This window comes from Pinus tabuliformis, chromosome 5_2 (assembly GCF_031772625.1).
Source record: "Pinus tabuliformis cultivar Carrire ecotype Pingquan chromosome 5_2, CPIR1, whole genome shotgun sequence".
Lineage (NCBI taxonomy): Eukaryota > Viridiplantae > Streptophyta > Pinopsida > Pinales > Pinaceae > Pinus > Pinus tabuliformis.
Genome location: NC_142306.1, coordinates 415413594 through 415485682, shown reverse-complemented (window position 1 = coordinate 415485682; position 72089 = coordinate 415413594). Strand labels below are relative to the sequence as shown.

The 72089-nt window shown below is 34.9% G+C and overlaps 4 protein-coding genes and 1 pseudogene across 5 annotated transcripts; 3 read left to right on the top strand and 2 right to left on the bottom strand.

Moving 5' to 3' along the window:
- Positions 1 to 17446: 17446 nt before the first annotated feature.
- On the top strand, positions 17447 to 20048 carry LOC149159298 (anthocyanin synthase-like). Of its 2 annotated transcripts, XR_016261108.1 has the most exons (4): positions 17447 to 17992; positions 18228 to 18558; positions 19553 to 19868; positions 19953 to 20048. XR_016261108.1 is itself a non-coding variant. In XM_089433463.1 (3 exons), exons 1-3 carry the CDS (start codon positions 17505 to 17507, stop codon positions 19811 to 19813), a joined length of 1080 nt encoding a protein of 359 aa, XP_089289589.1. In that variant the 5' UTR covers positions 17447 to 17504; the 3' UTR covers positions 19814 to 20048. The 2 variants fall into 2 exon arrangements, 1 of the variants encoding a protein (XP_089289589.1); XM_089433463.1 differs by having other exon boundaries at positions 19553 to 20048.
- A 3363-nt stretch (positions 20049 to 23411) lies between these two features.
- Positions 23412 to 25076, bottom strand: LOC149159297 (flavonol synthase/flavanone 3-hydroxylase-like). The gene is made up of 3 exons (XM_089436450.1): positions 24551 to 25076; positions 24142 to 24472; positions 23412 to 24063 (listed from the first exon to the last, which is right to left on the bottom strand). Exons 1-3 carry the CDS (start codon positions 25054 to 25056, stop codon positions 23788 to 23790), a joined length of 1113 nt encoding a protein of 370 aa, XP_089292576.1. The 5' UTR covers positions 25057 to 25076; the 3' UTR covers positions 23412 to 23787.
- A 28714-nt stretch (positions 25077 to 53790) lies between these two features.
- LOC149159296 (feruloyl CoA ortho-hydroxylase 1-like) lies at positions 53791 to 54338 on the top strand. Its single transcript, XM_089433462.1, has one exon. The coding sequence runs from the start codon at positions 53882 to 53884 to the stop codon at positions 54113 to 54115; it is 234 nt and encodes a 77-aa protein (XP_089289588.1). The 5' UTR covers positions 53791 to 53881; the 3' UTR covers positions 54116 to 54338.
- Positions 54339 to 54667: 329 nt separating this feature from the next.
- Positions 54668 to 57561, top strand: LOC149159295 (flavonol synthase/flavanone 3-hydroxylase pseudogene; annotated as a pseudogene).
- Positions 57562 to 57658: 97 nt separating this feature from the next.
- LOC149159294 (putative inactive flavonol synthase 2) lies at positions 57659 to 58627 on the bottom strand. The gene is made up of 2 exons (XM_089434256.1): positions 58089 to 58627; positions 57659 to 58010 (listed from the first exon to the last, which is right to left on the bottom strand). Exons 1-2 carry the CDS (start codon positions 58625 to 58627, stop codon positions 57659 to 57661), a joined length of 891 nt encoding a protein of 296 aa, XP_089290382.1.
- Positions 58628 to 72089: the final 13462 nt, after the last annotated feature.

The window sequence follows — 72089 nt, the reverse complement described above, 5'->3', positions numbered from 1 at the left end:
TCCCCATAGAAAATTAGCAGCTAAAGAGACCATTTTGCTAATAATAGAAGCATGAAGAAAATAAAGATGGGCCCAATAGACCGCAAGTTGAGATAGAACAGTCTAAACCAAGATAAATCTGCCCCCTAGAGATAGGAAACGCATCTCCCATCTTGATATTTTATTATAGAAACGATCAATCAGCCATAGCCAGTCCTGTTTGCGGTTTCCTTTTGCTTTCAGAAAGAAACCCAAATATTTAAAGCCTCCCTTAATTGATGCCAGATTAATGCCAAACAGTGCAGCAATCCATTGAGCTAACTCCTGATTAGACTCATTGTGATACAACATGGATTTGTTCCTGTTTATGACCAAGCCCGAAGCTGACTGAAACTTTTGAAAGATCTCATTCAGGCAGAGCCAACTTGATTTGCATAGCATGGCGAAGATAAGAATGTCGTCGACAAACAGATTATGAGATAGGAATAAATTCTTGTAAATCTTGATCAGCATGCATCGTCGATCGGCCACTGCATTATTGATCTGGGTGCTGAGAGTGTTCATGACAAGAATAAAGAGGAGGGGGGAAAGAGGACACCCCTGGTGAAGTCCTCTCTCCGCCTGGAAGAAGGATGAAGGGATACCATTAATAATAACTGATTATTTAACATTTTCAACACATGCCATCACCCAGTTTATTCCCTGAAACCTCAAACCAATTTTGGCCAGAAGGATTCTGAGGAACCCCCAATCAACACAGTCATATGCCTTTCCAGGTCTATCTTTAGAATGGCCGCATCAATGTTGTTTGATAAAACTGAAAATAAGCATTCTTGCGAGTAATATTTCATTTATATTTATATTTATATATAACACGCTGAATTATTTATAACTGAAACTTATTAAATTGCAATAAATAATTTGCTAAAATTTTAAAATAATAATAATATTTATTTTATCTTTTGACATAGCAATATTGAACATATATTACAATAATCTTAATTGATAATTTAAGGTGTATATTATTTAACTTTATAAAGATGGAGTTCCAAGTTCATCAACTTTATCTTATATTTTTTTATTTATTTGGAAATAATGAAAATATATTACAATCATCTTAATTAATAACGTAAAGTGTATATTATTTATCCTTATAAGAATGGAGTTCCAGGTTCGTCAACTTTATCTTATAATTTTTTATTTATTTGGAAATAATGAAATACCAAGTTTATTAGATAAGTGAGAAAGAGAGTCATTTTTAATACCATATAAATTTATAAAACGAGTTAAAAAATAAATAAATAAACAAATAGGTAAATATTAACAATATTTAAATCAATCAATTTATTCCAAGCATATTAACAATATTTAAATCAATCAATTTGTTATACATATATTAGTTTTTATTTGGGATTTGGGAATTAACTTTATGTATATATATTTTGGTTTTTATTTGGGATCTAGGAATAAAGAAGAGTTGGTTTATTAAGTTATTGCAAACACTAACAATATTTAAATCATAATGAGATTGTTTTTCAGATTAATCACATTATTAAAATTTGGTCGACATTTCTAACTAACTAATGTGGTTAATCCTCAAGATAAAAGTGAAAAAATTAATCTATCTGTAATATCCCTACTCGGCTTATATTTTACACAGAATATTAATTAAAATTTAGTTATCATTTATTTTAGTTAGGGTTCAGCTCTTGATAAGTCTCATTTCCTTTTACTGTCCTTTCCTTTTACTTACCAGTTGTCCGTTGTTTTCTAAAGGGGATGGTGAGGCAAAGGACATATGCCAAAACTTCTTTAAAATTTGGGTTCTACCACAATGTCTTCTTTCCATAACCAATTTATTCTTTGGCTCATGGCCAGTGGAGCTACCATTTAAGAGCAAAGCAAAAGTAATTGGTGGAGCACAACAAAAGTAATTGCCCAGTGAAGGAAGAAGTAAATGCTCTGAAGGAGGAATATGTGGATTGGACAACATAGTGAATATACTGGCCTGAAAACATAGAAGCATCCAAATGCCCTTCGTTGAGACCAAACCATTTGCCAGTTCATGGGTATTATGGTTAAGATAAGTATATCCATTTGCCATATCATGGGTATTGCGGTTAAGATAAGTATATCCATTTGCCAGTTCATGGGTTAAGTATATATTTACGCCGTAAGGCCTTCCCTCTGAAATAAACCTTGCTCTTTGCCTACGTGTCATTACTTTGCACCATTAGATGATATGTTAGACGATTGAGCCACGTTGAGTCGTTCGATTATGCTGAGGTAGTTGCAACTCCCTAACTGCCTGACCAACGCAAATTTGATCCTCCATAACAGTTTTGGCTTCGCTTATGGTTTTGGCTTCGTGTCATCAATTGAAGGTTGGGAAACACTTCTTCGACAATTGCACTTCTTGGGACCGAGATTAGGACTATGAATGCTTGCATCTGATACCGATTGAGATTGCACTGAAAGTAGTGAGCAAGATTAGAGCCCGAGAGTGGTTCGCCGTGTATGTGTTGACCCCAATGTGGTCAGAGGGAATACCAGAGGGGGATACTGTGCAGGCAATCCTGCACTGGTTCAGGAACACCGCGCACATGATGTATAAGATGATCGGCGAAGCACTCAGGGAGGAGGGCCTGGACCATGAGTACCGCCCGACTGATTATTTGAATTTCTTCTGCGTGGGGAACAGGGAGGTGAAGCTCCAGAGCGAATATGAACCTCCAGAAAGACCAAAAGAAGGGACCGACTACTGGAATACGCAAATTCACAAGAGAACCATGATCTTTGTCCATGCCAAGCTCATGATAGGTAGGCACTCTATTTCATTTTCTTTGTTTAGGGTTTCTTAGGGTTTTTCATTTTCTTGGTTTAGGTATGGAACTCAAAAGGTTTCAGGGCTTTTCGAGTTTATGATCTCGAAAATGTACTTGAACTATCCTAACAAAGCCGCTATATTTACATTTAATATTTTTGAATTCGCCTGATTCTCTTACACATGTCGAAAAATGTTGTTTTCTATTATGCTATGCAGTGGATGATGAAAATATTATCATAGGATCAGCCAACCTGAACCAGATGTCAACCTTTTTTGTTTCTTGGGATATGTTCCGAGCTCCAAGATGGATATAAATTGAGAGCAATGAGTCCAGTGGTATCCTGGGATCAGAAGGGTTAGGATGCCATGCAAATTTTGGGTCTGCAGAAGATCCCATGAACAACTCGTTCAACTTCAAGTCATCAGGAATGAAGGTTTCATTTGGGGCACCTAGCTAGATATCTCCAGAGCTTGTGTAAGCTGGCAGTTTAAGAGGTCCTCTTTCAAGACATCGCTTTATTTTATCAGATAATTTGGTCCAGTGTTGAGTATTCAGTTCCCTATGAGCACAAATTAGTCTGCAGTCCACTTATATTAATCATTAAAAGAGAGAAAGTAACTGTATAAACTTCATTTAAACAGATCTACGTCACTAACACCCAAAAGTTTGGTAAACCACTTTGCAGGTTGAAAATGGTTAAACATATGAAATGTTGCAGGGAATCATATGTTCAGTATCAGGAATGTTTTTAGGACTGGTGTATCAGCAAAAGACCTGTTTTCGCTGTAATTTTCAATTGAGTAATCATGATTATCATTGTGATTTTGAACATTTTATAATGATTTTATGTTTAATTTTTTTATATATTCGTTAATATTCATTTTCACTGTAGTTTCACAGATTTAATACTTATAATTTTGAAAGTAAAACAATTAAGTAAATTCGAGAACCTTATTTCTCTTTCCATTATTACAAGTTTATTTTAATAACCTATTTATATCCAAACAGTTAGAATGAGACCTGACCCTCCTGTTTCAAATACCTCTTAAATCTTCACCATGTGTAAATGATGGAGAGTCAACAATTTTCCTTCTGTGTTTAGAGTTTCGGTCAGCGTCTTCATCATTACTTCGCTCTTGTTCATCATGTTCAGAAAAAACATCAACAATAGCACTAGGAAATCTCTAATTCTGAATAGACGAACTCATACCTGCAGAATCAACAAGGACAATAGTAGTAGTGGAATATACAAGATTCCTAAATTCTATATCATCCACAGAAGCCAGATTCGTGCTATCTTCCATTTTAGTAAAAATAAAATAAAATCACGAACTGCACATATATAGGCATTGGAAATATTTCTGGTCTATAAGTTCAGATATAACATCAGAAATTCTAATTAACTAATAAGCACAAATATGTTAAAATATCCTTAAGTTGAGTAACACGGATCTTTTGCAACTCCTTCTCGGGCTTATTTTTTTCCAGTAATGCCATCACATAATTTGCAACCAATGCAAGATCTGCTTTCGTCCTAGCATTCCACAAAGAGATAAATTTGATACCAAGTTATCCATCTTTGCAAAATTCATAAAGAATGAAGGTCGAAATATAGAAGGACAATAAATCCAAGCAAAGTTCTAGAATTAATCATCTCTACTCTGCAAAGTTCTGATGCACTATAATTAATACAAATATGAGGCACAAATTTCTTTGTGACATGCGGATATCTTAAGCATTTTTCATGTGATCAATACGAAGGTTTTGTGGCAATATTTCTCTATGACATCTAAGCTTACTATATCATCAAACCTTTATGGTGACACTGAAATATATTTGAAATTTTCTAAGCAGTAAAATGATAAATTCTCTGTGGAAGAATCCAAGACTCCATTCTACGAGAATTTGTGCGAAGTTCTATGGCTATGTATTAGTGAATTCTGTGACAATATGTGTCTATATCTCTTATGCATTTTTATAGCAATTCCTTTTGTCATTATACTTGAATATTGAGAAACATTATATGTGAGGACCTGTGAGACGTTACTCCCAGATATATGCAAAGGACATAAGTTTTTTATCTAAGGATTATCATCCTTGTGACATGTATGAAGTGCTGATGTTCAATGTAATTTTAAGTTGACCTCGTTAGAGTGGATGACAGACTCATGACATTTTGGTTTTTTTCTTTTTACAAGATCACATTGCTAGACCTAAATAGTATGTGGAGGGGACCAAAACAATGTGGATCATATGTATAATTAAAGGACCAAAAACTTGTGAAAATTGTGGAAGAAATATGATTCAAATATCAAAGGAATTCATCTGAAATTTTCTAAGGATTCCAAATCATATGACCTCTCTAGGTTGGGTAACACTATGAACTCTCTATCACACTACTTGGACCGCAGTTCTGTCCTGCCTTCCCACTCCCGGACTGTTTAATGATTAGCTTCTACTGCTTATGAATCTCAGCACTGATTTATGGTCTAATAGTGGCATTGGGAGTGTTTTTCTGGACAAGGAATTCCTCAGAACCTACGGTAAAGTGGCTTGATATGTTGTTGTGGATTCATCTGTCAGAGGTTCTAGATGGTGTCCACTAAATTTCTTTATTTTCTTGTATGATAGTTTATTCAACTGGACTATTTAATGATTGGCTTCTGCTGCTTATGAATCTCGGTGCTGATTTCCATTTCTGACTCTGATTTCTTTCTTGACAGGTAATTCGAATTGGGTATGGGATGTTACACCATACTAATTCCCTGAATGCTTTTCAAAAGATGCAGAAATGTCCACAAGGTGTCGGGTGGTGTTGACTAAATGGCTTTCAAAAATGCAGAAATCTCCACAATGTTCGAGAGATGGATATAAAAAAATTTCAAGCAGGTCACTCCCTGGCTTAGCATGTTGTGGACAAGCTCAGCGCTACTCGACATCCGTTCCACCCTATGGCTCTAACCTCCATGTGTTTTGGGGTTTTTTCATCGCAGAGATAAAACCCTAGATTCATTCATGTTGTTTTATTTTAGTTTCTTATCGCTACTATGGACTACAGGGTTATTACTGATCTCCATGTGTTTTGGGCTTGCAGAAGATCCCATGAACAACTCGTTCAACTTCAAGTCATCAGGAATGAAAGTTTCATTTGGGGCACCTAGCTAGATATATCCAGAACTTATGTAAGATGGCAATTTAAGAGGTCCTCTTTCAAGACATCGCTTTATTTTATCAGATAATTTGGTCCAGTGTTGAGTATTTCGTTCCCTATGAGCACAATTAGTTTGCAGTCCACTTATATTAATCATTAAAAGAGAGAAAGTAACAGTATAAAATTCATTTAAACAGATCTACGTCACTAACACCCAAAAGTTCAATATGCTATGCTCTATTCCAGAGGTTAAATCCTCATACTGTTCTTTCTCAAATTGTTAAAAAAAATGGGTGAGATTGTTATTCTTTTTTATAGATTTTCCGCCCTCACTACTTAGTGTTTTAACGCAACTCATTTTTTATTATATATTTTGATGCCTTATATTAGGTGGCAATTTGGCAAAAGGGTTTGCAAGATATGCTAAAATAACTCTGTATAGTCCTACTCCGACCATCTCCTTTCCTACAGAAATATTTTGCAAAGATATTTCAACCTTTTGTGTTTCTTGGGATATTTTTCGAGCTCCAAGATGGATAGAAATTGAGAGCAATGAGTCCAGTGGTATCCTGGGATCAGAAGTGTTAGTATGCCATGCAAATTTTGGGCTTGCAGAAGATCCAATAAACAACTCGTTCAACTTCAAGTCATCAGGAATGAAGGTTTCATTTGGGGTACCTAGCTGGATATCTCCAGAACTTGTGTAAGCTGGAAATTTAAGAGGTCCTCTTTCAAGACATCGCTTTATTTTATCAAATAATTTGGTCCAGTGTTGAGTATTAAGTTCCCTATGAGCACAAATTAGTCTGTAGTCCACTTATATTAATCATTAAAGGAGAGAAACTAACGGTTTAAACTTCATTTAAACAGATCTACGTCACTAACACCCAAAAGTTCAATATGATATGCTCTGTTCTAGAGGTTAAACCCTCATACTTTTCTTTCTGAAATTGTTAAAAAAATGGGTGAGATTGTTATTCTGTTATTCTTTTTTATAGATTTTCTGCCCTCATTACTTTGTGTTTTAATGCAACTCATTTTTTATTATAGATTTTGATGCCTTGTATCAGGTGGAAATTTGGCGAAAGGGTTTGCAAGATATGCTAAAATAACTTTGTATAGTCCTATTCCGACCACCCCTTTTCCTGCAGAAATCTTTTGCAAAGATATGTCAACCTTTTGTGTTTCTTGGGATATGTTCCGAGCTCCAAGATAGATATAAATTGAGAGCAATGAGTCCAGTGGTATCCTGGGATCAGAAGGGTTAGGATGCCATGCAAATTTTGTGCTTGCAAAAGATCCCATGAACAACTCGTTCAACTTCAAGTCATGAGGAATGAAGGTTTCATTTGGGGCATCGAGCTGGATATCTCCAGAACTTGTGTAAGCTGGCAATTTAAGAGGTCCTCTTTCAAGACATTGCTTTATTTTATCAGATAATTTGGTCCAGTGTTGAGTATTCAGTTCCCTATGAGAACAAATTAGTCTGCAGTCCACTTATATTAATCATTAAAAGAGAGAAAGTAACGGTATAAACTTCATTTAAACATATCTACATCACTAACACCCAAAAGTTTGGTAAACCACTTTGCAAGTTGAAAATGGTTAAACATATGAAATGTTGTAGGGAATCATATGTTCAGTATCAAGGATGTTTTTAGGACTGGTGTATCAGCAAAAGACCTGTTTTCATTGTAATTTTCAATTCAGTAATCATGATTATCATTGTGATTTTGAAAATTTTATAATTATTTTATGTTTAATTTTTTTATATATTTGTTAATATTCATTTTCACTGTAGTTTCAAAAATTTAATACTTATAATTCTGAAAGTAAAATAATTAAGTAAATTCCAGAACCTTATTTCTCTTTCCATTATTACAAGTTTATTTTAATAACCTATTGATATCCAAACAGTTAGAATGAGACCTAACCCTCCTGTTTCAAATACCTCTTAAATCTTCACCATGTGTAAATGATGGAGAGTCAACAATTTTCCTTCTGTGTTTAGAGTTTCGGTCAGCGTCTTCATCATTACTTCACTCCTGTTCATCATGTTCAGAAAAAGCATCAACAATAGCACTAGGAAGTCTCTAATTCTGAAGAGACAAACTCATACCTGCAGAATCAGCAAGGACAATAGTAGTAGTGGAATATACAAGATTCCTAAATTCTATATCATCCACAGAAGCGAGAAAAGGAAATATGGGAGATTCCAATCACGTTCCAAGGAATTTTATAAAATGTGGATGTGACAAAAGGTTGTTGTGGAAGGTGTTGTTTGTATATGGGAAATTTCTTGATCATTGTGTATAATCTTAATGTTGATAGATATGTCTACTAAGTGGTTCCAGTTAATGGGGCATTGATTTGAGCGTTCAATATATTTTTATTCTTTATCAAAGTATTTTTTTGTTGTATTTGTGTTCTTCAATTTATGCCTTACGACGTTTCCTTTGCAACATCTAGTGCAAATGGTAGTTTATTTACATTCTGTTTCTTGAAAAGAAAAGATACCATATGAATATTCTTGCACATATTTTATTATACATATTATATGTGAATTTTGTGTGTTAAAAACTAATTAGATTTGTGATTTCTTGAAATGGAAGATAAGTGACAATGATGTGAAAATGATCTAGATTTTGTGGTTCCACAAAACTCAGGTTAGTTTTCTTAGTAAAGAAAATATATTACTACCCTTTCTTGTCTTTATATAACATTTCATGTGCCTTTTATGTAAGAAAAGATAAGGTGCATGCTCTTTTCTTAAAAAGGGATTTCATAAAAAGGGATTTCGTAGTCATTTTCCTTTTCCTAGAAGTGAATATAGATTAAAGAGGGTAATTTGTGAAATATTCTCATGGGTAAGAGAGTTCTTTTGAAAAATAATACTTAGTATGAGAAAATATAATAACCTACGCATAGATGAAATGCACAGAGATAATATAAGTCATAGGAATCTTCTTTGGAAAGAATATGTTTTTTTCCTATGCGTAAAAGATAAGTTAATTGTGTTAATTCCTCTGCAAGAGTTTGCAAAAGTTACATGTATGAAGATATAATTATTGTGTTAGATATTTTAAAGAGAAACATGGATTTGTAGAACTATTGTGTTAGATCGTTTAAAGATAAATATGGCATGCATAAAAGGTTACCATTATTATTATCTTCGTTCTTAAGCCCAAAAGAAAGTTTGATTATAATACTTTCTTGAAAAAAATGCATGAGAACTTTGTTATGATGATTTCTTGAGAACAAATGCATAATAACTTTGTACATAAATGATAGAGAAACTATGTTGGGTTCTTGAAAATAACTATGTGAAAAGAACACATATGCACATATGCAGAAGTTGATTACCATAATTGATTACATGTATGAAGATATAACTATTGTGTTAGATATTTTAAAGAGAAACATGGATTTGTAGAAATATTGTGTTAGATCTTTTAAAGAGAAATATGGATTTGTGTGTAGAAAAGAGTAAGTATTATGGAAAGTAAAACAAGTAGTTACTTGGAATAAATTTACTAGCTTTCCTTTGTAAACATATATCCGCATGTAAGAAATAATGACTAACACATTAGTTCTCGTTTAGAGCAATGCATATCATTGCGCATACAATAGATTTTGTAAATAACTCTATCTTGGGAAAGATGCTTTTCGAAAAGGGACTTGTAATTGCTTGCACGATAATAATGTCTATCATGTTAGTCTTTCCTTATAAGAGGCATGTATTTTTATGTATTATAATAATATCTACTGTATTGGAAAGATTACTTAGCAACATGCACAAAAAAGAAGCTAAGGGGTTAGTTGTCTTTGAATAAGTTTTTATCTAATTACATGCATGAAAAACAAAGATAAGTTTCTAGTATCCTTTAAGTGAAATGGATGGTTACAGTGGTTTCCTTTGGATATGAATGTGTGATGGTGCGAGAATGATCATATTAATGGGGTAATTATTTTGACATGCTTGATAATTATTTGTTTATACATGCATAATGTTGTAAGAAGAAGCATGTTGCAATATTATATTTACATCTCATGTATGCATGCACATGAATAGATGTTAAAAGATCGCTTTCAAAGAATGATTATTGATTGATTAATACTTTATCTAATCTTGTTACCAAAGATTGTTGACGACATCAATGATAGGAAATGATGGTGATTTGTGCAAAAGACAAATCATGTTCAATATTGTGATAGATAAGAACTAATGGTCTATGTTGATGAGTACGAGTTGTAGGATGGTCCACTGATGGGACAATCATGCCACAAGCATATAAAGAGTGGTCATTTGTGGGTAAATGGTTTTCATGATCATTATAATAACTTTTAGCTGGGTATGTTGTATTTTAAATGATATTCCATTGTAATATTTTGTGACAATGGTTAAGGGATGGAATCCCTTATAAGCCATTGAGTGAGGGGTGAACACCCTCACGAGCATTCAATAATAAAACTAAATGTTTGTTGGTCTTCACCCTACGGGGTTTCCAGGGTATATCTGTGTTCAATGATGTGATTGCTTATTATGTCAGTTTGGTGATGTTGATTCTTTGCATAATGTGATGTTGATAATGTCAAGTATGTGATTAATTAATGTGGTTAAAGGAATCATGAAATGGATGCAAGGTTACATCATACAGTTTATGTTAATTTACTACAATAATGGTTGTTAATGGTTATGCAACTTATTATTCCTCTACTGAAAGTTACTCTATGTAATGATCAAGATTTTATCAAATGGTTAATGAGGAATCTGGATTAGTAATTTGGATAGTTACTGATGGGTAATTTGTGTAAAAATTTTCTAACTCCCTTCATTTTCATGTGAGGCTATCGAGGTATGTTACAAGTGGTATCAGAGCAAAAGGTTGCAGCACTGACGTCTTTGGGAATTTTTAAGCAGAAAGGAAATCGAGGTATGCTACTAGTGAGCATCAACTCAGATATGAGTCTAACAACCTACATATTGATATATGCAGTAGACTACTTTTGACATGATATGTGTGATTCATGTTTATAAATGCAAGGAGTAGTAAGTAATAAAGTTTGCTGCAAAACTACATTCATGACATTTGAATCCTGATGAGGATAAAAGGCAATAAAACATTTGTTACACTTATGAACAATCTTGAACACTCACTAAGGAAAGTGACAATTAACTACCAACATTTGCAAATATGGAAATATTAATGATACATTTAGTGAACATGAAAGTTACAATGCACTACTTTTAATTAGTGAATGCATGAATGTAAAATATGGGGAATGTCCTTGAATAGGACAATAGAGTGTTTTGGAAGGACATTGGAAGAACCCCTTTAGATATTGAAAATAAACACTAAGTCAAGTAGTGAGACTAGACTGTAATAACTAATTGTTGATTAAGTCTTGTCATGGCTGCATTAAGATGGTTGGTAGTTGTGATTGGTTAGTGTTGCATGACTAATTAATAAAACTTATATGCATGAATTGAATTTGATTTAAGATTATTACAATTCGTAAACGAGTGATTATGGTAGTTACTTCATGTATCAGTTTGTTAATAACAATACACTGTGGAAATTGGAAATGATTTAGAAAGTGAATACTTGTTAAATGATGCATATTTATGACTAACGTTGTTGATGGGATTAAGTAGTGGTAGCTTAATGGCAACAAGAAAACCTGTCAAGGTAAAATCACATTGCAACCGTAAATGAGAAAGTATAATGTTATATGATATGTATGATTGTGTTACTTGGAAAATCAAAATGCATACAATATGTATGTTATTTATGTTTCATTATGTCAATTACTTTGGGAAAGAGTGCTAAAAGAGAAATTTAACATGCCAAATAATTGTCGACAATTGTGAAAGGCTAGAAGGCCTTGGGTTGATAGCGGTTACCTGTCCGGAGGGGTTGATGGTACTTGCTTGCCTGGATTTCCTCTCCCTAGAGATAAATGATCTCAGTAAGGGAAAAGAGTTGGCCAATATGGTGAAGAGGGTGAAAAGCCTGAGGCAACTCTGTTGATTTGGAGCGTATTGGAGGAGGCCCAAAATTATTCATAGACGGGACGTTATCAGAGGAATAGACAGGACGCTACCAAGAGGAATCCTATATTGGACCCTATGTGGTCATTGGAATTATTGAGTTGGTTGGCCAGTGGAATTCCATATTAGACCTAGTATGGTCTCTGTCAAAGAACTGTCTGGATGCGAAAATGACTCGATCTGGTTGTGGAAACCAGTTCCCATGAGTTGGGAGGAGCATTATTTTGCCATTATGGTTCTCGTAGGAGAAAAAATTAATTAATTAGTTATGTGTTGTGTTAAAAATGAATTTTATATATAATTGTGTAAAAGATGTTATGCACATCTTAACACGAAAGGAGCTTAGTGCTCAGTAAGGAGTTATTGGAATTTTAGTTCCTTTATTGTATGATCAGAGAGCTAGGTGCTCTTTGGGTACTTTTAGAAGTACTTGTGTATATGTCTTTAGTAGGAGCTAAGACAGTGTGCATGTGGTGTAGTGATTTATCATTTTGATGATTAGAGTGTTAGTGCTCTCTAAGTACTTGTAAAAGTACTGTGATTTAAATATCACCTGACATTGCATAATTGATTGATAGTTAAAAGTATTTCATTTGATTAAAAATGTTGTGACTAATGTGATTGAATCTGTTAGTCATACATTACAGGTTACTTACCATGGAGTGTTGATGGGAATCACTATTGAAGTGCTTGCGTAAAAGTGACCATGACTTGTAAGAGTAATTGGTAAGTAACAATAAGTTGGTATAGAGATTTTGTTTTGTGTTATGGAAAGTAGAATTTTCTTAGTTTTGCAGTTATAAATGCTTATGACTATAGATAAGCATTATTCCTTTTTTTTATTGGTATTCCTTAGAAATGGAATCCTTCATTTTGAAGGGAAATGATCTTGTTTTCAGTTGTTTGGATTTTTTATACTGAGTAGCAATTACGTCCCAGTGATAGATGAACACCGGGGATGGTGTTCTCTTTAAGGGGGGGAGTATGTAATATCCCTATTCAGCGTATATTTTACATAGAATATTAATTAAAATTTAGTTATCCTTTATTACATGATAGTTGGATTAGAATTTAGTTAGGGTTCGATCTACTTACTTACCGGTTGCGCGTTGTTTTCTGAATGGGATGGCGAGGCAAAGGACATATGCCAGAGCTTATTTAAAATTTGGGTTCTACCACTATGTCTTCTTTCCATAACTAGTTTATTCTTTGGCTCATGGCTGATGGAGCCGCCATTTAAGAGCACAACAGAAGTAATTGCCAAGCGAAGGAATAAGTAAATGCTCTGAAGGAGGCATATGTGGATTGGACGACATAGTGAATATACTGGCCTGCAAAACGTCGAAGCATCCAAATGCCCTTCGTTGAGACCAAACCATTTTCCAGTTCATGGGTATTGCGGTTAAGATAAGTATACCCATTTTCCAGTTCATGGATATTGTGGTTAAGATAAGTATATATTTTATTTACATTTCGTTTCTTGAAAAGAAAAGATACAATATGAATATTCTTGCACATATTTTATTACACATATTATATGTGAATTTTGTGTGTTAAAAACTAAGTAGATTTGTGATTTATTGAAATGGAAGATAACTGAAAATGATCTAGATTTTGTGGTTACACAAAACTCACGTTAGTTTTCTTAGTAAAGAAAATATATTACTACATGTAGATAAAGATTGTTATTACTATATATAGAAAAAGATTGTGATTATATATATATATATATATATATATATATCTAGATATATTTGCAGGATTAAAAGATAAGTAATCTTTCTTGTCTTTATATAACATTGCATGTGCCTTTTATGTAAGAAAAGATAGAAAAGATAGGGTGCATGCTCTTTTCTTAAAAAGGAATTTCGTAGTCATTTTCCTTTTCGTGGAAGTGAATATAGATTAAAGAGGGTAATTTATGAAATATTCTCATGGGTAAGAGAGTTCTTTTGAAAAAGAATACTTAGTATGAGAAAATAGAATAACCTATGCATAGATGAAATGCACAGAGATAATATAAGTCATAGGAATCTTCTTTGGAAAGAATATGTTTTTTCTTATACATGAAAGATAAGTTAATTGTGTTAATTCCTTTGCAAGAGTTTGCAAAAATTACATGTATGAAGATATAACTATTGTGTTAGGTATTTTAAAGAGAAACATGGATTTGTAGAACTATTGTGTTAGATCCTTTAAAGAGAAATATGGAATGCATAAAAGGTTACCATTATTATTATCTTAGTTCTTATGCCCAAAAGAAAGGTTGATTATGATACTTTCTTGAAAACAAATGCATGAGAACTTTGTTATTATAATTTCTTGGGAACAATGCATAATAACTTTGTACATAAATGATAGAGAAACTATGTTGGATTCTTGAAAATAACTATGTGAAAAGAACACATATGCACATATGCAGAAGCATAGAAACAATAGTTGATTACATGTATGAAGATATAAATATTGTGTTAGATATTTTAAAGAGAAACATGGATTTGTAGAATTATTGTGTTAGATCTTTTAGAGAGAAATATGGATTTGTGAGCAAAAAAGAGTAAGTATTATGGAAAGTAAAACAAGTAGTTACTTGGAATAAATTTACTAGCTTTCCTTTGTAAAATATATATATCCACATGCAAGAAATAATGACTAACACATTAGTTCTCATTTAGAGCAATGCATATCTTTGTGCATACAGTAGATTTTGTAAACAACTCTATCTTGGGAAAGATGTTTTTCAAAAAGGGACTTGTAATTGCTTGCACGATAATAGTGTCTATCATTTTAGTCTTTCCTTATAAGAGACATGTATTTTTATGTATTATAATAATATCTATTGTATTGGAAAGATTACTTAGTTACATGCACAAAAAAGAAGCTAAGGGGTTAGCTCTCTTTGAATAAGTTTTTATCTAATTACATGCATGAAAAACAAAGATAAGTTTTTAGTATCTTTTAACTGAAATGGATGGTTACAGTGGTTTCCTTTGGATATGAATGTGTGTTGGTGCGAGAATCATCATAGTAATGGGGTAATTATTTTGACATGCTTGATAATTATTTGTTTATACATGCATAATGTTGTAAGAATAAGCATGTTGTAATATTATATTTACACCTCATGTATGCACATGAATAGATGTTAAAAGATCGCTTTCAAAGAATGATTATTGATTGATTAATATTTTATCTAATCATGTTACCAAAGATTGTTTCCGACATCAATGACAGGAAATGATGGTGATTTGTGCAAAAGACAAGTTATGTTCAACATTGTGATAAATAAGAACTAATGGTCTATGCTGATGAGTACGAGCTCTAGGATGGTCCATTGATGGGACAATCATGCCAAAAGCATATAAAGAGTGGTCATTTGTGGGTAAATGGTTTTCATGATCATTGTAATAGCTTTTAGCTGGGTATGTTGTATTTTAAATGATATTCCATTGTAATATTTTGTGAAAATGGTTAAGGGATGGACTCCCTTATAAGCCATTGAGTGAGGGATGAACACCCTCACGAACGTTTAATAATTAAATTAAATGTTTGCTGATTTTCACCCTACGGGTTTTCTAGGGTATATCGGTGTTCAATGATGTGATTGCCTATTATGTCAGTTTGGTGATGTTGATTCCTTGCATAATGTGATGTTGATAATGTCAAGTATGTGATTAATTAATGTGGTTAAAGGAATCATAAAATGGGTGCAATGTTACATCATACAGTTTATGTTAATTTACTACATCAGTGGTTGTTAATGGTTATGCAACTTATTATTCCTCTACTGAAAGTTATTTTATGCAATGATCAAGATTTTATCAAATGGTTAATGAGGAATCTCGATTAGTAATTTTGATAGTTACCAGTGGGTAATTTATGTAAAAAAATTCTAACTCCCTTCATTTTCATGTGAGGCTATCGTGGTATGTTACAGTATCCAAATGTTTAAATAACATGAATTTATTTATTTATTAATTTGTCTATTTTTTATTTATTTGATTATTTAGTTTTCATTTATTTTTATTTATTTTTTTAGTTTTTAAATATTCTCAGTTTTTTTTATTATAATAATTACCGAATAATGTTAATGTTATACTAAAAAATATTAAATTTATTATTAATACTCATTTATATAAACATATATTCTTTACTCTATAATTATATATTTTATTTTATTTTAATATGTTTAAAAAAATAAAATTAAAAATTAATTAATTCAACAATTAATATCCTAAAGGCCAATTCTTAATAGCTAATTTATAATGGTTAACTTAGATGCATCTCTACTACTTAAACATTTGGATAGATTGTTTTTTCACTTTTGTCCTAAGGATGAACCACATTAGATGGATTAATATTATCATTATAGATCACGAAAGTCTAAGATCTAGGGATATTTAAATCAATCAATTTGTTATATATGTATTAGTTTTTATTTAGAATTCTAGAATGAAAAAAAAATGATTTTTATGTTATTTGCTAATTTACTAAAATAATGGTTCTTTATATAAAATTTTAATAATATTCTTTTTAGTGAGATTTTAATTTTTTATTATTTAATTTATTTTTCTAAAATTAAAATAAATTTAATATTAAAAAAACCATTAAAATATTAAAATTATATAAATTCAATAATACAAGGCCATATTTATTTTATATTTATATATATATATATATATATATAACCATAATTCAAAAAGAAAAGAAAAGGCAACATGTAATCTTATGAAAACCATGTAAATGAAAAGAAATATAGATATACCTGTTAAATTCATAAATTTTATATTTAATAAATAAATAAATTCTACTCAAAACTTAATTATACAAAAAAAAACAGTGTAAAATATAAATATCCCTGGTGAATTCATAAATTTTAAATAAAATAAATCAAAAAATTCTACCCAAAAAAACTTGGGATAAAGGTAACCAAAATAATCCCACCCAAAAAATATACAAAAGTGCCCTTTTGGATGAATTCATAAATTTTATATAAAATAAATTAAAAAATTCTATCCAAAATTTAATTATACCAAAAAAAAAATGAAATTTGGGATAAAGGAAACCAAAAAAATCCCACTCAGAAAATATACAAAAGTGGCCTTTTAGATAAATTCATAAATTTTATATAAAATAAATCAAAATATTCTACAGAATGAAATTTGGGATAAAAGCAACCAGAAAAATCTCACCCAGAAAATATACAAAAGCAGCCTTTTGGATGAATTCATAAATTTTATATAAAATAAATCAAAAAATTCTACCCAACATTTAATTATACCCACAAATTAAAAAAATGAAATTGAGATAAAACAACCAAAAAAAATCCTACCAGAAAATATACAAAAACAGCCTTGAATTCATAAATTTTATATAAAATAAATCAAAGAATTCTAACCAAAATTGGTTGGATATAGTGAAAGGAAAATATACAAAGAACCGATGGCCCCTTCGCAAAGGTCACTACATTGTTCTAGGCTTAGGCTGAAAGGCGATGGCCGCTATGGGGAGCTGGGCAATTTCCCGAGCGCAGAACTTGGCAGAGAGTGGAATCCAAACTGTTCCACCGGAGTACGTGAGAAAAGTGGAGAAGGCACTAGTTGTGGAGCAGGCCGATGATCCACGTTTCCTTGTTCCCATTATAGACTTACTGGGGTTCAGCAAGGATCAATATGACACTATTTCTGCACAAATTGCAGGGGTTGCACAGAACTGGGGCTTCTTCCAGATAATAAATCATGGAATCCCTGACTCCCTTATAGCTCGTGTGCAAGCAGCAAGCAAGGCCTTCTTCCAGCTTCCCACTGAAGAGAAGGAAGCGTACGCTAACGAAGCACAGAACCCAATCGGCTATGGCAGCAAACTCGGATATTCTGCAGCTGGAGAGGTTAAGTTGGAATGGGGAGACTATTACTATAATGTTGTGCGGCCGCTAGATAGGAGAGACATGTCCAAATGGCCTATACAACTCTCTGATTTCACGTATATATATCTGCTCTTTTATTCCGAGTTTTCTGATACTGTATTTGTCTTTTGAAGAGGTTTGGGGTTACACCACCACTGGTAAACTGTATTGGTATTTGTGTCAGTAAATTTTTCAAACGGGTAACTAGGATTCCCAGGTTGAAATTATGGATTCTATAAAGGTACCCTGATTCCGCCCACATTTCCTGAAGAAGAAAAAGCCTAACCTGTCTGATGAACTTTGTGGTTGCAGGGAAACTATGGATGAATACAGCACAGAGTTGTCCAAGTTATTTGAATATTTGATGAAGGTATTGTCTCGTGATCTGGGCTTAGAGACTGAAAACTCTCTAAACGAGAGCTTGGGAGGGGAGAGGAAGGAACTGCAAATAAGGATAAATTACTATCCACCGTGTCCTCAACCGGATCTGGTGGTGGGAGTGGCACCCCATTCTGATCCTGTCGCTATCACAATTCTCCTTCACGACCAAATCCCAGGGTTGCAAATTCGCAAAGATGGAGCCTGGATTGATGTCCAATTCGTTCCCGGTGCTCTGGTTGTCAATATCGGCGATCAAGTCGAGGTACGTCATTATTCATAGCAATTCCACGTAAAGCTTATAACTTGTTAATAGTTGCAGATAATTAATGTCATTTACATTCAGTTGACATGTAGTTTCAGGGAATTTATAGTGTAAATTTAAGAAGTGTTAGTTAGGTTAAAGTTTTAATTCAGATAATTACTCCCATTCATATTCACTTGACATGTAGTTTCAGGGAATTTATAGTGTAAATTTAAGAAGTGTTAGTTATGTTAAAGTTTTAATTCAGGGAGTTTATACGGCCTAAATTTAAATGTGTTAGGTAGGTTAAAGTTTTAATTGAGGAAGGGTGAGTTACAGATTTTTTTGATTTAGTATTAGCATATTTATTTTCAGTGTATATTAGTTGTTTTTTTGTTTTTTTTGTTTTTTTTTTTTTTTTTTGGGTTTAATGAGATTATTTTTTTGTCTTGAAAGTTATGAAAATCCTGGTTATATTTTGAGAAAATTTGGCAAGGATTTTTGTAAATCCAAGTTATAGTCATTAAATTTCAAAATTTTAAGTGCTTTAAAATTTTTTTTATGATGTTGAATTTATTTCGGCCATTAAAAATATGATTCAAACACTTTCCCTATAAATTTTTTTGAAATTCCTTCATAAACAACTGCTTTAATTTCACCCAATTGAATCAATGCAATTTACTTCCTGACCACTGGATTATATTGTTGTCAGTGAACCATTATGTTATTGTGTCATTATCATTAAATATCAATTAAATTTAAATTTTATAAAAAAATTGATTTGTTTTTGGGATTTTGATATATTTTAAGATTTATCCCGATGTGAAATTGCCATCATACCATTGACTTATTTCAGCTTATTTTAATTGTAGTGAAATTTGAATTTAATTAAATTGCGAAGTTAAAGAGTATTTCAAAATCAGATGTATATGAATAAGGTCAATTTTTTGATTTCATTTCTGTGTTCGATCTCAAAATATTGAACCGATACTTTGCTAACCCTTATGTTGAACAGATATTGAGCAATGGGAAATACCGCAGCGTTGAGCACAGGAGCGTGGTGCACAAAGACCGCTCAAGGATGTCATGGGCTGTGTTTTGCACCCCGCCATGTGATGCGCTGATTTCACCCCGGAGAGAATTGATAGATGACCGTCATCCTCCATTGTACCAGCAGATTTCTTATGGGGAATATCTCATGAAATTTTTCAAAAAGGGACTGGATGGCAAGGGCCATGTTCATGGAGCCAAACAACAAAATCCATTGTCTTCTTGATTGCCACATGAGCAATATTACAATAATTAGTTATTGCAATAATATAACTTATTAGGTATAAATCTCTAGTTGTCCCTCTCTTCTTCTGATTCTCACATAAAGCAATATTGCAATATAACTTATTATGTATAAATCTCAGGTTGTCCCTCTCTTCATGAAGACTTATGCATACACATCAATCAGTAATAATTCAGTATGCACTGTGTTGCATACAATTTTGCACACATCTTTGTAATTCGGTAATAATTCACTATGCATTGTGCTGGATATAACTTTTAGATATTTTTATTATATGTGTTGTTTAAATATTATATATTTTGGAGTTTTTCATTAGAATTTGACTAAAATATTTTTAGTGGAACATTAATTTTTATTAGTTAAAATTAGTTTATATATATATATATATATATATATATATAAAAGTTTAACACTTGTAAAACCCCTAAATCACTCAAAATAAAGAGAGTTCATAATTTAAATTGGTAATTTCAACAAATCACGACTAGATTATGAGCAAATTAAACCAAAACCCACTTCAAAACATATAAGAGATAGACTAAGACAATGAAATCATCATTTTGCATAAATTTAAATAACATATTAATAGAAATTACAAGTGGCTAATAAACATCCCTGACCCATTTTCTCACTGATTATGACAATGTTCTACCATCTTTCTGTTAGGAGAATGTAATAATTTGTACAATATGTATTTAATATTATATATATATATATATATATTATTTTTCTAGATAATCATGTTTTTCATGCTCTTAGGATTTTGAAGTCAAAAAAATCAAAGTCCTATTTGGACCTATTGTAAAGAATAATGTTGTGTTGTTGTTGTTTTTTTTTTTTTTTTTTAAATATGTAGTTTTGGGACAAAATCTCAATTAGTGGCAAGTCCTAGCTAATGGACATGTTTATTCCCACCCCTCAAAACTATATAAATAAAAAGAAGATGGAGCTTATTTGGACACACTCACTTGATGATTTGTGGTCTAAAATATCATAGAAAGGACAAAGAAGTGGAAATCTGAAAGAAAGAAGTTTTTCTTGAAGTAGGATTTGTGGAATATCTGCTTTGATACATCTATTGTTGCTGATCTCTTGCTAATTGATCTGCTAGAAAGAAAGAAAGCATGATTTAGCATCTAGAGGTGGAAGTTTTCTATGGTTATGGGTCTTGGATATCTCATTTGATCTAATTCTATAAAAAGAGAATTTTCTGGATTTTCCCTTTAGATGGATTTTGTCTGGACTTAGAGCCTATATTTTATGTTCTATTGTCTTCTATGATCTTCATACTCTACTGTCTTCTATAATCTTCTTGTTTTGTTGTAATTGCTTAATGAAGAAAGAAAAAATAATAATAAAATTATTAACATGAAAAGCCTCCCTATTTCCAATGTGGTATGAGAGTTAAGTTATTTGCAGAAGGTTTGGAGATCACATTCTAACGCTTATTTCAATGGCTCACTTGCCTTTCTCTGTGGTTCTGTGACGACTGTGGCAGCTCACTACATTTCTGTAGTTCTCGTTCTCTGTGATAGTTCTACGGTATTAATTTACAAAGGATTGTTCTATGCACCAAAGGCTACAGTAGCCCAAACATCTTACCACGATCTGTTCTTCGTTGCTCACATATGACTCTAGCTTCTATACACTGTGCTCGCTCGTTAAGATCAATATCACAGTGTGGTTCAATGCTTTTCTGTCGATCGTTTTCAGAAGCTCGCATGCGTCATCTTAGTGGCTTGGGAATTATTGAGACTCGCATACCCCGACTGTGTGGTACGGATCTATGTATGGCCCACTTCTTGTTGATTCGTATCTCTGTGGCATAATTTACAATGGCTAGATTACATTGTAATAACCCACAGAAGCTTATTATACACAAGTGGCATAGCATTTTTGTAAAAGGGCTTGGAACCTGACTAGCATAGCAACAATTTGATTCTAATGGAGGTTATGTTATAATATAACACAGGCCGAAACAGTTGTGGTGGTAAGACGGTAAGTTCCAGATTAGCATGCACGACAATCTTAACACGTAAATTGCTTGGTCAACAATTGGACATGCAGACTGGTGCTTTGCTTTCTGGTCAAGTCATGTTCTGGTATGGTATTCAATTGACATTTAAACGAAATTGTTCACATTGATGGCATAGTGCTATGTCTGTTTAACAAACTCTGATCGCACTATATTATATTGGAGGGTCTGCAACATCAAAAATATGTGTTGCAAGATGCAAAGCTCATACGAAAGAAAGAAAGCTCAAGGCCTGCATTACTATCTCTAAATCCCACATTGTTCTGTGAAGACTAGAATTTTCAATGAGATTCACAATTCTGAGTGGTTGTCTGGCATCGCTACATATGCTTGATGGTGGTTCCATAAATATCTCTAGAAATGGCATCCTGAAGTGGCCTTGCTGAAAGGACAATAATATCTTTCGATGAGACAAAGTAAAAAAAAAAACCTATGATGGATTGGGAAAGTAGACATAATATTATATATATATGAAAGGACGATAAATTGTACATTGAAGCCGATTCGTTTAAAGGCCGATCGGTTTACCTTGAATTGTGAGAAAGAAGTCAAGATCATCGCTAAATCTGAAAGTAATTTCGTAAGGAACAAATGGACCAAGGTCTTGAGCTTGACATAACTCATCTCTGCACTTAATACATAACAACTAATGGAACCTAAACAAAGCTAGCAAGTTCAACGAATGCTCTCAAGAATAAAAGGTCGTAGTACTTGTGCTAAATATAAACCATTGCTGATAAAATGTTGACACTTGTTGAAGGACCATTGAAGAAGAGGTAAGGTAAAGCTCAAAGAGGTATGTGTGATTTTTATGTGTTTATGGTAAAGGAGTAAAATCTTATTTATAGAGGGAGAAACGAGAAATCTTCCTTTTTGGAGTTGAATAGTTGAACCCAGGGTTTCATGAAGAGGCCTGTTCAGTTCATAAAATAGGTACCTCTTTGCTCCCGGTCTTCAATGTTATTAAAGATCATAGTAAAAAAAGCTTTAGAACCTAATTTTAGCTCTGCTTCTCCTTCGATAACCAGTTTTTGCAAAGCCCATTAATGAGGAGCTTCTCCGATGGCTAGAGACATATAAATTTACAGATGATCACCTGTTATTTCATTCGTTCAATAGTGGGACCCATTTTTTTAGGTGGAATTTCCGTAAGAGGGATGTCTGAACCTGTGGATGACAAGGGTTGGGCTTCTGCTCTGTTTTGGCTGCTTGATCCGCAGGGGTGATTGATGATTGACTCTGGCTTGAACCTATTGTGATGGGAGCACTAGCGTGTTGTGAAGTTGTTGGATTGGTGATTTTGCAGGGTTGTTCCTGGGAAACCCGATTGGCTACCACTATCTTGAACAAAGGGCCTCCGGCCCCCATGGGGCATCTTCGGTTCAGAATCAGAAGCCACAGAATGAAAAACTAATCAAACCCTAGTTGCAGAGCAAATCTCATTCTGCAATACTTTTTTTTTCTATTATATTTTACTTAACATCAGAGTTGAACTTTTTATCTATAACCCACATTCATATATAGATAAATGTTACAGCCATCACAAAACATAACCCCTCAGTCCATGCTTGTCCCATAGGAACCTTCCTTAAAAGAAAAGATACATCACGAATAAAAGATTGTGGGAACATTGACCTGAATTACAGAGGGCACCGTGCAAAAACCAAAGCCTAAAAAACCCTAAATACAAGACACGCTACAGGAATGTTCTAGGCACATTCTAGTTAACTAAACATTCTTAGGCACATTCTAGTTAACTAAATGCTTTTTTTTCAGGGGAAATGCATCCCCGCTGAAGAAGCATCATATTATACATATTTGCTGTGTAAAATTCGCTGAAAGCAAGCAGATACAACACATATAGCCGAAGCCAGCAGATATACGAGCTGCACCGTGAGTAGAACACGGGCGGGGAGGCTAACTAAATGGTTCCTTGCTTGCTGTGACAATCGGCCTGCACCTTCAGTCCATGAACATGGCCCTTTCCATCTAATCCCTTTTTGAAAAATTTCATCCGATACTCTCCAAAAGAAACGCCCTGGTACAGTGGAGGATGCTTTTCGTCTGTCAATTCTGTCCTGGGCGACACCACTATATCAGGTGCAGGGCAGCAAAGCATGGCCCATGACATTCTGGCGAGGTCTTTCTGCACCACGCTCCTGTGCTCAATGCTCTTGTATTTCCCATTGCTCAATATCTGTTCATCAACATACCAGCTGTTATCAACCAACAAGAAATAAAATGCCAATATGTTACCAGTATGATCTCTACATACCTCCAACTGATCACCGACGTTGACAACTAGAGCGCCAGGAACGCATTGGACATCAAGCCACTCCCCATCTTTGCGAATTTGAAGCCCCGGGATTTGGTCGTGGAGGAGAATGGTAAGCGCGACCATATCAGAATGGGGTGCCACTCCCACAACCAGTTCCGGTTGAGGACACGGTGGGTAGTAATTTATTACTATATGGAACTCCTTCCTCTCCTCTCCCACGCTCTCGTTCAGAGAATTTTCAGTCTCTAAACCAAGATCGCACGACAATACGGCCATCAGCCACTCGAATAGCTTCGACAACTCTCTTCTGTATTCATCCATAGCTTCTCTGCAACCACAAAATGTGTTTTCAGACATCACAGGATTAATACAGTATACACAGACACAGAAAGTACATAACCATTACGTGAAATCAGAGACTTGTATGGGCCACTTCGTCATTTCTCTCGTGGCAGGAGGCCAGAGACCGTTATAGTAAAAGTCTCGCCAGTCCGATTTATCCTCTCCATCTGAGTATCCAAGTTTGGTGCTATATCCGATGGGATTTTTTGGTTCGCTAGCGTAGGCTTCCTTTTCTTCAATCGGAAGTTGGAAGAAAGCCTTGCTGGTTGCTTGTACTCGAGCGATAAGAGAGTCCGCCACGCCATGATTTATAATGAGGAAGAAACCCCACTTCTCTGCAGCTTCTGAAATTTGGGCAGCGATTGTGTGATTCTGATCATGATGTCGCGGCAGAAGGCTCAAACCCTGCAAATCGATAATGGGAACTTGCAGGCCCTCCTGTACGAGTGCCTTGTCCACTTGCCGCACGAACTCCGGGGGAACCGTCTGGATTCCACTCTCCGCCAATGTCTGTACTCGGCTGATTGCCCGCTTCTCCAGCACCGCCATTACCTTGCTACTTCCAAGCATCTCTCGTATGATTGGGCAGCAGCATGAATGTACTTATGGCCAACGTGAGGGGCCCATCCACCGCCTGCGACGACTTTATACGTAACAGGCCAGCCTCTCGTTTGCGATGACTTTGGGATGTAATAGGCCACAATTTCGCTCAGAAAATAAATGATTTTGATAAATTTGTTTGTGATAAATTTGTTTTAAAATCAGTTAGTTAAAAAAAAAGAAAAAATGGTTATATTTTTAAAATCTAGATTGTTGAGCAGAGAAGTTTATTTTATAGATTAATATGATATTTAAGTTTTTGTCTCTATTATTAAAATTAAAATTTTGCTCATATTAAAAAAAATTAAAATTAAAATAATTTAAAAATAAATAAATAATTATACAAAATATCTAAACATTAGGTTCCTCTCCACTCATGTTAAATCTATATTTAAAATAAATTTATGCTAATAACTATCAAAATTGAAGATTTTACTTTAAAAAAATTGATTTCTTACAACAGAACTTCTTGAAATTTCTTCACCAAAATTCCACATCGTGGTCTTGTTAGACAAGGTATATATGTTGTATGCAATAAGTTTAGGAATATAATTGGCCATCCCAGTATTTCGTGTTGGTTAAAACTCTATAACAAGTCATTCCTTCTCTATTTAAAATCCATAGTAATTGACATGGAATTAGAAAACGAAATTAAAAAATGACAGATTATAAGAACATATATTTGATTTATGGATTAGGGTAAAGACTTAGCTATAAGCATTCATATTATAGAAGAGCTCTGCCAACAAATTGGGTGCAAACTTTTTCGGGGTGAAGTGTCAGTGTTTAACAAAGTAAATACCAAACATGCAGTAAACTAATAATTTAATTTGTAATTTTAAAATTTAGTATTTATATTTTATTTTGTATCTATTAATATCTATAATGATAGATATGGAATTAGAAAATGATAATTATAATGACATATATTTAATATATAAAATAGGGCAATCACTTTAACAATTAAGTAGTTTTATTATGTAAATGGAATAAAAAATATTTAATTTAATATGAGTATTTAACAAGGTAAATATTAAGCATTATATAGTAAGTTAATGATTAATTTATCTTTCTATTTTATCTATAGATTATTACTTTATTTTTAGTCCATACACAATGGAAATCATTAGTTTAGTTTAATATTCTTTCATTTTTCATTTAGTTTGGTTTAGCTTAGTCAAAAGGTTTCTATTAGATCAAAAGAGATTTATGTTATGTTTTTCAAAATTCTTTTAACCTCACTCTTATCAGATTTGTTGGCCAGAAGAAAACAATCAAAACATATTGTCATTACAATCTTATTAACTAGAGTTGACATGACCCATGAAACCATAAAATACTTAACACCATAATATAACCCACAACCATCAAAGATCAGCAGGTTTGACCGAAGTTGGGTTCTCTAATCTGGCGCCAAGTGATGAAGGAAGACAATAATTACAATGTATATTCTTTTCCATGTGTGAAAGCCTCCCTTCCAAGCATTCCAACTTCTCATAAATTCTCCTTTGACCCCTCTACAAGGTGGCTAAACGGTCATGCATTTTCCATTGATTATGTTGAGGGTCATTTAGAAATATGATGACTACATTCCTGTCATCATGACATTCCCTGCTAAGCTCCTTCAAGAGGAGTATCACGTCTGACCTAGTTATCAAAAATGTCCAAGGGATGGGAGGTGGAAGGGGTGATTCCATAGTTCCAAGTGATTGTGTGGGGTTGGGGTCCACTGCTTCACTCAGGCCTCGGTCCCCTATAATATGATCATTGTGTCGTCCCCTTAGACCTATACCCCTCTTCGCCCTTACACACTGGCGATGCATGGTTTGCCTAACTAGGACCCAAAGAGGCATGTAAACCAAGTTAAGTCTCATGACCTTGCAACACAACATAACTAGAAAATTGCTTGAGCCATGACCCAACTAGTCAACTACAAACCCACAATATTGGATCACCTCATAACCTTCATTTAAACCTCTCATATGGCCAGTAAACACGTTAGCTACCAATTGAACACAACCCAAAGGAAAAATAAAAAGTTGCTACACATGTGCCATGCCCTTCGCCTTAAACAAAAACTTACCACCATATGACCTCCTAGGTGACTGACCAACATACTAAAATGCACAAAAACCCCTTGTGTAACCACCCTAACTGATGCAACCATGCAATCGAAATCCAAAAAATCTACTTGCAGATGTTGGGATTCACCCCACAAAAAAACCAAAGACCAAGAATGGTCGGAAAAGGTGGGGGTTGAGATCAAATGTTTCCGTCCTGACCCTTCATAACACCACCAAAAACTCCCAACATGAACCAAACCTCTATCATGACACCTATGATACCAATTCATAGCAAAATACATAGCACAAGGCTAGGATACCCCCTCACTGAGAACCTAGGCATAGGTCTACAACCCAGTTTTAATCAACAATCCACCATGCAAAGACCCAACTCCATTTTTATCTTCTCAAATCTTCGAGAAATGCTCTAGTTGGAACCTCTTATACTAGACTACCAAATTTACTTCTCATGAGTCTCCTTACTAACTTCATCAACTCGCTAATCTTCCCCTCAAAATCTCTAAACTTCCCCATCATATTTCCATCCCCAATTTAGCTTATATAGATTACGAACTTGCAAAGACATAAGTGGTCCTTCCCCACCACTCTATCTCCTAGGCCAGAATACAAATAACCAACATCGTTATAGAAACTCCAGATTAAGTAACCCATTAGCTATCTCCCGGAATATCCTCTCCACACGAGTGTGTATGGTGCCTTAACGCCACATCTCCTATTTTAATAGTTGATTGGACTAGTGCTATAGCTTTCCCACGAATTCCAACACTACCCAGTTCACCACACCATTGAGGAATAAATTAAAAACTTTTAACTCAAATGTTTTTTTAATTATAAATTCTTTATATTAACGTTAACCCTATATATATATATATTTTAAAAAATTATATTTTTATAAAAATTATAAATACTTATAATTTTATAAATACTTTTTAAATAAGGTAAAAAATATAAAGTTAATTAATAAAATACCTTTATTAATTTTATTTATTTATTTCCATATTTCAATAATTTAATTTAATTATTTTATATATTAGAAATGGAGAAGGGATATATAAAAAATCGATGAATAATAATTCGTATTAAATTTACCCTCTAATAATGGAGATATTTTTATTTGATTGTGCTTTTACGATTATGTTTTTATTTTTATTTTTTTAATAATGCCCATAAAAATAACATTACTTTATCTTTTTAGAATGTACATATGGATAATTTTTAATTAATTATTTTTAGGTTTAGTTTAACATATTTGATTAAAAAATAAAAAATAAAAATTTCCAATATCATATAAATTTAGTATTTTTGTTTTAAATATTACATGTTAATTGAATATAGAATGAATTATACAATATAGATTCATCTTAATTCTGGATCTATCGAAGGTCATGTTAAAATATTTAATTCCTCTATATTTGAAAGTAAGATAAATCTATATTAATTTAGAGTAACACACTAATAAAATTATGCATACATACATATATCTCATTTATGATTCACATTCTACACATTAAAATGTTAGTACCAAAACTTATTTGGAAGTAGAACAAATATATCCATCAGACTCTATCTCTATATAAAATTACTTTTGTTATAAATATAAAACTACACATTAAAATGTATTAGATATAAAATTACTTTTGTCATAAATATAAAACTATACATTAAAATGTTAATACATGCTCATTTCATACTTGGGAGTATGAAACATATATCTCTAGAATTATCTACCTTGATTTATATATATATAGATAATATGAAAAAATGATGAATTATAAATCTAAAAAAATAAATTAATGGAATAAGAATTCTCTTTATATCTACAAAATCCATTTTAAACTTTTTTTAACTAATAAAATTTTAATTATATATATATATATATATATATATATATGAAATTGAAATATGTGATTTATGATTCACATTTTAATAAACTTTTTTAACTAATAAAATGTTAATTATATATAAAATGTGAATCATAAACCACATATTTCAATTTCATATATATATATATATATATATATATGAAATTGAAATATGTGGTTTATGATTCACATTTTACATATTAAAATGTTAATAACGTTAATACATGTTCCAATTATATTTAGAAAACTCCATATTAAAGTTTTTCATGAAATAAGAAATCCTTTTTTCTTCAAATCAATATTAAATTTATATAATTTTTATATATAAAACATTTTTTTGGTTAAAATTTTTTAATAAGGATATTGAAATCCAAATATTTTATTTATGATTAAAAATAAGAATTTTTTGTTTTTTAATAGTCTAATTTTATTTTAACAATTACATGGCACAGAATGAATTATTATCATGTAATATCAGTTATATTATTTTTCCATGGCATATATCAACTCCATAATAAGCATTAAAGATTTCTCTTTAATATTAAGAAAAATAAATATGTATTTTCAATTATTTCATCTCTATAAAACGAATATAAAAATAAGATAGAAATTTAAATATTTTACGTATGGCTGCCCATATTCATATATATATATATATATAACATTTTATTGGTTTACATATATATGAACATTATTTTAACTATTATATGTTCTCATCAATATAATATCAATTATATTAGTTTTACATATATAGATAGATATATATATATATTAAGTGTTAAAGGAATTACATATTTCCTTAATATTAAGAAGTGAATTAATTTTTTATTTTCTATTTATTTATTTTTCCAGCTATTTTATCTTTGTATAAAATGGATGTAAATTTAAAAGTGGAAGTATTATTTTATTATTTTTAAACTTAAGGTCAGGTTACAATATTTTCTTTATCTTGGGTTGTAAATAACTTCTGAACCCAAAATTATTAATGTATGTCTTAATCATGTTTAGAGGTAGAAAATATATATCAATACGACTCTCTATATATATCATATTATTTTTGTTATGAATATATAAGATGTTACGTGTGAACTCCATATTAGAAAAGGAAAAATTTACAAATTTTGGCCAATAACTTATTAATGAAATCATTTTTGGTTAAAAACGTTTAATATGGATTTTGTATATGAATAGTTGAAATTGAAATATTTAATTTATGGCTAATACTATAAATTCTTTTTGTTATTAGTATATTTTTATTTTAACTATTACATGTTAACTAAGCATAGAATGAATTTCATACCAGCAAATATCCATAGTATGGATCTAACAACAATGTAGATCCATTTTAACCACACATCTACCAATAGTCTAGAGGGGATCAAATTTCAAACTTGAAAAAAACAATGTAAATCCATTTTAACCACATATCTACGAGAGGGATCAAATTTCAAACTTGAAAAAAAACATTCAACGTCAAAAGATTTAATCCCTTCTCGTGCTTGGTAAATATGTGATCAAGATAGATTTATAGTGGTAATTTTCATTGTTTATATTGTATTTTTGAATATGTTATCATTATCAATATTTTATATTAAAAATTGAATGAGTTACACATTTTCCTCTTATTAACAAATAACTACATCATACGAAACAATATCTTCATGCTAATTCTCATCATTTCCCGGCTCAAAAGCTTGGTGTTCTCAACACCTTAGCAACTAGAGCTTTAAGAGTTTCTGATGAGAACCGTCTCAAGGAAGAGAAAGCACATCTCCTAAGTGTTTTCTTTAATAATGGGTATAGTAGACACCAATGTACTAAGGCTTCCTCGGAGCTGAAAAGGGTCCTAGTGCTAAGAAAGATACCAAGGATCGATTTTCTGGTGTTCATATTCCTTTTATCCAAGGGACCACTGACAAGATTGCAAGGATCCTAAGGAAGCATAAGGTGGTTTCAACTTTTCGGCCTTTAAATACCATACGGAGCTCCCTTAGATCTATAAAAGACCCATTGGACCCCAAGAATATGAAGGGTGTTTACGTCATCCCATGCTTTTGTGGGACTCCCTACATTGGTGAGTCTGGTCGCTCGATTAATCAAAGGATTCGTGAGCATGCTGCTGACATCAAGCATGGCAGGACCCGCTCCTCTGCTTTAACGGAGCATGCAGATAAATCTAAGCATCACATATGCATTGAGGAGGCCCAAGTCATTGCTAAGGTTAGTCATTTTAATTATTGTAAATTGAAGGAGGCCCTAGAAATTGAAAAAAGACCCAATAATTTGAATAGAGATGATGTTTGGAATATTAGTAGAAGCTGGCTCCCTGTCCTCCTAGTTTGTTTGTTTGTTTGTTTTTTTGTTTTTTTTTTAATTTTCTTTTTTTCATCTATGTAGGTATTGGCATCATTTTTATAGTATTTGTTGTTGATTTATTCTTCATTAGAGTTTATTTTCTTGTTGAATTGAGGCTTCTGTGATCCATATCAAATTTATGAGAGATTCTTCAACATAAATCACATGAAATTTCATTTGTCGACGCATTTCGAACCAACCAGTGTGGTTCATGACAAGTTGAAGAATCAAATCTAGCTTTGCATATTAAATAGTCAGAGTAGAACATCCAACGACTATATTTCTTGACAAAGCAACGGCTAAATTTGACCAGGAGACAATTAGTTGGACAGGATTAAGGGCATGACCTATATTTTAATAATTAAGTTAATTCAAATAAATATCAAATTGTTAGTTAGTTATATTCTTATTAAAATCGAGGTTAAAGGGACTATAAATGAATATATCATAAAATAAATCAATTAATTTAAAATAATAGTTAGTTAAAAAGTTATTAAATATACATAGTTAGTTATATATATAGTTCGTGTTTTTTTTGTGTATTTTATCATCCTATTCATTCTTAACTCCTTTTAGTATTTTTGTTATTTTTTTAATGGGCCTGAGCCCCATATTTTATTATTGACCCCGTTTTATTTATTGATTATTTTTCTTTGGATATATATATATATATATGTTTTTTATTTATTTATTTCTATATTTATTTATTTTGACTTGTGTATATTTTGTTTTGTTTTATTTTATTTCTATTAGTTATTTATCAAATGATTTTGTCTCGGGTCTTCACTCATTTTTATAATTTTTGACTCCCCTCCTTTAAAGTTTGACTTTGATTATTTATTTATTTATTTGAAAAAACTAGTTGTTTAATATAGCGGTTACTTATTAATATTTGTTTTTAATAAATTAATAAACTAATATCACCGTTTAAATATTATTTTTCAAAAACTAGTAATATTTGGTTTTAATAAATTAATTTAAATATTATTTTTCAAAAACTAGCCATTTAATATAGCGATACCTATTAATATTCTTAATAAATTAATGAAATAATATTATTATTTAAATCTTTTTCAAAAACTAACGGTTTAATATAGCCATTACATATTAATATTTTAATAAATTAGTAAACTAATATCATTATTTAAATATTATTTTTCAAAAACTAGCCATTTAATATAACCATTGCCTATGAATATTTTTAATAAATTAATGAAATAATATCATTATTTAATTTTTTTTTTCAAAAACTAGATGTTTAATATAGCCGTTACTTAATAATATTTGTTTTTAGTATATTAATAAATTAATATTATAATTTAAACATTATTGTTCAAATATAGCCGTTAGTTGAAATTATGTCTCTACATTGCTCTCTATTTAAGTCTTTGCCATGGTTTGCCTCTTCATCTGGTTCTCATGATGAACCACACTAGAAAGACTTTGTTTAATTCATTATGGATCACAAAAGCTTAAATACAGAAAATACATTATTTTATCTTTAATTACTTTTTATTTTCTAGGGTTGAAATATTTTACTAACATTAATATAGAGAGAGAGAGTTCATACTAGAATATATTAGTTAATATGGATATTAAAACAATTTATTCAGGTTATATATATATATATATATATATATATATATATATATATATATATATATATATATATATATATATATTACTTTATCTCTATAAAATTATATTATTTAAGATAGACATGGAAATACTTTATTTATTACTTGAAGAGTGAAAGTGAAATATCAAATAATGAAGTAGAATAAAAGTAGAATACTGGATTGTAAAATGAGTCTCTCGTCCATTTTTAATTGTTTATTTATGTGGTTATTTAATTTTTTTTTGTTTTGGTTGACATTAGTGAAAACTATTTTTATTATTTTTTAAGGATGTAAGTAACATGTCCCTTACATTGTATTGTAGAATGAGTCTCTTCACCATTTTTAATTATTTATTTATATGGTTATCTAATTTTTTTTATTTTTTTTTACGACGTGACATACTTACACATGGATCTCATACTGGATTGTAGAATGAGCCTCTCGGCTCAATGAGCTTCTCCACCATTTTTAATTATTTATTTATATGGTTATCTAATTTTTGTTTTTTTTTCTGTTTTGGTTGACATGAGCCAAAATTATTTTTATTATTTTTTGAGGATGTGACATACTTATATATGTCCCTCGTACTGGATTGTAGAATTAGCATCTCGGCTCAATGAGCCTATCCACCATTTTTAATTATTTATTTATATGGTTATCTAATTTTGGTTTTTTTGTTTCCGTTCACATTAGCCAAAAGTATTTTTATTATTTTTTAGGACATGACATACTTACACATGTCCCTCATACTAGATTGTAGAATGAGCCTCTCCACTCAATGAGTCTTTTATTATTTTTGAGAAAGTGACATACTTACATATGTCCCTCATACTGGATTGTAATGAGCCTCTTGGCTCAATTATTTTTTGAGGACATGACATACTTACACATGTCCCCATAATTTTTTGAGGACATGACATACTTACACACGTCCCTCATACTGGATTGTAGAATGAGCTTCTCAGCTCAATGAGTCTTTTATTATTTTTGAGGACATGACTTACTTACATATGTCCCTCATACTGGATTGTAATGAGCCTTTTGCCTCAATGAGCCTAAAGGGATCAAATTTCTTCACATGCAAACTTATTTAGAGTGAAAAATACAACTTATTACTTTTCATTGTTTAAATAGACTATATATAGGACCAAATAAACTTTTAGTCATTAAAAAAAATAATCTCAAATTATATTTATATATGTGTGTATAATTGAGATTATAAAGCAAATGGTTTTTTATTATTAATATATTTTCAAATATATGTCAATATTAATTGATATTAAAATATTTTATTGATAACCCACATTGAATATTTTTTTATATACAACATTAAAATGTTTTATTTCAATAATTTTTTTCTATATATAGATATACATGAAGTTGATATCGACATCAATTAGTGAGCATAGATCTTCAAATAGTTTATTTAAATCTCTTGTTGAAATATTTTTGAAAAGTATAACATTTAAAGCATTTTACTCAAACATTTTTTTTTACTTTTAATTACTTTACAACTTATTCATTTTTTTTATTATAGCAACATTATTTTTCTATTTAAAAGATAATTTTTAATTTTAATTTTATTTTAAGGGAGGACGGACGGACATAAAAACTTACACATCTTCTCATACTAGGTTGTAGAATGATCTTCTCCACTCAATCATGCAATATCAATTATATTATTTTTACATGGCATATGTCAAACCCATATTAAGGAGTGAAGGAATTACACATCTCTTTAATATTTAAAAATATTATTTTTTTTCTTCTTTTCAATTAATTTATCTAAAATTAGGTGGAAATTGAAGTATTTTATTTAACTCCAAATTTATCAACGGTGTGGATGAATCAGATCTCTCAAGTTGCAAACTTTTTTTTTCAGTGAAAAAATTAAGGAAATATTTACACATTGAAATATTTTATTTATAATTTAGATTCAACACATTAAAATGTTAAGACATGCCCCAAACATATTTGGAAGTAGAAAACATATCAATAAGACACACACTCTCTCTCTCTCTCTCTCTCTCTCTATATATATATATATATATATAACATTGAAATATTTTAATTATAATTCACATTCAACACATTAAAATGTGAATAGATGCCCCAAACATATTTGGAAGTAGAAAACATGTATGAATAGGACTCTGTCTATATAAAATATTTTTTGTTATATATATATATAATGGTAAATGTCAACTCTATATTTAAAAAATGAAAGGTTTATAAATCTCGCTAGAAAACCAATTAATGAAATAATAATTTTCTCTTTAAATATATAAAATATAGAATGACATTGAAATATTTTATTATGATTTGTATTCTACACATTAAAATGTTAATACATGTCCCAATCATATTTGGAAATAGAAAACATATATCTATAGAAATCTTTATAGCTTTATATGTAATTACTTTTGTTATAAATAAATCTTATTATTAATATTTAAAATGTTACATGTAAATTTCAATTACAAACCTCCCAAAAAACACCTATTAATCGAAAAAGAATTAATATAAAAATTATCATTCTTTATATATATAAAATCTATATTAAACTTTTTTAACTAATTATATCTGTATCTATATATATATATATTCGATTTATTATTCATATTTTAGATATTAAAATATTAATATATATCTCAATCATATTTAGAAGTAGAAAATATAAATCAATAAAACTCTCTCTATATACAATATTATTTATGTTATTAATATATAAAATGTTACATGTCAATTTTTATAAATATTCTATTAATAAAATTATATCTATATATATAATTTTATATAGATTTTGTATATAATTTATATTGAATATTTTATTTATGAATAACATATTTCTTTTTGTTATGAATATATTTTTATTTTAACTATTCTACTAAACATAGAATGAATTACATATCATGAATTTCAATTATATTATTTTTACATAGCATATGTCAACTCCACATTATGTATTGAAGGAATCACATATCAGTTTAATATTAAAAATAAATTAATTATTTTCCTTTATTTTTATTTACTTTATTTCTATATAAAATGGATGTAAAGTTAAAGTAGAAATTGAGGTAATTTATTTATAAGAAGTATTGATTTTTTTTTCCTGTTATTACTATTTTTTAAATTTATTATTTTACTTGTAAAACACTTAGTGACAAAAAAACGTTAATACATGTGACAATAATATTTAGAAATAGAAAATATTGATACATGTGACAATAATATTTAGAAATAGAAAATATATATCAATAGAAATCTCTACATATGTAATATACCTCCTCTATATTTTTTTAACCAGTTAATAAAGGTTAATTACTTTTACAATGGTTGTATTGTATTCATATAATCACATTATATGTAAAAAAAAATATATTAATCATATTACTATACATTCTTCTATACATTCTTATGGGGTATATATTGTTTAGAATACTCTTGAACTCACATCCTTATTGTAAATTATAATTGAGATAATTCATATCTACAAAACCCGTAATGTTTGTAACTTTACTCTTGCACGAAGACATTCGGGGTCCTTTCCTCAATTCATATATTATGTTGGTTAATATTTTGTTTGATGTAACATTAATATTGGGTCTCAATTAACGCACATAAGGATTCAACCTCACGTTTACATAGTTTGTGTTGCTCCGTATGAACATTCTAGACTTGCTAGTTGTTCGGATTAATGCAATGGGATAGATTTTACCTTAGGAATGGTAATACAAACCCAATAAACGATCATAGTGCCATGGGACAGATTTTACCTTAGGAATGGTAATACAAACCCAATAAACGATCATAGTGCCATGGGACAGATTTTACCTTAAGAATGGTAATATAAACCCAATAAACGATCATAATGCCATGGGACAGATTTACCTTAGGAATGGTAATACAAACCCAATAAACGATCATAGTGCCATGGGACAGATTTACCTTAGGAATGGTAATATAAACCCAATAAACGATCATAGTGGCTAAGTTTTGAATCCATGTTAGGGAAGGAGCTAGGTAGTTAGAGAGTAACAACCTTCTCCACTTTCACTCCTCACTCATTTGCATCTTTCTACTCATAAGAATGAGCTCTCCAACAAACCCTTTTTGTTCACGGTGTTACTTTGGTTCTAGGCACTTCCCTTCATAGATGGTTTTGTGTCATCTTACTAGCTAACTCACATACTCAAAAGTTTTTATGCATCATTCTTGTTTCAAGTTAGGGTTTTATATGTATAATTCACAAACATTTTGCCTCATTCTTGTCTCCTCATTTTAATGTGTAATATGTAGACGACATTCTCCAATTGCAATTGCGATGTCGTCATTCAGTGTCTTCCTCTTGGAGATCCTAATATTCGAAGGAGAAGACCCTATAGTGACGCCAATTTATCTACATTAGCAACAAACTAGACTTAACAGGTAATAACGATGTATCAATTATTCTAATCATTGGTTAACCCTTTTTTTGGTATTATGGATGTATTCTCCAGAGAGTTATGAGTTCTTTATGCTGAACAGGGTCATGATAGTTACAATTGCCTTTTGTGATAAAATTTATAGATCCCATCAGGGCCCGGGGATTTTTCCGGATCCATGCAATCCAAAGCTTCTTTAATCTCATTCATACTGATCGGAGTAGTCAGCATAATATTGTCAGAATCTTGAACACAGTGAGGAATAAGATCAATCGGATAGGCTTGAGAATCGATAGGAGGGTCTTTTGGGGCAGAGTAAAGATCTTTGAAGAAGGAGTGGGTTGCTCGCTTTATGCCTTCAGAATCTTTAACCACAGTGTTTTGATAGTGAATTTCATTTACTATTTTGAAGTGCTTGCATGCTTCAGCTTGCTTATGGAAGTAGCTTGTATTTTTGTCTCTGGCCTGTAACCAAAGATTTCTGGACTTCTGTCTCCAGAACTATTCTTCATCCCTACTTGCTCTATGGAGATCATTTTGTAGCTCTACTTCTTTTCGAAGAAGGATTTGAGTTACATCGGAATTCTCCATTGTTAATTGATGGCCTGCTAAACTATCGTGTATCTCCTTTCTTTTGGCGATGGGCTTTTTCAACCTTTTAGCCCACTCCTTGAGCTCCCTTTTAAGTCTCCTCATTTTTTCTTCCCACACAAAGAAAGGGGATCCTTGAACTTGCCGGTTCCAGGCCTTGGAGACCACCTCCTGGAATCCTTCTTGATGAATCCAGAGAGAACTGAATCTAAAGGGAATGGGGCCAAGATTTCCATCCAAGGAGAGCTCAAGAAAAATGGGTTTATGGTCAGAGGTGTAGTTCGACAGAATTTTAGAGGTGGCCATTAGACCACAAGTCAAGAAGGAGGATTGGACTAGAAATCTGTCCAGATGAGCAGTAATGTGGCCGGGGCCTATCCTTTTGTTTGACCAGGTGAATTTCCCAGATGTGGGCTTGATATCCTCCAATTCCCAATCTAAAATGAGGTTTTCAACCCATTCTCTAGCTGGGTCCCTGACCAACGATCCCCCCTTTTTCTCTTCTGCAGCTAGCGTAACATTCAGATCACCTACAATAATAATATTTTCTGGGTTGTGCAAGAAAAGATAGGACTGGAGCGAGTCCTATCTTGGTGGCCAGATTCTTTATGGAGGAGCTTAGTGAGTAGCCAATGGGGGCAACATTCTTCGTGAATCAGATCATATTTGGAGCTATCCCAAAAGGAGGCAATCCCTCCAGAGGCGCCTCTGGCACTGACTGCTCTCCCTTGGCCTTTATGCCAAAATGCTTTTCTTGCTTGGAGGAGTAGAAGGTCCTCCAGTTTTGTCTCCTGGATGAGAAGGATTTCAGGCGAGTACATCCTTACAATGTCTTCCAAAGCTTCTTCTTTCAACCTGCTGCCTAACCCTCTGCAATTCCAGGAGACGTATTTCATTATTTACTGGCTTGGAAGGTTTTTGCTCCTTTTGGAGCCTGACCATGCTTGCGCCTAGATCTGGTATTCATCATTCCTTTGAGAGTTTTCTGAGAGCCTTGGAGAACATCCAGATAAGTTTGTTCCTCTCTCTGTTTCTTCTTGGACTTTCGACCCCTGGCCGACTTGATAGGAGTGACTTGCGAGCTGTCTGAATCTAAGACTCCATCTTCTGAATCTCCCTCAGAATCGGAGCCCAGACTGATGCACTCCTTGTTTTCTTCTTTTTCCCCTTGTTCATCCTCTGATGGAGGAAGAGTTGACTTTGCCTCTACTTCTTTCACTTTCTTTGACGGGTCTTCTGGTTCCTCTTGGGTTCCAATGGCATCTGTCTTTACCCCAGAGGAAGAACCCTCTTTTGGAACTTCTTTGGCTTTTGGTTTAGGCCGGGGCTTCACCAATGGCCCTGAATTTTTCTTCTGAGTTGGTTTTGGGACTGCCTTTCCCTTTTTGATTTCTTTCCATCCTTCTTCGTCCACTTTGTCCCCAGTTGGAGCTTTTGGGAAATTTCGTTGGAAGTGTCCATGTTTGTGACAGGTTCTGCATTTGAAAGGCAGTTGCTCGTAATCCAATTTTTGATAGTGATGCCATTCTCCGACTGTAAGTTTTACCGCTTCGGGCAGTCCAGCTTCCAGATCGACTTCCACACAGATTCTTACACAGGTATATTGGCCCTTGTTATTTGCTTTGTCAATGAAACGGCCTAGGCCATTTCCAATCTTCTGCAAGGTGTGATAGCTCCAGTAATGGATCGGAAGATTGGGAAGACGGACCCAGACTGGGACCTCTTTAGGGGTATCGATTGAGGGATCGAAGTCTTGGGTCCACTTATTAAGATACAAACCCTAATTTCCCATAAAATATGGATCGTTTCTGAAAACCAAATCTCGATCTTCTTTGGAGGTGAACTAGAAACTGAAATACCCTCTTCCGACAACATAGCAGATCACATTGTTTTCCAGCTGGGGCCTCTAGTTGCATTGGATCCAATCATCTGTTGTTTTTGTAGACGGCCAGCATCCCATAAATTGTCCTACCAACCCTCTGTCAGCTAGGGCTAGGGCGATTTTTATCGATTGGTCTTCTAGCAGGGCGATCTTAGGAATTTCCTCCAATTTTTTTATGAATTTCGAGACTTCTGGAATCAAACGTTTCTTCCCTTTCTGCAAGAGCAATCTTCTGAAGAGATTGGTGGGGTGGGAGAAGGCTCCCCACCCCCAGGCGCACTCATGGCGGCAACTACGCTCCTCTGCGATTGCAAAACCCAGACGCGGACGTTGTGCTAGCAGCAGCACTGGCCGAAGGAGGGAGGCAGAGCCCGATTGCGGGGATGCCGGGAAGGATTGAGAGCCCAGTAGCAGGGGCTTCCAGGCAGGGGGCTTGCAGAGGGCCGAGGAAGCAAGGGCACAGGAGCTCCAGTTCAGAACGCGAGCGCAGATCACCCTAAAACTCAGCGCTGCCCTCCATTTTCATTCAAAGTGAAATATTGTATTAAACATAGGTTTGATCTAAAGTGGTCATTGTATTAAATATAAAGTTTTGTCTTAAAATATTTTTGTCTCAAAATGCTTTTGTCTTAAATATAAAGTTTTGTCTTAAAATAATTTTGTCTTAAATTGTTTTTGTCTTAAAATAATTTTGTCTTAAACTATTTTTGTCTTAAATATAAGTTTTGTCTTTAAATTTTTGTCTCAAACTACTTTTGTCTTAAATATAAAGTTTTGTCTCAAAATATTTTCGTCTTGAATTATTTTTGTCTTAAATATAAAGTTTTGTCTTAAAATATTTTTGTCTCAAACTACTTTTGTCTTAAACTATTTTTGTCTTAAATATAAAGTTTTGTCTTAAAATATTTTTGTCTTAAAGTTTAGATTTAAGACAAATCAATCGATATTAATTTTAATGTAAAATAACTAAAATAAAAAATGAGTTTTTGAGACAAAAGATTTCTTTTGTCTTAAAAAATGTCTCAAAAGTGCCCTTGGTGGAGTAGTGACACAAAATGTATACATTGCATCTTCATATTTAGAACCCAATTAGTTTGTGTGGTATCGATGGATTTGTTCTCATAAATCACTTATCACTTGACAATTTTTACAAAGGAATTGATAGCACATGATGAGGATACAAAGAGAAATACCTTCTTTAGCCAATCGATAAATCCCAAACAAAAGGGTTTACTTGGGGAGCACATTGAGGACTTCCAAAGATTGAATATCAAGGTAACTAATATTCGAGAGGATCATTTTACTAATGTTTTCATATATATTTATATATAGAGAAAGAGATCAATGGAGGTGCAAACATTTTCTCAAGTTTTGCACTAAAAAAAAGTTCTCATTTTAAAGAGATTTGATTCCTCTCGATAATGGGTAGATCTGAACTTAAGATAACTATATGATGCTATAATATAAATTTTAGGATAATATTATATTCGATATATTATAATATATATTAAGATATATATTAATATACATAAATATTACATATTAATATATGAAGCTAAACATAAGTTTAATATAATTGTTACAATCAAGTATGATAGAGAGATGTTGTAAAGTAATCAATGTTATGTAAACGTTTTTACTTGGTAAAATTAAAATAACCTTATGTTAAGATGAAAATAACTTTAAAGTAAAATATGTGAAATATATTCTATTTAACTCTGGATCTACCAAATGCAAACTTCTTTTAGAGTGAAAAGAGATTTGATCCCTCTAGGCATGATAGAGCCAAATCTCTTGAAATGTAAGCTCGTTATTCTCAATCACTTTATATAATATAATCATAATTGACATTAAAATATTTTATTACCTATTTTTAATAAATAACATATATTAATTTCATATTAAAAATAAAATAAATTATATATTTTTTACTTTTGGAAAAATAATTGAAATTTACATAAAATTATTGTATTTAAAATAAATATCAAATTATTTTAATTTTTTTTTTTATATATAAAATTGATATAAAAAATGTTAATTAATAAAAGTATTCCAATATTTTTATTGTAAATTAAGATTAAAATATTAAAAAAAATACATGGTCTCATGGCGTACAAACGTGTTTTTTTTTAATTTCTGAAAAGTTTTTAAAGTCGTGCCAACTCTAAAGTCTGCTAGTTATCAACATCCACGGGATTACTGTGTTTTGGATTATAGAGCCTTGTCCCCACTCATTCTCCTTTTAAAATCACCCGCGATATCAATGGGATGTCCTATGGACCCACTGTACCTTAAAATCACCCGCGATATCAATGGGATGTCCTATGGACCCACTGTACCTTATGGTTGATATACGTAATTCTCATTAATCACATCTATAGGAAACTAGTGCTCCCAGGAAACGTCATTACAGAAATTCATTGATTTCCTTTTGCCATTCGAATGAATCTTGAATCTATAGGAAACTAGTGGTCCCAGGAAACATCATCTACAGAAATTCATTGATTTCCTTTTGCCATGGAATGAATCTTGAATTCATAGATGTAGGCAGATGAAATGGATCTTGAATTTTTGTAAAGCACATAACTTTGGCTTAATTTGAAAGCTAACTAAATCCCTCACTCTGTTTTGCAGAAATTCCGTAATTGATTCAATTGCAACTTCTTAACTTCGTAACTTCAAGTATCACGTTCCATTCAAATTCCAAAATACGTTGTAACTTCAAGCGCTCTAGTTATCAGCTGTTTCTCATAATTTTTAAGTGGCGGTGAATCAGTGATTCTAACATCAGCCCAATCAACTTCTATGGAAAGTCCGGTAAGCTAACTAAATCCCTAATTTTAACATCAGCGCAATCAACTTTGGCTTAATTTGAAAGCTAACTAAATCCCTCTTCCTTTTCCATTTCATGGGTATTGCGGTTAGATAAGTATATCCATTTGCCAGTTCATGGGTTAAGTGTATATTTTATTTACATTTGGTTTCTGGAAAAGAAAAGATACAATATGAATATTCTTGCACATATTTTATTACCACATATTATATCTAAATTGTATGTTAAAAACTAAGTAGATTTGTGATTTCTTGAAATGGAAGATAACTGAAAATGATCTAGATTTTGTGGTTACACAAAACTCACGTTAGTTTTCTTAGTAAAGAAAATATATTACTACATGTAGATAAAGATTGATTTTTATATATTTTTCTTAGTAAAGAAAATATATTACTACACATAGATAAAGATTGTTATAACTATATATAGAAAAAGATTGTGATTATATATATTTGCAGCATTAAAAGATAAGTAATCTTTCTTGTCTTTATATAACATTGCATGTGCCTTTTATGTAAGAAAAGATAGAAAAGGTAGGGTGCATGCTTTTTTCTTAAAAAGGACTTTCGTAGTCATTTTCCTTTTCCTGGAAGTGAATATAGATTAAAGAGGGTAATTTGTAAAGAGGGTAATTTACACCTCATGTATGCACATGAATAGATGTTAAAAGATCGTTTTCAAATAATGATTGTTGATTGATTAATATTTTATCTAATCATGCTACCAAAGATTATTTCCGACATCAATGACAGGGAATGATGGTGATTTGTGCAAAATGCAAGTTATGTTCAACATTGTGACAAATAAGAACTAATGGTCTATGCTGATGAGTACGAGCTCTAGGATGGTCCATTGATGAGACAATCATGCCAAAAGCATATAAAGAGTGGTCATTTGTGGGTAAATTGTTTTCATGATCATTGTAATAGCTTTTAGCTAGGTATGTTGTATTTTAAATGATATTCCATTGTAATATTTTGTGACAATGGTTAATGGATGGACTCCGTTATAAGTCATTGAGTGAGGGATGAATACCCTCACGAGCGTTTAATAATTAAATTAAATTTTTGCTGATTTTCAACCTACGGGTTTTCTAGGGTATATCGGTGTTGATAATGTCAAGTATGTGATTAATTAATGTGGTTAAAAGAATCATAAAATGGGTGCAATGTTACATCATACAATTATGTTAATTTACTACATCAGTGGTTGTTAATGGTTATGCAACTTCTTATTCCTCTACTGAAAGTTATTTTATGCAATGATCAAGATTTTATCAAATGGCTAATGAGGAATCTCGATTAGTAATTTTGATAATTACCAATGGGTAATTTATGTAAAAATTTTCTAACTCCCTTCATTCTCATGTGAGGCTATCATGGTATGTTACAATATCCAAATGTTTAAATAGCATGAATTTATTTATTTATTAATTTGTCTTTATTTAGTATTTTTTATTTATTTAATTATTTATTTTTCGTTTATTTTTATTTATTTATTTATTTTTCAAATATTCTCAGTTTTTTTATTATAATAATTACCGAATAATATTAATGTTATACTAAAAAATATTAAATTTATTGTTAATACTCATTTATATAAACATATATTCTTTAGTCTTAAATTATATAATTTAATTTATTTTTATATGTTTAAAACAATAAAATTAGAAATTAATTAATTCAACAATTAATATCCTAAAGGCTAATTCTTAATAGCTAATTTATAATGGTTAACTCAAATGTATCTCTGCTACTTAAACATTTGGATAGATTGTTTTTTCACTTTTGTCCTAAGGATGAACCACATTAGATGGATTAATAATATCATTATAGATCACAAAAGTCTAAGATCTAGCAATATTTAAATCAATCAATTTGTTACATATGTATTAGTTTTTATTTAGAATTCTAGAATGAAAAAAAAAAATGATTTTTATGTTATTTGATAATTTGCTAAAATAATTGTTTTTTATATAAAATTTTAATAATATTCTTTTTTAGTGAGATTTTAATGTTTTATTATTTAATTTATTTTTCTAAAATTAAAATAAATTCAATATTTAAAAAAAAACATTAAAATATTGAAATTATATAAATTCAATAATACAAGGCCATAATTTATATATTTATATATATAAAAAATAAAACCATAATTCAAAAGAAAAGAAAAGGCAACATGTAATCTTATGAAAACCATGCAAATGAAAAGAAATATAAACATAGCTGGTAAATTCATAAATTTTATATTTAATAAATAAATAAATTCTACCCAAAATATAATTATACCAAAAAAGTATGAAATATAAATATGTCTGGTGAATTCATAAATTTTATATAAAATAAATAAAAAAAACTCTACCTAAAATTTAATTATACCAAAAAAAAAAAAAAAAACATAATGAAATTTGGGATAAAGGTAACAAAAATAATCCCACCCAAAAAATATACAAAAGTGGCTTTTTGGATGAATTCATAAATTTTATATAAAATAAATCAAAAAATTCTACCCAAAATTTAATTATACCAAAAAAAACAAAATGAAATTTAGGATAAAGGCAACCAAAAAAATCCCACCCAGAAAATATACAAAAATGGCCTTTTAGATGAATTCATAAATTTTAAGGCACATCTGCGGACTCTGCGTGGAAAACCCTGCACCTAGGGTTTAGCACTGTTCTGAACAGGTTCACCAACAGTTCTGGCAGCGCACAAAGACCGATTAGTTGATCTTCTCCTCAGAGGCCGTGTTCTGGCCCGACAAATGGCAGACGGGGGGTCCACTGGGACCCCAACTTACAGGCAAATAGTCATGCAGAAACACAAAGCACATGAAGGTTTCAATATCTCTCGGTATGAAGCCCGAAAAGACAGTTCTGGGACAAGCAGCGGAAGAACAACCCAGGGGCAGAAAGATCCAAATCACGGATCAGAGATGCCAGGAAAAGTCAGTGACAGACAGGAGAAGCACGGGAACAAACCGGAAGCAGGCCAAAACAGCTCGGATCCAATAATCGCTCCGTCAGATGAAGAAAAGGAACACAGGGAAGGAAAACATCCTACAGAAAATGAGGATAAAATGGAAGCTTCCAACCTTAGCCCCAAAAATACCCTGCAAGGAGTCTGCAAACCCAAAAAGAAGGAAGCCCTCCGTGTGGTCTTCTCAGATCCAGACATTCAGGCCTACAAAGACCACATGATGGAACATGCAATCATATGTAAGCTTAAGGGACTGTGGCCAATAGAAAGAGCTCTCTGCCAATGGATCAAGCAGCACTGGCGACCAAAAGGTGATGTCAAACTACATCTTGGAGCTAAAGGTTTTTTTACTGTTGTCTTTTCTAACCTAGAAGATAAAGATAGGGTCTTCGATGGAGGGCCATACTTCTTTTCATCAGCAGGCCTCTACATGAGGCCATGGAAGGCGAACTTCGCGCCTGAAAAGGAAACCTTAACCCATGTCCCTGTGTGGATTCGCCTCTTCTCATTACCTATTGATTACTGGGGCCTAGCAACCCTAAAGCGCATAGGAGACCGACTTGGCACCTTCATTAAAGCCTCGGAGGCAACGATGCAAAGGAAGTACACTTCCTGTGCCAGGATCTGCGTTGAAATGGATGTCTCAGGTGCCTTACATGAAGGACTGTGGCTAGAGTTCAGAGATGAAGATTACTTTCAAGCCATCGACTATGAACAGATCCCCTTCCGGTGTAGGAAATGCCATGAACACGGTCACCTTGTCAGGGAATGCCCATTAATCAAACCAGTGGAAGATGCCAAGCTTGAGCAGCCAGCCAAGAACCAGGAGGTTTTCAAAAAGCCAAAATCACGACAAAGGGCCTACAGGAAAAGAATAAACAAAGCAGTGACAGATCCCAGCAAAACTCTTAATCCCTTCAGCATTCTGGACTCAGAAGCAGACTCGGAAGGTAACAACAAAGAGACAAAGCTACCAGAAGCTCCTCAAAAAAATAAGACAGACCACAGATCAACGGATGCAGAGGAAACCACTGAAAACACAGAAATACAAACGCATGAAGTAGCAGATGAACGAGATGAAGACACAGACATGCTAACAAGCGATGGGGGAAGCGAAGACCTGGAACTCAATGAAGTTCTAGAAAAAGAAGGGGTAAACCTGCCAGATATGGAAAAGCACTGGAGAACACAAGGGCTGGAAAATATCCCGGAGGAAGAAATAAAGAAGATCAGCGACCTCTTCATAGCAAGACAACAAGCGGCGCTAGACAAGCAAAAGAAAAGATTAGGAATCATGAAAGGCACAGGTAACCAATCCAAAAGTCTTTTTCTTCATTCATTAGGACGGAAGCAAAACAAGAGAAGAGGCCGAAGGACGAATGGAGAGGTTCTTCATGATTTGGGTATCCTAATGATCAATTCAGGCAAAATGAAGGATTTACACGCCTTCCTGTCCTACCAATAACCTCATCATTATTAATGAAAATCATCTCCTGGAATACAAGAGGGCTCAACAGCCACGTCAAACAACGACTTCTCAAGAGGAAGTTACAACAGGAAAAGCCAGATATTATGCTCATTCAGGAAACAAAATGTGCCACTGATCAGCTGGAGAACATCACCAAAAAGCTAGGAAAAAATATCAAATATATAGACATAGCCAATCAAGGATGGGAAGGAGGCATTGCAACCCTCTGGGACTCCAGAGTCATCAAAATCACCTCTATGGAAGCTACCAGATCATACATTGCCACAGAATTTCAACTAACAGGTAATTCTGAAACCTACCTTTGTATAAATGTCTATGGGCCTCAGCGTTTAGAAGATAAAATTTCTTTCCTGAACTCATTAATGAAGTTAAAGCTAAGATATCAACATTCAAAGATCATAATGGGAGGGGATTTCAACATGATTACCACCCTCCTGGGAAAAAAAGGAGGCCTTAGGCGACTAAATAGAGACTCAGAACTCTTTGTTGACTTCATGGAATCCGCCCAACTGGTCGACATCCCCCCAAAAAATGGGCTCTACACTTGGAACAACCGAAGAGGAGGAGAAAATAGGATAGCCTCTCGCCTTGACCGTTTTTTGATCTCAGAAAACATCTTACTGGAAGGAACAACAGTTGACTCTGATATCCTCCCCAGTGGGGGATCAGACCACTGGCCCATCGCCCTGGAAGCTGCCTTTCTTGAGACCCCCAAAAATAGGCCTTTCAGATTTGAGAAATTCTGGCTAACACACCCAAATTTTCCTGAACTGGTGAAAAAATGGTGGGCAGAGCCCAGGAATATAAGGGGGACCAAAATGTTTAAACTCCAGTCCAAACTAAAGCACATCAAACACAAAATCAAGGAATGCAACGCAACCGAGTTTGGTAATATTTTCCAGGAAAAGCACAATATAGAAGACCGACTAAGTCAAATTCATAAGGACTGGGCTTCAGGGATTAACAGGGAGGACTCAAATGAACAGGAAAAGATACTAATGCAGAAATGGCAGCTCCGCTGCCAACAGGAAGAAATCCTTTGGAAGCAAAAATCTCGCATCCAATGGTTGAAGGAGGGAGAGAAAAATACAAAGTTCTTCCATAGATCGACGATGGATTACAGGGGGGCTAACAAAATCCTTAAGCTTACCAATGCATCTGGAGAAGTTATTCAAAACCACAATGAGATCTCAACTTTGCTTACTAGTCACTTTAAGCAAATTGCCCAGGAATCTCAAGAAGATCGATTGGAAGCCAGAGAGGAAATAATTCAGGCCATACCCCAAATCATTACTCCAGCACAAAATGCCTCTTTGTTAAGAAAGATTTCAATGGAGGAGGTGGAGGAGGTTGTTAAAGACATACCAAATGATAAAGCTTCGGGCCCAGATGGTTTTACTATAAAATTCTACAAATCTTGTTGGCAAATAGTCAAAACAGAGGTCTAGGAAGTAGTTGAAGATTCAAGACGATCTGGCTCAATTCTTAAAGGCCTAAACTCTACTTTCCTAGCCCTAATCCCCAAAGAAGAGGAAGCCCGAACTCCAGAAAAGTTCCGCCCCATAGCTCTGTGCAACGTGATTTATAAAATCATCTCTAAGGTCATCGCTAACAGACTTAAACCTATCCTCCCTGACATCATCTCGGAGGAGCAGTCAGGCTTCGTGGAAGGCAGACAAATTCTGGACAACATCCTCTTGGCGCAGGAGATGATACATACTTTGCAGTCCAGAAAAATCCCTGGTATGATGATTCAGCTTGACCTTTCAAAAGCTTTCGACAAAGTGAATTGGAATTACCTAGAGGCCACATTAAGGGCTTTTGGTTTTGACAATCGGTGGACCAAATGGATTCTTGCTCTTATCAAGTCAACAAATTTCTCTATTTTGGTTAATGGATCCCCCTCGGCCACCTTCTCTCCTTCTCGAGGCATAAGGCAAGGAGACCCACTGTCCCCCTTCCTTTTTGTGATCCTCATGGAAGGGCTTAGCAGATATATTCACAGAGCCAAAGCGGAAGGGAAAATTAATGGATTGCGCCCTCTCCCCTCCACCCCTGCAACTACTCACCAGTAGTTTTTCGATGATACTATGCTGCATGGCTCTCCAACTGTCAAAGAGGCCAAGGCTTTCAAATCTATCTTATCTCTTTTCAGCATGGCATCAGGTATGGACATAAACCATTCCAAATCGACTATTTTTTTCTTTAACACTCATGTTTCGATTCAGAACCATCTCACCAACATCCTAGGCTTTCGAAAAGGTTCTCTACCCTCGAAGTATCTGGGAGCCCTGCTCACCACCAAGCCTTGGCAAAAGGTTCATTGGGAAAGGCTCATAGCAAACATGGAAAAAAGATGCAAACATTGGACCCACAGGACTCTTAACTTTGCGAGATGCCTAGTTTTAACTAAAGCCATCCTGCAGGCCATCCCTCAGTACATGCTTTCTATCCTCCCGGCGCCCAAGGCCATCCTGCAGAAAATCCGATCCATCCAAAGATCCTTTTTATGGAGTGGCAGCGCAGAGAAGAGGAAATGGGCTCTCGTGGCCTGGGATAAGATCTGTAAATCGAAACTTGCTGGAGGTTTAAACCTAATAGACCCCGATATTAGCAACAAAACTGGTGGAGCCAAACTGTGGTGGCGCTGGCTGAAAGAGACCAACCTCCCCTGGGCCAGACACTGGAAGGAGAAATACACTCCTAATTGCAGAGACCAAGACCTCATAAGACTTCAAGAATTGCCGGAAGGTTCTCCAATCTGGAATCTAGCAAAAAGAAACCGAAACCTTATTCAGGACCACAGCTTCTAGGAGATCCGAAATGGGGAATCAACCTTCTTCTGGGAAGATGCCTGGAAACAGCATCCAAAGCTTGAAAACCCAGACCTTGAAGATTACAAAATAAACTGTCATAACAGGGGAAAATACACCGTTCATCATTACTGGATCCCCAATGGCATTGACCAGGATTGGAGAGAATGGACCCTTCCAGATACCGAAAACCCTAATGAGGAAAATAATAACATTCAAGACCTGCTTCAAGTCCTACATAAACGAAAAATTAGGATAACCTCGGATGCGGACAAGCTGAGGTGGGGCATGAAGGGCAATGGCAACTTCACTCTTAAAGAAGCCAGAGAGCAGTTGGAACTCACAGAGCAGGGAGAGACAGCCCCATGGTTCACCAAGGTTTGGGATCCCTTATTCTGGCCAAAAATTCAAACCTTTCTATGGCTCCTTATGAGGCGTAAGACGCTCACCTGGGAGAACCTGTGAAAAAAAGGCTTCGAAGGCCCCTCCATTTGCCCTATGTGTAATCAAGCAGAAGAAACTATGAATCACTTATTCAATACATGCGAATGGGCTAACCACATTTGGCAAGGGATAGAAACTATCATGCAGCAAAACAGAAGAGATATGGACTCCATCCAAAACACCATCAACAATTGGCCAAGCAATTACTCTGAAAACTCTCAAATCAATAGCATATGGAAAATTCTGCCAGGTTTTATCACATGGACAATATGGAAAGAAAGGAACAGAAGAATTTTTCAAAACGAGCACAGGAATATAGAGCACTTGAGAATTACCTTAATTGAGAACATTCGCCAATTGATTCTGGTAAAAAGTAAAGTAGACCCATCCAACCAAATCTCCGCGGAAGACCAAAGAATCCTGAATGCTTTCAACATTCGCTACGATCAAAGCCAAAAGCCCCAAGCTAAACAGCAGAACATCAACAACACACCAAAGGGATGGACTCGGCCTCCTGAAGGCTTCCTGAAACTGAACTTTGATGGGGCCTCGAGAGGTAACCCGGGACCAGCTGGCATAGGAGGCCTCATTTGAAACCAGAGAGGTGAAATAATCCATATTTACAGTCAAGCTTTGGGCGAGGGCACTAATAATGAAATGGAATTCGCAGCAATGGAAAAAGTTTTAACAATTCTTCAAAGAAACCAGGCAGAAAATGCAGTAATTGAGGGTGACTCTGAGATTGCCATTCTGGGGGCAAGGAAAATCTATGGGGGAACGCCGGCCAGCAAGGTAACCAAGCACTGGCGCTTGGCTATGGTCACAGAGAGCATAGGGAAATTGCTCGGAAAAATGAAAGGCCTCATCTTCGAGGCAGTAAGAAGGCAGGCTAATTCGGTTGCCGACCACTTGGCAAACCATGGGATCGAGAACCCAAACGAAATGGTGGACAACTGTTGGCATCAGGTCGAGAGTAATCAATTAAAGGAACGGTGCTCTCACCTCGCACGAATAGATTTGGTGGCAGCTGACAAGGTAGAATGGCAGGCCACCTAATTCACTACCACAAGAGTATGGATAGGCCGACGGGACGAGAGCCATCAATTCACAGCAAGCATCGAAGGACAACCTGGTTGAGGGAAATAATGCGCACCGCAGGCCACAGACAATTGTACAGTATCATGATCCGGAGTGACATAAGCCGCCGCAGAACCGCAGGACAGAGGGACACTTGGCACATTCAGAACCGTGCAGGAGGAGGTGATCGAAAACATTCTCAATCATCGCAATTGCCCTCCACAACTCCGAATTGCAGCATTTATGTTGATCGGACATGCAAATTGCATGTCGCGATCCGTTCCACCGCCCGAAATCTTCCCGCTATTATCTATATATCCTTCCTTGCTCTCCATTGGAGCATCACTGCTCCGGTGCTCAACAATCAGAGATCATCGATTTGCATTATCATTCAGGCAAGCAACAATCAGGAGAGGGCTCCCATGGCGGGGGAAGGTTGTCGAAATCAATCTGCAAACAGAGACCTGCAGCTGGCTAGAGATATGTTCGAGCGGAGAACTTCCCAACGGAACAAACGGAAAATCATTGACCTGGAGGCCTCGGCACAGGAGGAAGAGAGCAAGTTATCCGACCATCAGTTAAGCCAGGAAGTAGACTGGCTGCAAGATCCGGGGACGACCAGCACTCGGGCGACTCAGTTCGTTCGCACTCAAGCAGAAGCGTGGCGCATGAAGACCATCCTGGCTAAGGCCATGGATGTCCAAGCTGAACAGGCTGAGCAACTGCGAACTCTCCAGCAGTTTGCTGCCACAATGACTAACGAGCACATGGCTGTGGTTCAAAGCAGTGAATTTAAACTCACCACTCTGCATGAGGAGGTTGATACTATAAGCAAAAAGCTCATTGTCCTGATCAAGCTGCTCAGGAAAAGCATTGAGCAAGACAGCAAGCCTCCAGAGCTGCAACGGGGTGGTCCATCGAAGGTCAACCAGGAAAATGCACTCAACTGCAAAGAGATGCACACAGTGCCAGACTCCCCAAAAAAATTCTGATCAGTCTTCCCTGTCCCTCTGTCGGACTTTGTCATGTATGTTTTGTTTTCATTTTCTCAGTTATGTGCTAGCCAGTTTTTTTGGCCTAAGTCGCCCTGCGTGGTGCACTTTTTGGCAGCACTCTGTCTCTCATGTTTGCTACTCTCCCAGTCCTATGTTTCAAACTGTTTTTAGCTGGTAAGGCCTGCCTCAAAGCGGCCAGTCAACTGCTTCGGCAGAATTTTTGTACTATATGTTACTCTTGTTAATATCAAAGCTTATTTACACAAAAAAAAAAAAGAATTCATAAATTTTATATAAAATAAATCAAAAAATTCTACCAAAAAAAACAAAAACAGAATGAAATTTGGGATAAAAGAAACCAGAAAAATCCCACCCAGAAAATATACAAAAGCCACCTTTTAGATGAATTCATAAATTTTATATAAAATAAATCAAAAAATTCTACCCAAAATTTAATTATACCCAAAAAAAAAAAAAACAAAATGAAATTGACAACCAAAAAAACTTCACTCAGACAATATACAAAAATAACTTTTTGGATAAATTCATAAATTTTATATAAAATAAATCAAAAAATTCTACCTAAAATTTAATTCTACCCAGAAATTTGGGATAAAGGCAACCAAAATAATCCCACATACAGAAGTGGCCTTTTGGATATAGTGAAAGGAAAATATACAAATATGGCTGGTTGGATATAGTGAAAGGGAAATATACAAATGTGAAGCAAGCGTGGCCCCATCGGTGGGATGGTTTGTTTCCTTCCTTCCCACTTGTTCGGGACATGTTTATCTTGTAATGTGATTGATTATCTATTTCCCCGTGAACTTAAAAACCTTGCAAATCCCTAGAAAGTCGAAAGAGTACGAAAAATGCAATCCGACGTACTTTTTGTTCTTCATATATGCATTGGGATTCAATAAATCTCATTCTATTGGGCCAATAAATGAAATGCTATTGGGCCATAAATGAACTCTTCTTCATATATGCATTGGGATTCAATAAATCTCATGCTATTGGGGCATAAATGAAATATTATTGGATCATAAATGAACTGCGGGTATATATATATACTTACCGTTTGATTTTGCTGAGGCCAAAATCGAACAGTGAACATATACACCCGTTATTTATTTATAGCCCTATATAACCCTATAGCATGGGGAACATATACACCCGTTATTTATTTATAGCGCTATATAACCCTATAGCATGGGGAGCATGGGAAATATGGCTCGCCTATATGCATTAAGTTGTAACCCTTAAAACGCATATCTGGCTCTGGATCGAAGAACCGACGACCCCTTCGCAAAGGTTACTACATTGTTCTAGGCTTAGGCTGAGAGGCGATGGCCGCTATGGGGAGCTGGGCAATTTCCCGAGCGCAGAACTTGGCAGAGAGTGGAATCCAAACTGTTCCACCGGAGTACGTGAGAAAAGTGGAGAAGGCACTAGTTGTGGAGCAGGCCGATGATCCGCGTTTCCTTCTTCCCATTATTGACTTACAGGGGTTCAGCAAGGATCAATATGACACTATTTCTGCACAAATTGCAGGGGCTGCACAGAATTGGGGCTTCTTCTAGATAATAAATCGTGGAATCCGTGACTCCCTTATAGCTCGTGTGCAAGCAGCAAGCAAGGCCTTCTTCCAGCTTGCCGCTGAAGAGAAGGAAGCGTACGCTAACGAAGCACAGAACCCAATCGGCTATGGCAGCAAACTCGGATATTCTGCAGATGGAGAGGTTAAGTTGGAATGGGGAGACTATTACTATAATGTTGTGCGGCCTCTAGGAGGGACATGTCCAAATGGCCTATACAATTCTCTTATTTCACGTATATATATCTGCTCTTTTATTCCGAGTTTTCTGATACTGTATTTGTCTTTTGAAGAGGTTTGGGGTTACACCACCACCACCGATAAATTGTATTGGTATTTGTGTCAGTAAATTTTTCAAATGGGTAACTAGGATTCCCAGGTTGAAATTTTTGATTCTATAAAGGTACCCTGATTCCGTACCCTGATTCCGCCAACATTTCCTGAAGAAGAAAAAGCCTAACCTGTCTGATGAACTTTGTGGTTGCAGGGAAGCTATGGATGAATACAACACAGAGTTGTCAAGTTATTTGAATATTTGATGAAGGTATTGTCTCGTGATCTGAGCTTACAGACTGAAAACTCTCTAAACGAGAGCTTGGGAGGGGAAAGGAAGGAACTGCAAATAAGGATAAACTATTATCCACCGTGTCCTCAACCGGATCTGGTGGTGGGAGTGGCACCCCATTCTGCTCCTGTCGCTATCACAATTCTCCTTCACGACCAAATCCCAGGGTTGCAAATTCGCAAAGATGGAGCCTGGATTGATGTCCAATTCGTTCCCGGTGCTCTGGTTGTCAATATTGGCGATCAGGTCGAGGTACGTCATTATTCATAGCAATTCCACGTAATGCTTATAACTTGTTAATTAATGTCATTTACATTCAGTTGACATGTAGTTTCAGGGAATTTATAGTGTAAATTTAAGAAGTGTTAGTTCGGTTAAAGTTTTAATTCAGATAATTACTCCCATTTACATTGAGTTGACATGTAGTTTCAGGGAATTTATAGTGTAAATTTAAGGAGTGTTAGTTATGTTAAAGTTTTAATTCAGATAATTACTCCCATTTACATTGAGTTGACATGTAGTTTCAGGGAATTTATAGTGTAAATTTAAGGAGTGTTAGTTATGTTAAAGTTTTAATTCATGGAGTTTATACGGCGTAAATTTAATGTGTTAGTTATGTTAAAGTTTTAATTGAGAAAGGGTGAGTTACAGATTTTTTTTAGTTAATATTAGCATATTTATTTTCAGTGGTTATTAATTTTTTTTAGACTGTCTTGAAAGTTAGGAAAATTCTGGTTATATTTTGAGAAAATCTAGCAAGGATTATTGTAAATCCAAATTACAGTCATTAAATTTCAAAATTTTAAGTGCTTTAATTTTTTTTGATGATGTTGAATCTATTTCCACCATTAATAATATGATTTAAACACTTTCCTTATAATTTTTTATAAAATTCCTCCACAAACAACTGCTTTAATTTCACCTAGTTGAATCAATGCAATTTACTTACTGGCCAATCGATTATATTGTTGTCAGTGAACCATCATGTTATTGTGTCATTCTCATTAAATATCAATTAAATTTAAATTTAATAAAAAATTTGATTTGTTTTTGGGATTTTGATATATTTTAAGATTTATCCCGATGTGAAATTGCCATCATACCATTGACTTATTTCAGCTTATTTTAATTGTAGTGAAATTTGAATTTAATTAAATTGCAAAGTTAAGAAGTATTTCAAAATCAGATGTATATGAAAAAGGTCAATTTTTTGATTTCATTTCTGTGTTCGATCTAATAATATTGAACCGATACTTTGCTAACCCTTATGTTGAACAGATATTAAGCAATGGGAAATACCGCAGCGTTGAGCACAGGAGCGTGGCGCACAAAGACCGCTCAAGGATGTCATGGGCTGTGTTTTGCACCCCGCCATGTGATGCGTTGATTTCCCCCCGGAGAGAATTGATAGATGACCGCATCCTCCATTGTAAGTTCCATATTAGCATGCACGACAATCTTAACACGTAAATTGCTTGGTCAACAATTGGACATGCCGACTGGTGCTTTGCTCGGCAATCTTAACACGTAAATTGCTTGGTCAACAATTGGACATGCCGACTGGTGCTTTGCTCGGCAATCTTAACACGTAAATTGCTTGGTCAACAATTGGACATGCCGACTGGTGCTTTGCTTTCTGGTCAAGTCATGTTCATGTTCTGGTATGGTATTCAATTGACATTTAAACGAAATTGTTCACATTGATGGCATAGTGCTATGTCTGTTTAACAAACTCTGATCGCACTATATTATATTGAAGGGTCTGCAACATCAAAAATATGCTTTGCAAGATGCAAAGCTCATACGAAAGAAAGCTCAAGGCCTGCATTACTATCTCTAAATCTCACATTGTTCTGTGAAGACTAGAATTTTCAATGAGATTCACAATTCTGAGTGGTTGTCTGGCATCGCTACATATGCTTGATGGTGGTTCCATAAATATCTATAGAAATGGCATCCTGAAGTGGCCTTTCTGAAAGGACAATAATATCTTTCGATGAGACAAAGAAAAAAAGAAAACCTATGATGGATTGGGAAAGTAGACATAATATTATATATATATATATATATATATATATATGAAAGGATGATAAATTGTACATTGAAGCCGATTCGTTTAAAGGCCGATCAGTTTACCTTAAATTGTGAGAAAGAAGTCAAGATCATCGCTAAATCTGAAAGTACTTTCGTAAGGCACAAATGGACCAAGGTTTTGAGCTTGACATAACTCATCTCTGCATTTAATACATAACAACTAATGAGACCTAAACAAAGCTAGCAAGTTCAACGAATTCTCTCAAGAATAAAAGGTCGTAGTACTTGTGCTAAATATAAACCATTGCTGATAAAATGTTGACACTTGTTGAAGGACCATTGAAGAAGAGGTAAGGTAAAGCTCAAAGAGGTATGTGTGATTTTTATGTGTTTATGGTAAAGGAGTATAATCTTATTTATAGAGGGAGAAACGAGAAATCTTCCTTTTTGGAGTTGAATAGTGGAACCCAGGGTTTCATGAAGAGGCCTGTTCAGTTCATAAAATAGGTACCTCTTTGCTCCCGATCTTCAATGTTATTAAAGATCATAGTAAAAAAACCTTTAGAACCTAATTTTAGCTCTGCTTCTCCTTTGATAACCAGTTTTTGCAAAGCCCATTAATGAGGAGCTTCTCCGATGGCTAGGGACCTATAAATTTACAGATGATCACCTGTTATTTCATTCGTTCAATAATGGGACCCATTTTTTTAGGTGGAATTTCCGTAAGAGGGATGTCTAAGCCTGTGGATGACAAGGGTTGGGCTTCTGCTCTGTTTTGGCTGCTTGATCCGCAGGGGTGCTTGATGATTGACTCTGGCTTGAACCTATTGTGACGGGAGCACTAGCATGTTGTGAAGTTGTTGGATTGGTGATTTTGCAGGGTTGTTCCTGGGAAACCCGATTGGCTACCACTATCTTGAACAAAGGGCCTCAAGTATGATCTCTACATACCTCCAACTGATCACCGACGTTGACAACTAGAGCGCCAGGAACGCATTGGACATCAAGCCACTCCCCATCTTTGCGAATTTGAAGCCCCGGGATTTGGTGGTGGAGGAGAATGGTAAGCGCGACCATATCAGAATGGGGTGCAACTCCCACAACCAGATCCGGTTGAGGACACGGTGGGTAGTAGTTTATTACTATATACAACTCCTTCCTCTCCTCTCCCACGCTCTCGTTCAGAGAATTTTCAGTCTCTAAACCAAGATCGCACGACAATACGGCCATCGGCCACTCGAATAGCTTCGACAACTCTCTTCTGTATTCATCCATAGCTTCTCTGCAACCATAAAATTTGTTTTCAGACATCACAAAATTAATACATTATACACAGACACAGAAAGTACATAACCATTACGTGAAATCAGAGACTTGTATGGGCCACTTCGTCATTTCTCTCGTGGCAGGAGGCCAGAGACCGTTATAGTAAAAGTCTTGCCAGTCCGATTTATCCTCTCCATTTGGGTATCCAAGTTTTCTGCTATATCCGATGGGATTTTTTGGTTCGTTAGCGTAGGCTTCCTTTTCTTCAATCGAAAGTTGGAAGAAAGCCTTGCTGGTTGCTTGTACTCGAGCGATAAGAGAGTCCGCGACGCCATGATTTATAATGAGGAAGAAACCCCACTTCTCTGTAGCTTCTGAAATTTGGGCAGCGATTGTGTGATTATGATCATGATGTCGCGGCAGAAGGATTAAACCCTGCAAATCGATAATGGGAACATGCAGGCCCTCCTGTACGAGTGCCTTGTCCATTTTCCGCACGAACTCCGGCGGAACCGTCTGTGTAAGGCCTCCGCGACTCGGGTAGGCACGCGATGGGCGGGCGCCCCTTTGCACGACGAGCGGGCGCTCCGTGCACGATGAGCGGGCAGACACGACGACGGGCGGGCGCTCCATGCACGATGGGCGGACGGTGAACGCGGCGCGCGGGCACTCCTTGCACGATGGGCAGACGCCTCGTGCACGACGAGCGGGCAGACGTGAACGACGATTCCCGGGCGAGCGACGAAATGCGACAAGCGGCCGAGTCACATATGCGATGAACAAATGCGACAGAACTAAGTGCGACGAACACTTAGTGAAATAATGCGAAATGGAGAAGGGGCCGAAAGCTTTATACTTGGCGTAGGAGAGGCTTGCGTATTAGCAAGGCCGACTTACACTTGGGATAAAGTGTGGGCTTGTAAAACAGTTTTATGGGGTTGGCTTTAAAGGTTGACACCCCTCCACAAATGGGCAGTAATGCGTATATATACAAAGGCGCAGAGCTCATTTGGAGCATCAACACAATTCGCACCTCTCTCTATATCTGCGAAAGCGGTAAAAGAGAAGGCGTAGACATAAGTAGAGTGCGCATAACTCATGCGCTCTACCGAGGAGTGCGCAGTCTTTACCGGAGGTCGAGTTTAGGTGCAGAGATACGGTTTGAGTTGGGATTTTGTGCAGAACCGAGAGGAGGAGTTCTTGGTGTCTCGGGTGAGCACCCTCCTACCGTAAGAGGTTAGTACATGGTTGTTGTTGGACACCTAATCCTAAAGGGTTAGCGTGGAAGTTGAATGGACAAAGCAGTCCAAGAGACCTTGGGATCTGAATCCCAAGAGTCACCTATTGTACTATAAATGTACATCTTTTGTTAATAAAAATTGCACTCACTGATTTATCTTCCTATTGTCTTGCTATCCATGTCTGTTTAACATGGTATCAGAGCAGGCGATCTCCTGCCCTGCTAAAGTGTGAGCCACCTATTTCTGTGGTGGCCTGAACGCATCATTATTCCCCTGCGACTCACTATTATTCCACTGGCCTGTTCCTTCTGCGCCGCTGCTCCTGTCACTGCTCCACCTGAATACAAAAATGCTCAGCGCTCCCCACCGGTTGCCATACCCATACAAACCTATCACCTGGCACCGTTACCATTCTGCCGCATTATTTATTCAATCTGACATGGGTCAGAGTAATCATACATGAAACTGTGATTACCATTCATTACGAGGCTCAGGCGAGGCTCTCGGATCATGATTATGGTTGCGTTTCAACCATAATTGCACTGCAACAGCAGGTGAATCCCAACCCAGCCTTTTGCATGGCACGCTCGGTTGTGGTTACTTATTACACGCATAATTTCAACAGGAAATTTTCCTTCCTGCCATCCATGTCGTAAATCGACCAAGCAAAGGTCTTGTCGTGAAGCCAGGGCAACAGTCTTGAATTTGGGATCTATCTCTGGCACTCTCACATTTGATTTCCGTGCATTGAACATCTTTGCCAATTTCATGAAATCCTCCTCCATCACTACCTATGGCCACTACGAAGGATCATAGACAAACCCATTTAGGGAGTAGAAGACCTGCTTCTGTCTGCTAAAAAAAATTAAAAAAAAAAATGTCACCGCTGAGGATATTCCCGCCACGAGACGCTATGCATTCAGTTAGTTTCGCCATTGTCCCTGTCCTCCCAATCTCTGCTGCTTTCAATGCTTGAGACCTGCCGGATTTCACAAGCTTCCGCGTGGACAAATTTGAAAAGTTTTTTTGGTTAAAGTCGTTAGAGGAATGCTCAGAACATGAAAAATTAGTGTTCTTTTCGGGATTAACCGCTACCAGTTACGCAAGGCTTTAAATTTAGGCAAATATTGGCAAAAGGTTTGTTTCGAAGCAGAAGTTCTCATTTCAAGCTTTCGGAAAGAACATAAAGGGACTGTAAAATGTCGATGGAGCTGTAATCAAGGCCTCTGAAACATTGAATCAAGTTTTTGGTAAAGTACGTAAAGGGTTCGGCATCGTCGAAATCTTGTGTATATTTTTCATTTATCTGAAGCCACAAATATTGTCCATAAATTTCTATTACGAAGTTCGATGGTGTTTTGGAACGAGTGCTTTACCCACTACCAGGTTGCTAGTCTTCTGTTTGGATGAGTGAGGCCTTCTCTAGAATGTGCTCGAGAATATATTCGGAGTCAAGAAGTACCTGAAATTGAATTTCCCCAATTTGTTGACATGTTACCACTCTTCCAATTCCTCTTTCCTCTTTCAGAACATTGATTTCCCAGAGTAATCCTTTCGCTGGTACGTTGCATTGGTTGAATGTTGCTTCGATTAAGGCCTCTGTTTAGCGAGTTCAGCAGTCGCAAACCTAAGCTATCTGCGCATCCATCGAGTAACTGTTTGGTCGGTGCTCTCTTTGGAAGATGAATCGCTAACCGGGCGATTGGAATTGTTCGTCTTGTCAAATATCAGTCGGCGAGATTTGTGTTAGCGCCGTGTCCATCGAATGAACCTCTGGGATTATTGGGCACAAAACCTGCTGGAAATAATTGCACAGGTCCAGGGCCAGAACTGTTCACTAATACAAGGTGACTGTATGATGCAACAAGCTCAGACGATTTTTGGTAACCAAGATGTTGAACATCAAGAAATGTTCCTGTACACTCTTCAAATATTCGACGCAGAGTAGACATCAAGAAACCCTGTGAGAATTGAACAGTGAATACCATTTGATGTATATATTTCCTAAAGTCATCTGCCGAGGCTTTTAGCGTTAATCTTGAATGCATTGCTGTTGGCTGTAGTAAATTTCAAACTTTGAATCTTAGGTGGTGCGTGGGGGTCACTGATCCTGGAGTTGAGCTTCTTGTTGTGAAATGTAAAGAACTACAAAACAATCAAATTTGATGGTTGTGTAATTTCCAGCACAGCGTTGGAGTCAGTTTGGGAAAGCTGCAAGTCTTTGAGGGAGTTAAGCTGGAGTGACAGATGAAGCACTGACTGCACTTGTGTCATGTTGTAAAAAGTTGAACAAGTTAGATCACGGCAGCAAGTGAGTTGAAGGCCTAGGGCTGCTCTATTGATTGGGTTTAACAACAGGGAACACCACGTGACAGCACTTCTTTATTCTTTGAGCACTGCAAGACCCTTGCATTCTTTCACAAGATCGATTATCTTTAGAAATTTATTGATGATGGTGCTCTTTCGATAGCCAAGGGTATTGCCTTTTCAATAACCATTTCCTTGGTCGTATCATTTTATGCTTATCTTTCCGTGTCTCAAACAATTGGAGGGTTGAGTAACAAGAGTAATTGGCAATGATATTGTTTGGAGTCTTGTCTTTATTGATATTGCTTTGAGATCCTCGCAGAGTAGAGCTAGAATTCTTTTAAAGGTTTTGAAAGCTCTACAAGGACCAGGCAAACATATTTTTTTGACAAGAAAATCATTTCACAAAAGGGAGTAAAATTTTGCTGAAGAAAAATGGTTCGAATTGATGAAATAATAGAGTTACTAGACAATCTAATACTCTCTACTATAGATGATACAGTCAAAATAAGCAAAGATTTTCTCACCAATATTCATAGTTGTTTACAAGATGTACATGAAAAAATTGATTTTTTACAGCTAGAAACTCAGCTACAGCAAGAAGAACTAAAAGAGTGGAGTCATCATTCTGAACCTGTTTCTGTTCAGAAGATTGAAACAGATTCCCATAAACATCAAAACAATAATGTTACAGTTCATTCAGATTTAATACCCCATAAAGCAGCAGTCGTACATGCAGATGCAGAAATTCAGTTTGCACTTCCCAAGCCCATCATCAGACCTTGGGAACAGCTTGTCCACAACAAGCACAGAACTGGTCTTGGATATGACAAGGACTTGTCCTTTCATATTCCAGACTACACAAAGCCCATTCAGTTTCAGAGTGCTGGATTCATTGATGACAGTTCACCTGCTTCTCATGACAGTTCAGCTCCAGCTGTTCCAGATTCTGCCCCTCTTCCACAGCAACAACAACAACAAAAACAACAGATCGTGAAATGCCAACACTGTGACCGAGTTGGCCATTTGAAAGATCACTGTTTTGATCTTCATCCATGTAAGCACTGTCATAAAACTACTCATTCTTCAAACAGATGCTTCAAAAACAAACGTCCTGCAAGAACAAAGATTCATCTTGGATGGATCGCTTCTTGGCAATGGGCATCAACAGCCAAGAAGATATTCCAAACACATGTCAGAACTTGTTCCAGAGTATTAAACAGTCTTGCAGTTGAGTTTTCTCCATCTTCTCACCTTGTATCTGACAGGGGGGGAAATGATGGTCATCTACAAGCTTCAAAGTCACATCAAGCGAGCCTGAGCCACAACCTGCCACACCAGTTTCAGAGTTGCAGCCAGAGACAAAGATGCCCGTGAACACAGATTGAGAACACTTCCTCTAGCAGAAGACTCCAGCTTCTTGCCAGTTTTGGAAGAGTTCCAGGAATTGCATTAAGCATTCCAGAGTTGTTGGTTATCCTTAAACCATCACAGGTTGAGACTTCCCTTTTCAGGTTGAAGTTTTACCTTTTATGCGGGGTGAGACCTCCCTTTTATGGTTGAAGGTTTCCCTCTTTAAAACAATAGGATCACTTCCTCTAGCAGAAAACTTTAGTTTCTTGCCAGTTTTGGAAGAGTTCCGGGAACTGCACTAAGCGTTCCAGTGTTGGTGGTCATCCTTAAACCACCGCCCTTTTATACCAACATTTCATAGAGCACATTCAGCCTAGTGCTGCCATGCATTTTTTGCACATGTTGTATTACAGCTCTCTTCTTGGACTCATACATAACCCTTCGGATTAAGGGGGGGAATGTTGGACACCTAATCCTAAAGGGTTAGCGTGGAAGTTGAATGGACAAAGGAGTCCAAGAGACCTTGGGATCTGAATCCCAAGAGTCACCTATTGTACTATAAATGTACATCTTTTGTTAATAAAAATTGCACTCACTGATTTATCTTCCTATTGTCTTGCTATCCATGTTTGTTTAATAGTTGTAAAAGGCTGTCTTTGCCTTGATTGTAAATATTTCTAAGTGTTGGCTTGGATTTTGCCAAGCACACTTGTATGATGTATTATTGAATATTATCATAATATATTGTTATCGGGCAGACTTGTTCGGGAGTTGCCCCTCCCTTTATACTTGTGTGCAATTGTTATTGTCTTGGTTAATTGCATATTGGATAATGAATGAGTATGGGCTTCATTAAGTATAAAGGTTAATGCATTTTACTTGGTTGCGAAACACAAACTATGTTAATGTGGAAAGGCGTAGTCCATGTGCACGAGTATTATTAAAAAGAAAGTGCACGGTGGTGCCGCACCTCGCCGGGCACGGTTGGAAGACTACCGTAGACCTGGGGGCGTGACAGGTGGTATCAGAGCAAGGTTGCTCGTAGAGGCTTGGATAAGGTTCAGGTGTTGAAGCATTTGAAGGTGGTTTCAGGACTCGGTTTGAGCAGGGTTGCTCGTGACAGTTACTTGCAGGTGAAGGAAATCGTTTCACACAAGTGGGACAAGGATTGGTTCTATTTGCAGGTGACTTGGTAAATATGGAGAAGGCTGAAAAGGCAGTGATGGTGGATGATGGTGAATCCAGCCATAGTGCGGTTAAGGCTCTCCGGTACGAAGTATTGGAACACATGAGTCGATGGAGTTCTAACTGGGTTGCGATGCAAGCTGAGAACATGAAGATTCGAGAGAGTTGTTCGGAACTAAGGAGGGAACTTGAAGAACTCAGAAGCCAATGCGAAAGTACGACAGATATTGAACTCAATGAGTTTGATGAGGAGATCCAACGAAGTAGACTTGGTCTTCAAGAGCTCTTTGATGAAAGAGCCCGGTTGAGGAAGGAAAGTGCTAAAGTGGAAGCCGAAATCAAGCAAATTGAGGAAGAAATAAGGAAGAAACTTCTTGGTAAGAAGGTTGTTGTGATTGAGCAGGAAGAGCTCGACTACATTGACAAGTTGGAGACTCACTACCGAGAACATCCAGAGGACATTCGGAAGTTTAGTTCCATGGACTTGGTCAATGGACACTTGGTTGGTACACTTGAGCAGAACACGGTGGAAGGAAAGCTTGAAGCAAGTCAAGCTAGACCAGGGCCGAGTTCCCTAGAAGAACCAAGCAAGGAAGTAAGATATCTTAAGAGGAATGTCAAGAAGGAGCGTAAGCCTATTGACACTTCTGAGACCGAATTCTTGAAGAAGGTTGCTGAGATAAGGCGCAAAACAAAACCGATAGAGGAAGATGGTTCCTTGAAGTTAAGTTTTGTGCAGGTGACTGTGAAGGGCAAGAGATTTGCAGCTTTGATTGATACAGGAGCTACTCATAGCTTCATGAGCAGGAAGGCAGCAAAGTCTTTTGGAAGGAAGGAAAAGATGGAGAGGAAATGTAGTGCTTTCAAAGCAGTTAACTCTTCCATTAGCGCTATTGATGGTGTATTGAAGGACACTCAGGTGAAAGTAGGATCATGGTTCGGGAAGTTGGACTTGAGAGTTGTGGACATGGATGATAATTCTATGGCGTTGGGGCTGGACTTTATGAAGCTTGCACAAGCCATACCGATGATGACCCGAGACATTCTCTTGATCATAGCTGGTGGAAAGAACATGATGGTACCGATGAATAGAAGAAGTTGCTTGGGGTATAGACCAAGGATGGCTTCTATGACTTTGTATCCCAAAGATCCAAATGTGAAGCATGAGGATGTGGAGCAAAGGGGACTTGGGAGTGTGGTTCAAACAACGAAGGAAAGAAAGCTTGTTGACTTCGTTGCAAGAGCTGGAAAGAAGAATGAAGGAGGTGAGGGGAGAACCTCACGAACATGGAAACACTTGTTGGGAGCATCTTCTACTGATGATCTTCACAATGGAGTTGCAAATGAAGCAAGCCCGAGTGCTACTTCAAAAGCAGTGGTTGATGAAGGTTATGAGGGTAGAGATCCTGCTGGGATAGTGGACTTTTGCAGATATGCTATGGGCATATATGACTTTCAGTTGACAAAGAACAAGCTAGGTGAGCTTGGATGTACATGTGAAGAGATTGAAGCTGTGCATAACTACTTGAGGACACAACATCAATCTGACACATGGGTGGATGAGAGTCAGGGAGGAAAGTTCCTGGCCCTCCTCTCTCTATAGATAACCTTGGAAGGAGGTTGATGTGGAGGCCTCGGTAAGGAGGAACCACATCAGCTTTACAAGGGGCCTTGGAGGAGGCTTTTTTACGACAGATGAGAACTTGGATGCAGATGATCAAAGGTTGGGATGGAGTCTACATGAGTTGGACATCATGGACAGCTAGAGTCATGGACATCAGGTTGACTATACGAGACATGTTGCAGATGAGATGAGGACTACTTCATGGACCTGAGCATGGAATTTACTTACATGGATGGATTCTTGATCGAGCTCGGGAGGTGGCAGTATGTTTTGAGGACCGGCTGGTGGTGACATGAGGATGTGCATTCTCATAGTTTGAGTGTGACAGTTGGACTGATCACCCGACTAGTTCAGACATGGGGTCGCGAAGTGTACAGAGATGTGTTGACATTATGCTGGAGTATCATGACAGAAGTGCACATGATGACATATAGATCAAGATGATGAAGTGCATACCTTGGTATGGCTGTCTTGGTGACAGTCAGTCACTAAGGTGATACATGATGGAGATGGAGCTTTATATATGTTGCAGAGATGTTTGTCTTATATGGAGGAGTCTACATCATGGTTGATATTGATCTTGGTGGAGAGCTACCGAGATGATGTGTTGTCGAGGACGACAACGATTTCAGGTGGAGGAGGATGTAAGGCCTCCGCGACTCGGGCATGCACGTGACGGGCGGGCGCCCCTTTGCACGACGAGCGGGCGCTCCGTGCACGACGAGCGGGCGGACACGACGACGGGCGGGCGCTCCTTGCACGATGGGCGGACGGTGAACGCGGTGGGCGGGCACTCCTTGCACGATGGGTGGACGCCCCGTGCATGACGAGCGGGCGGACGTGAACGACGATTCCCGGGCGAGCGACGAAATGCGACGAGCGGCCGAGTCACATATGCGACGAACAAATGCGACATAACTAAGTGCGACGAACACTTAGTGAAATAATGCGAAATGGAGAAGAGGCCGAAAGCTTTATACTTGGCGTAGGAGAGGCTTGCGTATTAGCAAGGCCGACTTACACTTGGGATAAAGTGTGGGCTTGTAAAACAGTTTTATGGGGTCGGCTTTAAAGGTTGACACCCCTCCACAAATGGGCAGCAATGCGTATATATACAAAGGCGCAGAGCTCATTTGGAGCATCAACACACTTCGCATCTCTCTCTATATCTGCGAAAGGGGTAAAAGAGAAGGCGCAGACATAAGTAGAGTGCGCATAACTCATGCGCTCTACCGAGGAGTGCGCAGTCTTTACCGGAGGTCGAGTTTAGGTGCAGAGATACGGTTTGAGTTGGGATTTTGTGCAGAACCGAGAGGAGGAGTTCTTGGTGTCTCGGGTGAGCACCCTCCTACCGTAAGAGGTTGGCACATGGTTGTAAAAGGCTGTCTTTGCCTTGATTGTAAATATTTCTAAGTGTTGGCTTGGATTTTGCCAAGCACACTTGTATGATGTATTATTGAAGATTATCATAATATATTGTTATCGGGCAGACTTGTTCGGGAGTTGCCCCTCCCTTTATACTTGTGTGCAATTGTTATTGTCTTGGTTAATTGCATATTGGATAATGAATGAGTATGGGCTTCATTAAGTATAAAGGTTAATGCATTTTACTTGGTTGCAAAACACAAACTAAGTATGTTAATGTGGAAAGGCGTAGTCCATGTGCACGAGTATTATTAAAAAGAAAGTGCACGGTGGTGCCGCACCTCGCCGGGCACGGTTGGAAGACTACCGTAGACCTGGGGGCGTGACAGTCTGGATTCCACTCTCCACCCATGTCTGTACTCGGCTGAATGCCCGCTTCTCCAGCACCGCCATTACCTTGCTACTTCTAAGCATCTCTCGTATGATTGGGCAACAGCACGAATGTACTTATGGCCAACGTGAGGGGCCCAGCCACCGCCTGCGACGACTTTATACGTAACAGGCCAGCGTCTCGTTTGACATGACTTTTGGATGTAATAGGCCACAATTTCGCTCAGAAAATAAATGATTTTGATAAATTTGTTTTAAAATAAGTTAGTTTATATGGGTTTTGGGTGAGCAAACTATAAAAATTTTTGTATAATTATGAGAAATTTTTTATATATTTTTAAAATCTAGATTGTTGAGCATAGAGGTTTATTTTATAGACTAATATGATATGTAAGTCTCGGTCTCTATTATTAAAGTTAAAATTTTGCTCATATTAAAAAAAAATCAAAAATTAAAATAATCTAAAAATAATAAATAACTATACAAAATATCTAAACATTAGATCCCTCTCCATTTATACTAAATCTATATTTAAAATAAATTTATGCTAATAACTATCAAAATTGAAGATTTTACTTTAAAAAAATTGATGTTGACATTCTTACAACATAACTTCTTGAAATTTCTTCACCAAAATTCGTCATCGTGGCCTTGTTAGACAATGCATATGAAATATGTTGTATACAATAAGTTTAGGAATGTAATCGGCCATCCCAGTATTTCCCGTGGCCTTGTTAGACAACGCATATGAAATATGTTGTATACAATAAGCTTAGGAATGTAATCGGCCATCCCAGTATTTCCTGTTCGTTAAAACTCTATAACAGGTCATTCCTCCTCTATTTAAAATCCATAGTGATTGACATGGAGTTAGAAAATAAAATAAAAAAATGACAGATTATAATCACATATATTTGATTTATGGATTAGGGTAAAGACTTAGCTATAAGCATTGATATTATAGAAGAGCTTTGTCAAAAAATTGATGGCAAATTTTTTAGGGGTTAAGTGTCAATGTTTAACGAAGTAAATACCAAACATGCAGTAAACTAATAATTTAATTTGTAATTTTAAAATTTAGTATTTATATTTTATTTTGTATCTATTAATATCTATAATGATAGATATGGAATTAGAAAATGATAATTATAATGGCATATATTTAATATATAAAATAGGGCAATCACTTTAACAATTAAGTAGTTTTATTATGTAAATGAAATAAAAAATATTTAATATAATATGAGTATTTAACAAGGTAAATATTCAGCATTATATAGTAAGTTAATGATTAGTTTATCTTTCTATTTTATCTATAGATTATTACTTTATTTTTAGTCAATACACAATAGAAATCATTAGTTTAGTTTAATATTCTTTTATTTTTTCATTTAGTTTGGTTTAGCTTAGTCAAAAATAGATCAAAAGAGATTTATGTTATGTTTTTTAAAATTCTTTTAACCTCACTCTTATCAGATTTGTTGGCCAAAAGAAAACAATCAAAACATATTGTCATTACAATATTATTAACTAGAGTTGACATGACCCATGAAACCATAAAATACTTAACACCATAATATAACCCACAACCATCAAAGATCAGCAGGTTTGACCGAAGTTGGGTTCTCTAATCTGACACCAAGTGATGAAGGAAGACAATAATTACAATGTATATGCTTTTCCATGTGTGAAAGCCTCCCTTCCAAGCATTCCAACTTCTCATAAATTCTCCTTTGACCCCTCTACAAGGTGGCTAAACAGTCATGCATTTGCCATTGATTATGCTGAGGGTCATTTAGAAATATGATGACTACATTCCTATCATCATGACATTCCGTGCTAAGCTCCTTCAAGAGGAGTATCACGTCTGACCTAGTTATCAAAAATGTCCAAGGGATGGGAGGTGGAAGGGGTGATTCTATAGTTCCAAGTGATTGTGTGGGGTTGGGGTCCACTGCTTCACTCAGGCCTCGGTCCCCCTATAATATGATCATTGTGTCGTCCCCTTAGACCTATACCCCTCTTCGCCCTTACACACTGGTGATGCATGGTTTGCCTAACTGGGACCCAAAGAGGCATGTAAACCAAGTTAAGTCTCATGACCTTGGAACACAACATAACTAGAAAATTTCTTGAGCCATGACCCAACCAGTCAACTACAAACCCACAATATTGGATCACCTCATAACCTTCATTTAAACCTCTCATATGGCCAGTAAACACGTTAGCTACCAATTGAACACCACCCAAAGGAAAAATAAAAAGTTGCTACACATGTGCCATGCCCTTCGCCTTAAACAAAAACTTACCACCATATGACCTCCTAGGTGACTAACCAACATACTAAAATGCACAAAAACCCCTTGTGTAACCACCCTAACTAATGCAACCATGCAATCGAAATCCAAAAACTCTACCCGCAGATGTTGGGATTCACCCCACAAAAAAACCAAAGACCAGGAATGGTCGGAAAAGGTGGGGGTTGAGATCAAACGTTTCCGTCCCGACCCTTCATAACACCACCAAAAACTCCCAACATGAACCAAACCTCTATCATGACACCTATGATACCAATTCATAGCAAAATACATAGCACAAGGCTAAGATACCCCCTCACTCATAACCTAGGCATAGGTCTACAACCCAATTTTAATCAACAATCCACCATGCAAAGACCCCACTCCATTTTTATCTTCTCAAATCTTCGAGAAATGCTCTAATTGGAACCTCTTATACTAGAGTACCAAATTTACTTCTCATGAGTCTCCTTACTGAGTTCACCAACTCGCTAATCTTCCCCTAAAAATCTCTAAACTTCCCCATCATATTTCCATCCCCAATTTAGCTTATACAGATTACCAACTTGCAAAGACATAAGTGGTCCTTCCCCACCACTCTATCTCCTATACCAGAATACAAATAACCAACATCGTTGTAGAAACTCCAGATTAAGTAACCCATTAGCTATCTCCTGGAATATCCTCTCCACACGAGTGTGTATGGTGCCTTAACGCCACATCTCCTATTTTAATAGTTGATTGGACTAGTGCTATAGCTTTCCCACGATCCAACACCACCTCACCACACCATTGAGAAATAAATTAAAAACTTTTAACTCAAATGTTTTTTTAACTATAAATTCTTTATATTAACGTTAACTATCTATATATATATATATATATATATATAATTTTAAAAATTATAAATACTAATAATTTTATAAATATTTTTTTAAATAAAATAAAAAATAAAAAATTAATTAATAAAATACCTTTATTAATTTTATTTATTTATTTCCCTAGTCCAATAATTTAATTTAATTATTTTATATATTAGAGATGAAGAAGGGATATATATAAAATCGATGAATAATAATTCCTACTAAATTTACCCTCTAATAATGGAGATATTTTTAATGGATTGTTCTTTTACGATTATGTTTTTATTTTTATTTTTTTAATAATGTCCATAAAAATAACATTACTTTAATATTACTTTATCTTTTTACTTTAACATTACTTTATCTTTTTAGAATGTACATATGCATAATTTTTAATTAATTATTTTTAGTTTTAGTTTAACATATTTGATTAAAAAATTAAAAAATTTATTCAAATATCATATAAATTTAGTATTCTTGTTTTAAATATTACATGTTAATTGAATATAGAATGAATTATACAATATAGATTCATCTTAACTTTGGATCTACCAAAGGTCACGTCAAAATATTTAATTCCTCTATATTCGAAAGTAAGATAAATCTATATTAATTTAGAGTAACACACTAATAAAATTATGCATACATACATACATACATATATATCATTTATGATTCACATTCTACACATTAAAATATTAGTACCAAAACATATTTAGAAGTAGAACAAATATATCCATCTATCTCTATATAAAATTACTTTTGTTATAAATATAAAACTACACATTAAAATGTATTAGATATAAAATTACTTTTGTTATAAATATAAAACTATACATTAAAATGTTAATACATACTCATTTCATACTTGGGAGTAGAAAACATATATCTCTAGAATTCTCTACCTTTATATATATATATATATATATATATATATATGAAAAAAATGATGAATTATAAATCTAAAAAAATAAATTAATGGAATAAGAATTCTCTCTATATCTACAAAATCCATATTAAACCTTTTTAACTAATAAAATGTTAATTATATATATATGAAATTGAAATATGTGATTTATGATTCACATTTTAATAAACTTTTTTAACTAATAAAATGTTAATTATATATATATATATATATGAAATTGAAATATGTGGTTTATGATTCACATTTTACATATTAAAATATTAATAACGTGAACACATGTTCCAATTATATTTAGAAAACTCCATATTAAAAAATACAAGTTTTTAATGAAATAAGAAATCTTTTTTTCTTCAAATTCATATTAAATTTATATAATTTTTATATATAAAACATTCTTTTGTTAAATTTTTTTAATAAAGATATTGAAATCCAAATATTTTATTTATGATTAAAAATAAGAATTTTTTGTTTTTTAATAGTCTAATTTTATTTTAACAATTACATGGCACAAAATGAATTACATATCATCTAATATCAGTTAT

Excerpts from the sequence above, each read along its gene's own strand:
- LOC149159298 (XM_089433463.1), top strand. The coding sequence starts at position 17,505 with ATGGCCGCTATGGGGAGCTGGGCAATTTCCCGAGCGCAGAACTTGGCA. Across the intron at positions 17,993-18,227 it reads ATACAACTCTCTGATTTCAC|GGAAACTATGGATGAATACA; the intron begins GTATATATATCT and ends TTGTGGTTGCAG. Across the intron at positions 18,559-19,552 it reads ATATCGGCGATCAAGTCGAG|ATATTGAGCAATGGGAAATA; the intron begins GTACGTCATTAT and ends TATGTTGAACAG.
- LOC149159297 (XM_089436450.1), bottom strand. The coding sequence starts at position 25,056 with ATGCTTGGAAGTAGCAAGGTAATGGCGGTGCTGGAGAAGCGGGCAATC. Across the intron at positions 24,473-24,550 it reads ATACAAGTCTCTGATTTCAC|AGAAGCTATGGATGAATACA; the intron begins GTAATGGTTATG and ends TTGTGGTTGCAG. Across the intron at positions 24,064-24,141 it reads ACGTCGGTGATCAGTTGGAG|ATATTGAGCAATGGGAAATA; the intron begins GTATGTAGAGAT and ends GTTGATGAACAG.
- LOC149159296 (XM_089433462.1), top strand. The coding sequence starts at position 53,882 with ATGGCCGCTATGGGGAGCTGGGCAATTTCCCGAGCGCAGAACTTGGCA.
- LOC149159294 (XM_089434256.1), bottom strand. The coding sequence starts at position 58,627 with ATGGAGCGCCCGCCCGTCGTCGTGTCTGCCCGCTCATCGTGCACGGAG. Across the intron at positions 58,011-58,088 it reads ATACAAGTCTCTGATTTCAC|AGAAGCTATGGATGAATACA; the intron begins GTAATGGTTATG and ends TTATGGTTGCAG.